This window comes from Pelophylax lessonae, assembly GCF_965119305.1.
Source record: "Pelophylax lessonae genome assembly, chromosome: 1".
NCBI lineage: Eukaryota > Metazoa > Chordata > Amphibia > Anura > Ranidae > Pelophylax > Pelophylax lessonae.
The window spans coordinates 849,265,748-849,337,836 of record NC_138768.1 but is presented as its reverse complement, the minus strand read 5'-3'; the positions used below and the strand labels follow the sequence as shown (position 1 = coordinate 849,337,836).

At 42.3% G+C, this 72,089-nt stretch overlaps 1 protein-coding gene across 1 annotated transcript; it reads right to left on the bottom strand.

The window, feature by feature from the left end:
- Positions 1–41,125: 41,125 nt before the first annotated feature.
- LOC309549811 (vomeronasal type-2 receptor 26-like) lies at positions 41,126–41,872 on the bottom strand (the record flags this gene model as incomplete). Its single annotated transcript, XM_082250314.1, has 1 exon — positions 41,126–41,872. The coding sequence occupies one exon, from the start codon at positions 41,870–41,872 to the stop codon at positions 41,126–41,128; it is 747 nt and encodes a 248-aa protein (XP_082106440.1).
- Positions 41,873–72,089: the final 30,217 nt, after the last annotated feature.

The following is a 72,089-nucleotide window of genomic DNA, read 5'->3' as shown; positions in this document are numbered from 1 at the left end:
TCTATGGCCTAAGATACCGGAAGCTACGAGCATTTCATGACTCCTGTTTCGCCAGAAATAAACAGGGCCATTGGGAAATTGGGAAAGTATTTTATCACACCAATTTTGGTATGGTCAGATGCGTTAAGGTCAGAGGAGAGATCTAGAGTCTAAAAGTCCCCAATTTTTTTAAAAAAGAGTACCTGTCACTACAGATTGCTATCATAGGGGATATTTAAATTCGCTGTGATAACAATAAAAATTATAAAAAAAAAAAAAAAAATGAAAGGAAAGGTGTCAAAATAACATAAAAAAGCAAAAAAAATAAAAAAATAAAAAAATCAAGCCCCCCCTGTCCCCCTGTGCTTGCACGCAATGGCGCACGCAAGCGTTGGTCTAGTGTCATATGTAAACCGCAATTGCAGCATGCATGTGAGGTATCGCCGCGAACGCCAGGTCGAGTGCAGTAATTCTTGCAGTAGACCTCCTTGTAAGTCTAAAGTGGTAACCTGTAAAGACTTTTAAAGGCTTTTAAAAATGTACATAGTTTGTTGCCGCTGCACAGGCGTGCGCAATTTTTAAAGCATGTTATGTTTGGTATCTATGTACTCGGCATAAGATCATCTTTTAAATTTTACCAAACGAATTGGAATTATATAGTGTATTTGTGCAATAAATTTAAAAATATATATTTTATTTTCGCAGAAATTGCGTTTGGAAAATCTGTGCGCAAATACCGTGTGACAAAAACATTTGAAACATCCACCATTTCATTCTATAGGGCCTCTGCTTTAAAGAAATATATAATCTTTGGGGGTTCAAAGTAATTTTCTAGTAAAAAAATATATTTTTTCATGTAAACAAAAAGAAAAGGCTTGGTTTTTCAAGTGGTTAGAAGAGTTGGTGATGTGTGGCTAAGATTGAGCATAAAATGCCGGGACAGTTCAAACACCCCCCTAATGACCCCTTTTTGAAAAGTAGACACCCAAAGCTATTTGCTGATAGGCATATTGAGTCCATGGAGTATTTTATATTTTGCCCTAAGTTTCGGGAAGATGACAATTTTTTTTTTTTTTTTTAAAGAAAGTTGTCACTAAATGATAAATTACTCACGCATGCCATGGGAATATGTAGAATGTATTTTGGGGTGTCATTCCACATATACCCATGGCATGTGTGAGCAATTTATCATTTAGTGACAACTTTGTGTAAAAAAAAAAATAAAATGTAATTTTCCCGAAACTTGTGGCAAAATATAAAATATTCCATGGACTCACCATGCCTCTCAGCAAATATCTTGGGGTATCCACTTTCCAAAATGGGGTCAATTGGGGGGGTTTTTGTGCTATCTTGAAATTTCAGGGCCTCCGAAACTGTGATGGGTAGTGAGGAGTAAAATCAAAAATTTACGCCATTAGAAAACCTGAAGATGGTGATTGATTTTCGGGGTCCCGTACACAGCTAGGCTCCCAAAAAGTCTCACACATGGGGTATCCCCATACTCAGGAGAAGTGGCAGAATGTATTTTGGGGTGTCATTCCACATATACCCATGTCATGTGTGAGAAATGTATCTTTTAGTGACAACGTTGTGTAAAAAATAAAAATAAAAAATAAAAAATTGTAATTTTCCCAAAACTTATGGCAAAATATAAAATATTCCATGGACTCACCATGCCTCTCAGCAAACAGCTTGGGGTGTCTACTTTCCAACATGGGGTCATTTGGGGGGGTTTTTGGTATCTTGACATTTCAGGGCCTCCTAAACCGTTATAGGTAGTGAGAAAATACAATTAAAAATGTACGCCCTTTGAAATTCTGATGGTGGTGATTTGTTTTCAGGCTCCCGTACACTGCTAGGCTCCCAAAAAGTCTCTCATATGTGGTATCCCTGTACTCAGGAAAAGCAGCAGAATATATTTTGGGGTGTAATTACACATATACCCATGGCATGTGTGAGCAATATATAATTTCAATGACAACTTTGTGTAAAAATAATTTTTTTTTTAGTCATTTTTTCAAACACCTGTGACAAAAAAATGAAATATTCAATGAGCTCAACATGCCTTTCCGAACATTCCTTAGGATGTCTACTTTCCAAAAAGTGGTAGTTTGGGGGGGTTTTGTACTGCCCTGCCATTTTAGCACTTCATGAAATGAGATAGGCAGTCAGAAATTAAAGCTGTTTAAAATTCAGTATTTACACCATAGTTTGTAGGCGCTATAACTTTTGCGCAAACCAATAAAAATACGCTCATTTAAATTTTTTTTGTCAAAGACATGTAGTTAAATACATTTTGGACAAAAAATATGACATAAATTGAGTATATTGGATATTTTTTAAAAGACAAAGTTGAAAATGTAATTTTTTTGCAAAATTTTTGCTCTTTTTTTATTAATAGCGCATAAAATAAAAAATGCAGAGGTGATCAAATACCACCAAAAGAAAGCTCTGTTTGTGGGAAAAAAAGGACGTAAATTTTGTTTGGGTACAGCATTGCATGACCGCGCAATTGTCAGTTAAATTCACGAAGTGCCAAGTTGAAAAAAAGGGTTTGGTCAGGAAGGGGGTAAAATCTTAAGGGGCTTAAGTGGTTAAATGACATGTAAGCACTTATTTGGAAGGTGGTTTAATCTCTTTAAGTAGCTAGGGCTGGGGGAAGTATTACATTTTTGCATATCTATAAATTGAGTCTCAGAAGGTTCCCCCTACAGGTTCTGAAGAAGCCCGCTAAAATTGACAGCAGGCGAAACATTTCAACCATGGGACACTCCTCACTGGACCCAATAGTCTCCTGGTATGCACAGTGAGGCTCGATGAGAGCCGGGAACTATCTCTGCTGAACTCAGAGTTGATTACTGACCATGCATGTGCAGAAATCTTAAGGGATCTGAGACAGAGGAGACTAGCGTCAAGCCTGTGAACCATTGGCTGCCGCCACTCGGGATGATGCTGTGACACTACAGCCACATAGAGGACTCCTGGAATGTCCTGCATCTGTAACCATGAGTGTCTGTGAGTCTCCTAACTGATCAGAATATAGCTACATGCAGTGACTTGCCGCACTCTGTGTTCATTCACATTGTGTTGGATACTTTGCAAGTTGGCTTAGCATCCATCCAGAATATGGACAAAGCTGCTAATATTTATAAATGATCACTGCCTTTGAAATTTCACACATTACTGGAATATCTCATGATAGCACTGAACTTTTGCTCTGTTGTGAACTTCACTTTGTGGTTACCCTAGGAATATCTGGGGGTTGATCAAATGCAAGATCATACACTGCCTATCCAATATCTCTGAATTTAAAAGGGAATACACTAGTGGTTCAAAGCGAGGAACATCTTGTCCATCCAAGGACACATTCAATGCAGAGATCTCCTGTTCACTGATTTACCACTGAAAGAGTTTATTCCACCCTTCAAATAAGTGCTCACATGTCATTTAATTATTAATTTTCAATTTTTGTTGCTCTAATACCTCTAATGCTATCTTGAACTTATGACATGAGTGATACTTAACTTTGAAAGGTGATTTGTAATTAATTTTGATGTAATGTGGTGTCTAACTTGAGACTGGGCCCTGTGTGGTTGTTGCAACTTTAAATAACAACAATGTTATTATGGTGTCAGGTGGAGGGTTTTTGATACATTACATGTGCTGATATCTTTTTTTTTTCCATAAAATGTGCTGATATTTTAATTTAGTCCAATAAAGATTACATTTTGACAAAGTAGCATACAGCCTGGGGAAATATTTTGTGTGGCCACCATTATTTTCCAGCACTGCCTTAACCCTGTTGGGCATGGAGTTCACCAGAGCTTCACAGGTCGCTACTGGAGTTCTCTTCCACTCCTCCATGACGACATCAGGAAACTGGTGGATGTTAGAGACCTTGCGCTCCTACACCTTCCATTTGAGGATGCCCCACAGATGCTCAATCGGGTTTAGGTCTGGAGACATGCTTGGTCAGTCCATCAACTTTACCCTCAGCCTCTTTAACAAAGCAGTGGTTGTCTTGGAGGTGTTTTTGGGGTCATTATCATGTTGGAATACTGCCCTGCGGCCCAGTTTGTGAAGGGAGGGGATCATGCTATGCTTCAGTATGTCAAAGTACATGTTGGCATTCATGGTTCCCTCAATGAACTGTAGTTCCCCAGTGCCAGCAGCACTCATGCAGCCCCAAACCATCAAACTCCCACCACCATGTTTGACTGTAGGCAGGACACACTTGTCTTTGCACTCCTCACCTGGTTGCCGTCACACATGCTTGACACATCTGAATCAAATACATTTATCTTGGTCTCATCAGACCACAGGGCATGGTTCCAGGATTCATGTCCTCAGTCTTCTTGTCTTCAGCAAACTGTTTGCAGGCTTTCTTGTGCATCATCTTTAGAAGAGGCTTCCTTCTGGGACGACAGCCATGCAGACAAATTTGATGCAGTGTGCGGCATATGGTCTGAGCACTGGCAGGCTGACCCCCCCCACCCCTTTGACCTCTTCAGCAATGATGTCAGCATTCATACCTCTGGACATGACGCTGAGCACGTGCACTCAACTTCTTTGATCGACCATGGAGAGGCCTGTTCTGAGTGAAACCTGTCCTGTTAAACTGCTGTATGGTCTTGGCCACCGTGCTGCAGCTCAGTTTCAGGTTCTTGGCAATCTTTTTATAGCCTAGGCCATCTTTATGTAGAGCAACAATTCTTTTTTCAGATCCTCAGAGTTTTTTGCCATGAGGTGCCATGTTGAACTTCCAGAGACCAGTATGAGAGAGTGAGAGTGATAATATCAAATTTAACACACCCACTCCCCATTCACACCTGAGACCTTGTAACACTAATGAGTCACATGACACTGGGGAGGGAAAATGGCTAATTGGGCCCAATTTAGACATTTTAACTTAGGGGTGTACTCACTTTTTTTTGCCAACGGTTTAGACATTAATAGCTGTGTATACATCATAGTGCAACGCAGTCATAAAAACCCTTTTAAGATACACAAAATACTCCAATTGACGTAGTCAGTGGCAAATTATAGCTGATTAATAATAATAAGGGAGGCAGTCCATAACTAGAAGAAATGTGAGAGAGAAAGACAAAGTCCACTTGTGGTCTGGTGAATATCAACAATCAGTGTGACTTCTGTGCTCACAGCTTCCCTCCACCAAGCATTATCTGCCTCTCAGCTTAATAGCTCGACCCTACAGGGTCAACTCACATAAATCTCTCAAATAGTCAGGGAACACAGCTCCAAGCACTCAGCCGTCAGATATTTCAAATCAATCCTTCACCTCAAAGTAAATGGCTATTGCAAACGACACTTCAGGATATATCCCCCGAGATATGAAATGAAAAAAGGGATCTAGTGCTCTCTGTATATGCAGTCACATTTATTAACCCAAACAGTAATTGCACTTACATGGTATCCGAAGTGCAAAAATCAAAAGGAATTGCAGAGCGTGCAGCGTGCTGTGCTTGTGATGTGTTGCTGGGGTTCCTAAGCCAAGCTATCTGCCATCCCAAGTTCCTAGGGATGTCATTCTTTGTGTACACTTCTATCAAGTTAAAGAACAGCTGGTAGCGGCCTTCTGCAAAGCAGGACATCTTCCCGATCAGTTCTCAAAACTTCAACTTCTACCTGACCCTCTCAAACATACTCTCCAGAAAAGCGAGCAAGAGATACCCTTTCAACTTAACTCCACCCTCAAATGTTCACACAAAGATTTTCCCCATATCTATTTATACCTTGAAAAAAAGGGGGTGCTTTTCTCCATTAAAAGCTCTGTCACTGTCAACCTATGGGACTCCATATCTGATCCTGAAGGTCGATTTCTAATCTTAGTGTATGTGATATTAATAATTGCCGTACACTCAGGTTGGAGTATACGCTCCAAACTCCCACCAACGACGCATAATGCGAAAACTGATGTCTAGAATTGAAAATGTGAAATAAGTGGGCCTCATGCTGTGTGGGGACTTTAACGCCAAGGTAGATCCTCATATTGACACTACCTCAGTTAGGCAGCCCTGTCTGCCCTCTCTTCAGACCTTGCTGCACCAGGAGGACTTATATAATGTCTGGCGCTGCCTGCATGACAGTGAAAGGGATTGCACTTACTTCTCGGCTAGACAATGCCCGTCTGTCACTTGGAATGGGAGCACTGTTATGCTCAGAACCCTGGAGGACGGCCTCTCTGCTTTGCACAGCTGGAACATTTCCCCCCTGATCTTCTGACTGTTCCCTCAGCTCCTGCTCCCCTGCACCGGAAAGATGAGTGGCAGCTAGTTTCCAGAAAGCGCTCTGCCAAGAAACACAATGGATCTGCGGGGACCTGAACTCCTCCGTGACGAATGTAACTGATGTCTCCGGCAATGGGGTTTATGTCAACCCCCAATGGCCCCTCTTGCTGAGTTAAACAGACTTTTCTGTTCACGGACTGCACTTTCCTGTTACGTCCATGACCATCAAATGCATTACTATCAATTCCAACGGGCTGAACCACCCAAATAAGAGATATTCTCTTTGGAGAGAAGCCTCCTCCAGCAAGGCGGACATCGTTGCGGTGCAAATGACCCACTTCGTGGACGGCAAGCACCCACCCTGCTGACAAAAAGGCTTTCCGCACTTGTTCTTCGCCAACAGCCCTCAGAAACGGAATGGTGTTATGCTCGCAATCCGGAGTTCCCTCTTCTTTCATCTCAAAGACTCTATCAAGGACCCTGATGGCAGGTATCTCATACTTACCTGTGACATCAATGGCCTCCAGCTCACTATCATTACCCTGTACGCTCCGAACTCCCCCCAGCTCCGGTTCCTACGAAGGTTGCTCAAGGAAATTCATCGAGTTAAGTATGGTAGTCTGTTATTATGTGGGACTTTAACATGGTGGCCGACCCCCGGGTGGACTCTTCGGGTACTCCCGTTTGCTGGACGATCTCTTTGGCAGGCTTATTGCACTCAGAACATTTATATGATGTATGGAGATGCTTGCATTTATATGAAAGGGACTATACGTATTTTTCACCTAGGCACAGATCCTACTCCCGTATAGATCTCTTTGTAGCAGATTTGTTCCTCCTGGGTAAGTCCACCTCCTTGGTGGTCAAGGACATCAAGTGGTCGGACCATGCGGTGGTTGAATTGACCATCGAGGAGGGGACCCCCTTCACTCCTGCTTATGTTTGGCGGTGTGACACTAAGACCCTGCAAGACCCTAAGATATTTTCCCGTATCCAGGAGAACCTCAGTGAATTTTTCCACCTTAATACTCTCTCTGTGACTGACCCTTGGGTGCTGTGGGGTGCGCACAAGGCCTTTATTAGGGGTGTGTGCATTCATCAGCGCTCTCGGGCCAGGAAGCTATGGAAATCCAGATTGTCCACCCTGCTCAACCAAATTCACACGCTAGACACTAGGAACAAGCAGCATCCCTCTGACTCCACATCCTCAGTAGGGATGATCAAACTGTTCGGGTCGACCATCGGTTCGGCCCGAACATTGGCTGTTCGAGGTACGGCCAAATTTAGAATTTTTTGCCCAAAAAGTTCGGAATTCGGCAACCAGAACCGACCAAAATGCAATGGTTCAGGAAATGGGCTTTAAAAGCCCGTGATTGGACCAGAACCATTAGTAAAAGCCAATTGAGGGGCAGGAGAATGCTAGGAATGTGATTGGAGTGACTAGGGGGTCCCTAGACCAATCATTAGTGAATACGCCCCCCAGTATATGAGATAGCCCCGGCAAATTCCTAGCATTGTAATACAGGGACATGGAAGAGAATGGAAGCAGTTCTGTTAAATTGGCTTCAAAAGTGTCATTTAGCATTTATTAGTGTGAGGAAAGGGATATCTAGTGTAGTTAGAGTGCTCCTTTACACTTTAGTTAGATGCAAAAAATTAGTTTCTGTAGGGAAAGTGTTAAGTGCCAGGGTGACCGTAATGTAGTGTAGGGTAAACTGACAGTGACTGCTATGGCAGGGTGACCAAACCCTTCCATGTCAGGGTGACCGCTATAGAGAAAAGATAGTTTCTCTGAAGTCACTTTCGCTTCAGGGATATGGCTTCTCACTGGTCAGCATTCTTTATGCTGCAGGCGTTGCTAGTGCTTTTTTGATGACATGTTTGGAGTCAGACATGACATCTGAACATGTTTATAGGGGTATACTGTATATACACACCCATGTCTGTATATATACTACACCTGCACATATATAGGTGTTAAAGGAGCAGAACACTATACTTTTGCTGGTTACGCTCCCAACACCTATATATGTGTAAGTGTAATATACATATCAGTGTGTGTGTATATATATACCCCTATACACAAGTTCAGATGTTTTGCTTGCCTCCAAAAACCCCAAAAAAATGCCTGCAACAACACACCTGGGCGTATTTTTTTTTGACGCTAGCATTTTTTTGGGCATTTTTTTGGGTTCTTTGGAGGCAGGCAAAACATCTGAACTTCTGTATAGGGGTATATATATACACACACACTGATATGTATTTTACATTTACACATATATAGGTGTTAGGAGCCTAGCCATATTAGTTCAAATAATTTAATTAGCGCAAGTATAGTGTTCTGCTCCTTTAACACCTATATATGTGTATGGGTATATATACATATAAGTGTGTGTTTTTATATACCCCTATACAGAAGTTCAGATGTTTTGCCTGCCTCCAAAGAACCCAAAAAAAAATGCCCAAAAAAATGCTAGCGTCAAAAAAAAAAACGCCCAGGTGTGTTGTTGCAGGCATTTTTTGGGGGTTTTTGGAGGCAGGCAAAACATCTGAACTTGTGTAGAGTGGTATATATACACACATACTTGCATGTATTTTTACACTTACACATATATAGGTGTTATAGGAGCAGAGCCATATTAATGTTAATTATTTAATTAGCGCAAGCATATATTTCTGCTACTATCACACCTATATATGTGCAAGTGTAAAAATACATGCAAGTATGTGTGTATATATACCACTCTACACAAGTTCAGATGTTTTGCCTGCCTCCAAAAACCCCCAAAAAATGCCTGCAACAACACACCTGAGCGTTTTTTTTTTGACGCCAGTGTTTTTTTGGGCATTTTTTTGGGTTCTTTGGAGGCAGGCAAAACATCTAAACTTCTGTATAGGGGTATATATATACACACACACTGATATGTATTTTATATTTACACATATATAGGTGTGTTAGGAGCCTAGCCATATTAGTTCAAATTATTTAATTAGCGCAAGTATAGTGTTCTGCTCCTTTAACACCTATATATGTGCAGGTGTATATATACAGACATGGGTGTATGTATATATATACCCCTATAGACATGTTCAGATGTCATGCCTGACTCCAAACATGTCCTCAAAAAAGCACTATTAACGCCTGCAGCAAAAAAAAAAAAATGCTGACGGCAGCGGAGCCATATTGGTGCTCTGAAAGTGACAAAATACAAACAATCTCTTTTTTTCTGGTTCTGGACATGCTACAGAGCTGAAACTTCACATGTACACTTGTTAGACCCCCCAGATACTAAATCCAAAATCAAAATAAAAAAAAATCTCTTTTTTTTTTTTTTTTAATTTTTTCAATAATTGGCTCTCTATCAAAAATGACAATTTTTAAAAACTTTTTTTGTGTGATTAATAGTCTCTGTGGCATGACCCAGAACCCTAGGCACTTTTTAGGGGCATTTATTGGGTTTTAGGGCTTCAAAATGGTGTTTTTTGATTACCGAAGTTCGGGTCCCATTGATTTCAATGGGGTTCTGAAATCCGGGCCGAACTTTCGGGTAGTTCAGATGTTCTGGCCGAACCAAACTTTTCAAAAGTTCGATCATCCCTAATCCTCAGAGCTTTTAAAACTCCGGCAGGAATTACGCCTACTGTTGTTAGAACAATCTGACAAACACTTACGTTACTTAAAACAAGCTCACTATTCCCAGACCAACAAGGCGGGTAAATATCTAGCTAAATATCTAGCTAGTTAAACATAGACAGAGAAAGTGGTTGTTGGGCGCTTCTGACCAGGCAAGAGGGAAGGAGTCCACCGCTGTAGAAGGGGCGCAGGGGATGCTCCAAATTCTTGTTGGGGACTGTCCTGAATGGCAAAGTACGAGGCAGCACTGACTAGGAAACTCCGAGGAATCCGCTGGCACAAGTAGAAGAAAGAAACAGGCGCCACTGTAGTTAGCCAGAAAGTTTATTGCACAAAATACATACTGACTTACATGAAAGTAAGCTCCAATCCGTATCGCAGCGTCTCCAGCGCACGATCCGGCCGTCCACCGGTCCGGAGGTGATGTCACAGGAAGCTGGTCGGAGACTGGGTAACCCGGAAGCCGCAAATGGAACGCAGACTCCCGGAAATGACGCAACGCGTTTCGGAGCATGCGCACTCGGCTCCTTCCTCAGGCGTAAGTGACTGCCACCTGGTGCCAGGTTTAAATACAGCAGTCCACGATCAATTAACATTACAATCAACACAAGGGGCGGCGCAATACTCTGCAGACCAGCTATAAAGCCAACACTTCTGGAGAATCCGTACAACACTTTTAAGTAATATAGTGGATTTCATACTGGGGCTTATCCATATACAAACAGCTTTAAACATACAATATACATTACAAGTATTATTACGTCCTCTACTATAGATGTACTGAAACATGACTTTCACACGATATGCTAAAAATTAAAAATTAAAAGTAAATTTTGTATACACATATGTCCCTCTGTATTGGGGTACACCAGAAAAAAAGGGGGGGGGGGGCTACCTTATAAATAAAAAGAAAACATAGGCTCCTGAATCCAGAAATCATGAACTCACCAAGGAATTCATTTTCCATGATCCGAAATGCATTATGGATACATATACATATATATATATACATATACATATATATATAAGAAAAAGAATTACACATACTAAATAAAAAATAATAAAAATATTTTAAAAAACAATAATAAGATATGTTAAAAAGCATACCTATATGTGTGCAGGTGTAGGACACGTGCAGACACATATGTACGCATACACCCTAGGATAGGGGGAGGGGAAGGAAAAGGGGAGGACGGGAGGGGGAAGGGGGGGGAAAATTAGAAAGAAGAGGGAAAGAAGAAGAAAAATAGAGTGGATAAAAATGCACTGACTCACAGAATAGTATTAATATCTAGCTCCTCGTTTAATCCCCCGGGAGCCAGAACATTCAGGGCGTATATCCAGTAGGTTTCCCTACTGCATAGACGCCTGAACCTCTCAGCCTCAGAAGTACCTTTTGGGATAGCCTCAATCACCCAGACATATAGTCCCTCAGTGGACTTGTCATGATGTTGAAGGAAATGTCTGGGGACACTGTGGTGGTCTTTGCCCTCCTGGATATAACGTCGGTGCTGACCAAATCGTGCTCTTAAAGTCCGTATGGTCCTGCCAACATAGTGCAGGCCACACGGACAAACCAGACAATACACCACAAATTCAGACGAACAGGTATGGAATTCATTAATTCCATACCTGTTGCCTCCAATCACAAAATCTTTCTGTCCATGCTTGACATATGAACATGTCAGGCATTGTATTTTACGACACTGGTACATGCCAGTGACGTTAAAAAAGGTCAGAGACGGGGAAGCATATTTTTTGGATTTGAATTTACTGGGTGCAATTTTAGTTTTTATATTGGGGGCCTTTCTGTATGAGAACCGAGGTTTGTCAGGAAGTACTGCCTTTAGATGAGGGTCTTGGAGTAGGAGTGGCCAATGTTTCTTTACCACACGCTCCATTTGTCGGTGGTGATTATGAAATTGAGTAGTAAATCTCATCTGTGTGGCATCAGATACAGTCTTATTACACTTAGCAGTCTGTGGTGCTATATATAAGGAGAACGCCTGCTCAACAATGGTATCCGGGTATCCTTTTTCTAGAAATTTTTGTTTAAGGGCCGTGCCTTGCTCTTTATAGTCCGAGATCTTAGTGCAATTATGTCTTAGTCTACAGAATTGGCTTTTAGGGATATTGTCTAACCAACGGGGATGGTGGCAGCTCTGATAGTGCAGCAGTGAATTGCCTGCAGTAGGTTTTATGTAATTCTTAGCCAGTATTCGCTGGTTATCATGGTGAAGATCCAGATCCAAAAATGCCAAATGGTCAGGATCAATCACAGAGGTGAACCTAAGTCCCATGTCATTGTTGTTACAATGGGAAACGAAGTTCAGAACCTCTGCAGCCTCTCCATCCCAAATGATGACGATATCGTCAATATATCGACCGAAAAATACTATATGTGGAACATAAGGATTATTATTCAACACATATCGAGTTTCCCAATGTCCCATGGTGAGATTGGCGTACGATGGGGCGAAATTCGCTCCCATCGCCGTACCCATAATCTGTAGATAATAGTTGTCGTTGAACAAAAAGTAGTTATGTGAAAGACAAAACAACGTGGCTTGCATAATGAAGTCAGCCTGTTTGGGGTGAATGGTGTCATCCTGACTGAGATAGAACTCTAGGGCCCTCATGCCGACTGTGTGTGGGATGGATGTATACAAAGATTGTACATCCAACGAAACCCACAAATATGTCGGTTCCCATGTATACGGTGTAAGGAGTTCTAATAGGTGTATACCATCCCTAATATAGGAGGGGAGCTCTTGGACTATAGGTTGTAAAAATATGTCAATATACTGCGAGAAGCCGCTAGTGATGCTTTCCATCGCAGCAACAATAGGCCTACCAGGAGGATTGGTGGTGCACTTATGCACCTTCGGTAGGTGATAAAAATATGGAGTGTGAAAAAAGTCCCTAAAAAGAAAAGACATCTCGGTTTTGGAGATGACACCATTCCTCAGGGCTGTGCTGGCTAAAGTCTTCGCCTCAACGGTATATTCGGGTAATGGATCTTTTGGGAGTTTCATATATGTATTACCATCGGATAACAACCGATTAGCTTCTTTCACATAATCATTCTTATTTTGGACAACGACACTCCCGCCTTTGTCCGCAGGCTTAATGACAATATTCGTGTTGGTCATAAGTGTTTTAAGGGCCATATTCTCCACCTTACTTAAATTACAACCATATTTACCGTTATTGCTTCTTTTGGCTTTTTGGCACATATCCAAGAGATCAGAATATACAATACGGTAAAAGGTTTCTATACAAGGGCCTTTGGAGTGTGTGGGGTAGAAATTGGACTGGGGTTTTAATTGCGTATGCCTCATGGGGGGAGAGCTGGGAAGATGCTGAGTAAGTAAAACCTCTTCAACATCAATCTCACTTTGTCCCTTCCAAGGTGCATTACCTTCCATATACAACTCCTCTAACATGGCCAAAGCTATTTCCGTGTCTACACTAGATGACTGGTCTGATAACTGGGTGTTCAAAGCGCACTCAGTGTCATTATGTGTGAGCGCTTTGGCTGATTTTAAAGAAAAATGTCTCTTTAGTGTAAGATTACGGACAAATTTGTTCAAGTCCTTAAATATTTGAAACGGATTGGGTTTCGTAGTGGGAGCAAAGGTAAGGCCACGGCTCAGTATGGCCCGATCATTGGCAGTAAGTTCATAGGTAGATAGATTAAAAATCCTCACTGTTGGCATCTCATTTTCCTGACTCGGGCATTTTGATCGATTTCCAGAGGACATAGGGGAAGAGGAAATCGATCAAAATGCCCGAGTCAGGAAAATGAGATGCCAACAGTGAGGATTTTTAATCTATCTACCTATGAACTTACTGCCAATGATCGGGCCATACTGAGCCGTGGCCTTACCTTTGCTCCCACTACGAAACCCAATCCGTTTCAAATATTTAAGGACTTGAACAAATTTGTCCGTAATCTTACACTAAAGAGACATTTTTCTTTAAAATCAGCCAAAGCGCTCACACATAATGACACTGAGTGCGCTTTGAACACCCAGTTATCAGACCAGTCATCTAGTGTAGACACGGAAATAGCTTTGGCCATGTTAGAGGAGTTGTATATGGAAGGTAATGCACCTTGGAAGGGACAAAGTGAGATTGATGTTGAAGAGGTTTTACTTACTCAGCATCTTCCCAGCTCTCCCCCCATGAGGCATACGCAATTAAAACCCCAGTCCAATTTCTACCCCACACACTCCAAAGGCCCTTGTATAGAAACCTTTTACCGTATTGTATATTCTGATCTCTTGGATATGTGCCAAAAAGCCAAAAGAAGCAATAACGGTAAATATGGTTGTAATTTAAGTAAGGTGGAGAATATGGCCCTTAAAACACTTATGACCAACACGAATATTGTCATTAAGCCTGCGGACAAAGGCGGGAGTGTCGTTGTCCAAAATAAGAATGATTATGTGAAAGAAGCTAATCGGTTGTTATCCGATGGTAATACATATATGAAACTCCCAAAAGATCCATTACCCGAATATACCGTTGAGGCGAAGACTTTAGCCAGCACAGCCCTGAGGAATGGTGTCATCTCCAAAACCGAGATGTCTTTTCTTTTTAGGGACTTTTTTCACACTCCATATTTTTATCACCTACCGAAGGTGCATAAGTGCACCACCAATCCTCCTGGTAGGCCTATTGTTGCTGCGATGGAAAGCATCACTAGCGGCTTCTCGCAGTATATTGACATATTTTTACAACCTATAGTCCAAGAGCTCCCCTCCTATATTAGGGATGGTATACACCTATTAGAACTCCTTACACCGTATACATGGGAACCGACATATTTGTGGGTTTCGTTGGATGTACAATCTTTGTATACATCCATCCCACACACAGTCGGCATGAGGGCCCTAGAGTTCTATCTCAGTCAGGATGACACCATTCACCCCAAACAGGCTGACTTCATTATGCAAGCCACGTTGTTTTGTCTTTCACATAACTACTTTTTGTTCAACGACAACTATTATCTACAGATTATGGGTACGGCGATGGGAGCGAATTTCGCCCCATCGTACGCCAATCTCACCATGGGACATTGGGAAACTCGATATGTGTTGAATAATAATCCTTATGTTCCACATATAGTATTTTTCGGTCGATATATTGACGATATCGTCATCATTTGGGATGGAGAGGCTGCAGAGGTTCTGAACTTCGTTTCCCATTGTAACAACAATGACATGGGACTTAGGTTCACCTCTGTGATTGATCCTGACCATTTGGCATTTTTGGATCTGGATCTTCACCATGATAACCAGCGAATACTGGCTAAGAATTACATAAAACCTACTGCAGGCAATTCACTGCTGCACTATCAGAGCTGCCACCATCCCCGTTGGTTAGACAATATCCCTAAAAGCCAATTCTGTAGACTAAGACATAATTGCACTAAGATCTCGGACTATAAAGAGCAAGGCACGGCCCTTAAACAAAAATTTCTAGAAAAAGGATACCCGGATACCATTGTTGAGCAGGCGTTCTCCTTATATATAGCACCACAGACTGCTAAGTGTAATAAGACTGTATCTGATGCCACACAGATGAGATTTACTACTCAATTTCATAATCACCACCGACAAATGGAGCGTGTGGTAAAGAAACATTGGCCACTCCTACTCCAAGACCCTCATCTAAAGGCAGTACTTCCTGACAAACCTCGGTTCTCATACAGAAAGGCCCCCAATATAAAAACCAAAATTGCACCCAGTAAATTCAAATCCAAAAAATATGCTTCCCCGTCTCTGACCTTTTTTAACGTCACTGGCATGTACCAGTGTCGTAAAATACAATGCCTGACATGTTCATATGTCAAGCATGGACAGAAAGATTTTGTGATTGGAGGCAACAGGTATGGAATTAATGAATTCCATACCTGTTCGTCTGAATTTGTGGTGTATTGTCTGGTTTGTCCGTGTGGCCTGCACTATGTTGGCAGGACCATACGGACTTTAAGAGCACGATTTGGTCAGCACCGACGTTATATCCAGGAGGGCAAAGACCACCACAGTGTCCCCAGACATTTCCTTCAACATCATGACAAGTCCACTGAGGGACTATATGTCTGGGTGATTGAGGCTATCCCAAAAGGTACTTCTGAGGCTGAGAGGTTCAGGCGTCTATGCAGTAGGGAAACCTACTGGATATACGCCCTGAATGTTCTGGCTCCCGGGGGATTAAACGAGGAGCTAGATATTAATACTATTCTGTGAGTCAGTGCATTTTTATCCACTCTATTTTTCTTCTTCTTTCCCTCTTCTTTCTAATTTTCCCCCCCCTTCCCCCTCCCGTCCTCCCCTTTTCCTTCCCCTCCCCCTATCCTAGGGTGTATGCGTACATATGTGTCTGCACGTGTCCTACACCTGCACACATATAGGTATGCTTTTTAACATATCTTATTATTGTTTTTTAAAATATTTTTATTATTTTTTATTTAGTATGTGTAATTCTTTTTCTTATATATATATGTATATGTATATATATATATGTATATGTATCCATAATGCATTTCGGATCATGGAAAATGAATTCCTTGGTGAGTTCATGATTTCTGGATTCAGGAGCCTATGTTTTCTTCTTATTTATAAGGTAGCCCCCCCCCCCTTTTTTTCTGGTGTACCCCAATACAGAGGGACATATGTGTATACAAAATTTACTTTTAATTTTTAATTTTTAGCATATCGTGTGAAAGTCATGTTTCAGTACATCTATAGTAGAGGACGTAATAATACTTGTAATGTATATTGTATGTTTAAAGCTGTTTGTATATGGATAAGCCCCAGTATGAAATCCACTATATTACTTAAAAGTGTTGTACGGATTCTCCAGAAGTGTTGGCTTTATAGCTGGTCTGCAGAGTATTGCGCCGCCCCTTGTGTTGATTGTAATGTTAATTGATCGTGGACTGCTGTATTTAAACCTGGCACCAGGTGGCAGTCACTTACGCCTGAGGAAGGAGCCGAGTGCGCATGCTCCGAAACGCGTTGCGTCATTTCCGGGAGTCTGCGTTCCATTTGCGGCTTCCGGGTTACCCAGTCTCCGACCAGCTTCCTGTGACATCACCTCCGGACCGGTGGACGGCCGGATCGTGCGCTGGAGACGCTGCGATACGGATTGGAGCTTACTTTCATGTAAGTCAGTATGTATTTTGTGCAATAAACTTTCTGGCTAACTACAGTGGCGCCTGTTTCTTTCTTCTAGTTAAACATAGACAGGCCAAGACTAGGATTCCTTTCCTGGTAGGCAGCTCCCCGAACCACAAAATCTCCCACCCTCGTGACATAGCTGACGCGTTCGCCGATTTCTACGACTCGCTTTACAATCTCAAAGACAATCCTACAGAGCACCAACCCACTGCCTCTGATATTAACTAATTTCTTGCTTCGGTCCAGCTACCCTCTCTGACAGTACAATAACTGTCATCCCTAAACGCCCCTTTCACTGCGGAAGAGATTGCTGCTTGTATCAAATCCCTTCCCAAAGGGAAATCTCCTGGGCTGGATGGCCTTCCTAACGAATACTTTCAGCTGTTTCTTCGGCTCCTCTCCCCTCACTTAATGGCCACTTTTGAAAAGGCAGTGCGGACAGCCTCCATTCCCCGTGATATGCTGACGGCTTATGTCACGCTTCCGAAACCAGGGAAAGACCCCACCACCCCCGCAAACTTCCTTCCCATCTCCCTTTTGAACTCGGACACCAAAATTTTCGCAAAACTTCTGGCAAAGCGCATCCAATTGGTATTGCCCTCTCTTATCCAGAGGGATCAGATAGAGTTTATGCCGGGCAGGCAAACAGCGGATGCCACCAGAAGGATCCTAAACGTAACCCATATAGCGTCCATGTCCAAAACGCCCTCGGTCCTTCTCACAATCGACGTGGAGAAGGCATTTGACAGGGTCCATTGGGGCTATCTCCAAGCTACCCTGTCCAAATTCGGCTTCTCTGGACCTATCCTGTCAGCCATATCGACCCTCTACTCCTGCCCCATGACCCATGTATATACCTCAGGAGCCCTCTCTAAACCCTTCCATATCTTGAATGGTACTAGGCAAGGGTGCCCACTATCCCTGTCGATTTTCAATTTGGTTATCGAACCGTTAGCAGAATCCATCAGAACCCATCCCAACATCTCAGGTTTTCCTATCTCATGCTCCCAACACAAAATACATTTGTTTGCGGATGATAGTATCCTCATAATGACAAATCCCCTCCAATCTCTCCCAGCGGCTTATCTCACCCTGCAAAATTTTAGTAAAATCTCCTATTACAAGCTAAATGCAACCAAATCCTCAGTCCTCTACCTCAGTGTGCCCCCTTCCGTCAAACGTAAACTACATTGCCTTTTCCCGATCCCCTGGACATCGGGGAGAATACATTACCTGGGTATAGATATTACTGCTAATCCGTCTGCCCTTCTTTCTACGAATCTACATAGACTATTGACCAAAATAACTCCAGAGCTCAAACGTTTGGGTACTTTTGAACTGGCATGGAGTGGCAGACTGGCAGCATATAAAACTTTCATCCTTCCCCAGGTACTGTATCTTTTCCGTAACCTTCCCATTCCTTTCCCAACCACCAGCATTTCACTCCTTACTAAATCCATGCATGGTTTTCTCTGGGAGGGTAAGAGGGCCAGGTGTGCAGCATCCGTTCTGATCAAACGTAGACAGCTCGGTGGCGCAGGTATGCCCGACCTGTCCACGTATTATTGGACGTCCATCCAAGCTCAGACGAGCGGATGGTTCCAACCCGCCTCTATGGGTTGAAATGGAAAGGGAGGTGGCACCCATAGGTTACCTGCGTCTACTGCTTCTCGCTGACAGGTGGCGACAGTGGGACCTGAAGCCTCTTATCCTACCAATGCAAGCCTCGCTCCGTGCTTGGCGTAGACCTGGTCCGCTACATAATCTTGTGGACCTTCTGCCTCATACTCCAATTCCAACTTCCCTCATCGCGAAAATTGTCCCGGATTTATCTGTCCAACCCCTAATTGACAAGGGGTTGACTGAGGTCTCCCAATTTTTCCGTAACGGCTCGTTGCTTCCAACCCGGACAGTGATTCAGGATTATACCCTCCCGGTATCTACACACTTCACTGTACACTGTGTAATGCACTTTCTGTCCTCTAACCCCCTCAGAGACATCACAGTAGACGGGACACTCTGGTCCCACTACACTAATTCCCCTCGGCCCTCGCCTAAAGGAATTTCCTTTTATTACGATACGATGCTCGACAACACTACTTTCCGTAAAACTTCTCCCATGTTTAGATGGGAATCAGAGCTAGGTTCCACTTACTCTATACAACAATTGCAGGTGGCACTACGTACTATCCACAAGTATTCCCACTGTGCTAACCATTGGGAGATGGCCATGAAGCTCACCAATAGATGGTACTACACCCCCTATCGGTTGGCCGGCTTCTGCCGGGCGTATTCTCCACTATGTTGGCGTGACTGCGGGCAGGTGGGGACTCTCCTACACCTTCTCTGGCATTGCCCGACTATAGTGAGTCTCTGGAGGCAGGTACATCAATACATTGCATCGCATACGGGTTGCCTCAACCCCCTCACCCCAGCCTTGGCCATCTTGAATGTTGGCATAGAGACCTGCCCACATCAATACCGTAAATGGATTACTCATGTTCTACTGGCTACCCATCTTACCCTGCTGCAAAGATGGAAGTCTACATCCCCCGACTTCTGTTGGATGTCCTCCTACTATTGAAAACAAATTACCAATATGAAAAGTCCCTTGCAGTAAACTCCCTCTCCCTGCAAAAATTCCTCTCCTACTGGAATTTTTGGGCTAAGGATTGACATGTACTGATGCACTATGACTACTTGCACTGCAGGAGGGGACTCCATCCTGGGGGCTGGAGACCCAAGGGGCAGCCCCTGGGTTATGGTCGCCCCCTCCGGCTTCTACTCCCTTTGCTTAATGTTATAGTTTCCTTGCTCTCCCCTGGCTTCTAGAGGCCCTCAACTCTACAGGATGATGGGGTTGTGTGCTCTTGCTTATGTACTCTGTTATGTTACACGTGTGGTTGTTTGTCCCACAGCAGACTTGTTTCATTTTATGCTTCCAATTGTATGATGCCTGTTAAATACGCTGGACCCCCCTTCTCTTTATCTCATGCACCTCCTTTCATGCAAGCAGTATGTCATTCATAACTTGGATGACTCCCCCCCCCCCTGACCCCCCCCCTTGTTTTCTTCGCTTCACTTTCCTGTTCTGACACTGTGGTTCAGTCAATGGTTTGTACTTCAACGTGTATTTATACTTATTGCTGTTGATTGTTTTGACTGTACCACCTACTGTGCCTTTTTTGACATTGTTCTGTTTTGCAAAAACCTAATAAAAATCATTAAAAAAAAAAAAAAAGATTTACACCTGGTAGGAAGTCTTTGGATGCCACCAGGCATATTATCAACATCCTCCATTTTGCAGAGCTTCACCGTACGCCTTCTCTGCTTCTATCTATAGACGCAGAGAAGGCATTCAACAGAGTACAATGGACCAACATGACCCAGGTGCTCCTTAAATTTGGATTTTGTGGAAATGTTCTCTCTGCTATTTTAGCATTGTACTCCCAGCCCTCTGCTCAGGTTTACAACCCTGGTATGTTGTCCAAACCCTTCAATAGAACAAAAGGAACATGTCAGGGATGCCCACTGTCATCTACCATTTTTAATCTTATGGTTGAACACCTTGGCTGAGAAAATACGAACCCACCCATCTATTTTAGGATCTCAGTTCTGCACCAACACAAGATCAACCGTTTAGTGAACAACACACTAACTATAAACCCCTCATCTGTAAATTGACTAAGGTTTTCCATCAGTTTTATTAAAGTTGGCCATTTAGCCTCCTACAAAATGATGGTGCTCCCACAAATACTCTATATTTTTTTTGGTCCCTCCCCATCCCACTCCCCTCAACATACTCAAAATCGCTAACCTCTATGCTCCATCAATATATTTGGCAAGGTAAACAGCTTAGATGTTCTCACACCTGGCTACTTAAACACAGGAATGCCAGAGGCATGGGATTAATAAATATCATGGATTACTATTGGGCCACACAGCTTGCGCAACTGAGACACTGGTTTATTCCCCTCCAGAAGTCCTTTTACTAGATATAGAACAAGCTCTAGCACCAGTTCCTGGCCTGCTTACTCTACTGCTAGCCGATAGGTGAAGGCCTCGTGCATTAACAGAATTGCCTATACCTACAAAATTATCTTTGCTAACCTGGAGGGCTCTATTAGATACCCCTATGAATTCTGCTCCAGTCCAGGAACTAATATTGCCTGTACATGTTCTAGAGTCATTAATCCCTGATGTTTCAGTATCTGGACTGATTACAAATAGTATCACAAAGGTGCACAATCTATTATGTAACTGCATTCCTAATCCAGCTGGGGTGCTGTTAGAGGATTTTTGGCTTCCGAGCTATCATTATTTCATGCTTCTACGTATTTCACAATTTTTGAGTCATTATTCCCCTCCTGAAATAATAATACATTTCAAAATTTGGAAAAACTTTATTGACCCAAACTCTCCACTCAGCTCCATGTAGGCTTCAACACAAAATGTTAAGCACTGAGAGTCAGCCGAAAAAAAAGCATACAGATGGTACTACACTCCAGTTTGTATATATCTAAACTTTCCTCTGGAGAATCCCCTATGTGCTGGCAGGAATGCGGACAGATAGGATCTCTGTATCACATACTTTGGGAATGCAAATGTCTAAACAGTTTCTGGCTCAAAATATCTAGAATTATTTCCCACATTACTGGAATCCTACTACCTCAAACCCCAGCCCTAGCACTACTTAATTTAGGAGTTGAACGATGGCCAAAATAATATTGCACCATTATTTTTCATGTACTATTGGCAGCAAAAAATACTACTGTAAGAAATTGGAAAACCCATCTTTCCCCTAACCCCTCAGAAGTACTTTCCTTGGTCAGAATCAGCTTCTCATTTGGAAAAAGCTCTTTCCATAAGTAAACATTCATACTCGTCCTTTTCAAGGGTTTGGAAACCTTGGGTAGAGTGGAGTTCTGGTCATATTAACTGAATTCAGGTCTCAATGTCTTTATATCATGATCCAAATGAGCTGTGTAGTATTATCCTATTCTATTTCTGTTTCTGTTATTATTGTGTTCTATTTGATGCCTTGGAATACCTGAGGAAGTCGACCTCTTGTACTACCTTCGTTTTTCTGTAATACCTAAGGTCATTGGCAGATACATATGTTCTATCTCCTGTATATGTTATCATCCCTAATAAAAATTATTAACATGAAACACCAACAGTGTAGCAATGACACATCCTTTACATCATTTACTTTATGAAATGATGCTTCAAAATCTCTGTGTAGATGCAAAATGATTTGAGACACTACAGCACTTTCCCAGCACCAAAAATGTGTCTAGTGAAATTGTATAATTGGAAATATAACACTATGGGTCAGCTTTGTAGCAGGCCTGGTCTTGGAGTGCACTGTAATATTTTATCAGGACCACAAAAGCCCGTACTTACCTCAGATCTTCAACCCTATTTTATTCTCTAAAACTCTCTAAAATTCTTTAAAACTGCAAGTTTTATTTGATATACGTTTTTTTTTTTCCTGTAGCAATTGGATAGCTGGTCCTGCACAAAATATATACGTAATGTCCCCAATTTTCCCATGTATCACTCTATCTATCTATCTATCTATCTATCTATCTATCTATCTATCTATCTATCTATCTATCTATCTATCTATCTATCTATCTATCTATCTATCTATCTATCTATCTATCTATCTATCTATCTATCTATCTATCTATCTATCTATCTATCTATCTATCTATCTATCTATCTATCTATCTATCTATCTATCTATCTGTCTGTCTATCTGTCTATCTGTCTATCTGTCTGTCTGTCTGTCTGTCTGTCTGTCTGTCTGTCTGTCTGTCTGTCTGTCTATCTATCTATCTATCTATCTATCTATCTATCTATCTATCTATCTATCTATCTATCTATCTATCTATCTATCTATCTATCTATCTAGCTATCTATCTAGCTATCTAGCTATCCATCTGTCAATCTATCTATCCATCCATCTGTCCATCTATTCAACCATTTAAAAGGATTAGGTAACATGATGAATTTAATTATATTGGCTTACAGAGGTATATGATGGATATTACCTGTGAGTATCCATAAATACTTAGTAGCTGGGCTATAGAAATGGATGTTCCAGAGACAAAATCTCCAATTCAATTTATTCTCTAAAACTGCAAATTTTATTTGATATACAGTTTTTTTTGTCTGTTGCAATTAGATTTAGCTGGTCCTGCAAAAAATATATACGTAATGTCCCCAATTTTCTGTCTGTCTGTCTGTCTATCCATCTATCTATCCATCTACCTGTCCATCTGTCTATCCATCTGCCTATCCATCCATCTGTCCATCTGTCGATCCATGCCCATCTATCTATCTATCTATCTATCTATCTATCTATCTATCTATCTATCTATCTATCTATCTATCTATCTATCTATCTATCTATCTATCTATCTATCTATCTATCTATCTATCTATCTATCTATCTATCTATCTATCTATCTATCTATCTATCTATCTATCTATCTATCTATCTATCTATCTATCTATCTATCTATCTATCTATCTATCTATCCACCTGACCATATATCTATCCATCCATCTGTCCATCTATCTATCCATCCATCTGTCCATCTATTCAACCATTTAAAAGGATTAGGTAACATGATTAATTTAATTATATTGGCTTACAGAGGTATATGATGGATATTACCTGTGAGTATCCATAAATACTTAGTAGCTGGGCTATAGAAATGGATGTTCCAGAGACAAAATCTCCAATCAATCCAGAAATTTTTCCTTGTCCCCAGCAAGAGTAGTTTGGAACTGTCCTTTCTGGGCCAGATAAAATTTCTATTGTGTTCTTTATAGCTTTATTTGTATCCCCACAAGAATCATACAAGTGATAGCCCAAGGTGATATTAGGAAGAATTTCTGGATTATTATTTATTTGTTCTAAAGCAAAAAGAAAATGAACAAGATCTTTGTAACCTCCTGGATAAGGTCTGTGAAGGCAATGACATACATTTCACTCGTAAAAGTGCACATGACATGTATTTCGGAATGCAATTATACACAGTTACAGAAATGCAATTTCATAATAATCATACACACACTGCAACTCAGCGATTATCTCATAAAGGAAAATAACTGAAAATAACAGGACTTGGTATGTAGCATGGCTAGACAAAGAGCTTAGGGCCTTAAAGTCCAAGTCTAGGGTTAAATTCAATTCCAGGATTAAGACTATGAGGTTCTATCTCTTCCTTGCTTTAGCTGGATTTGGGCTTGACATAACTTTTTTAGATTAATATTATAATGTATATGTTTTAAAGTTATATAATCAGCATAAGAGTACTAAGCTTTAACCAAAGAGACAAAACATTAGTGATTTCCTTTAGGGTGCATTGCACACTGCTCTGTTAAAAAAGAGAATGCAACCATATTTTTTATGTGCTTTCCATTCATTTTGATAGTGAGGTGTGTTCACTTTTGCACAGTGGTGTAATGGGTCCAACAAAAGATTTAAAGGGAAAATATTTTTTTGTACTTTTCTTGTGTTTTTGGCAAGGTAAAACCAGAGCAAAAATGCATCAGTATAAAAGGACCCTTAACCACTTAAGCCCCGGAAGATTTTACCCCCTTCCTGACCAGGGGGTATTTTGCGATTCGGCACTGTATGAATTTAACGGACAATTGCGTGGTCGTGCGACGCTGTACCTAAACGAATTTGACGTCTTTTTTTTCCCCACAAACAGAGCTTTGTTTTGGTGGTATTTGATCACCTGTGCGATTTTTTGATCATGCGCTATAAACAAAAAAAGAGCGTAAATTTTGCAAAAATAACAATATTTTTCACATTTTCTATATGAAATTCTCCCCAAAAAATGTAAAAATCAAAATTTTCGGCCAATTTGTTTTATGCTACATATGTTTGGCAAAAAAAATCACAAAAAGCGTATTTTGATTGGTTTGCGCAAAAGTTATCGCGTTTACTAACAAAGGGAAAGATTTTTGTCATTTTTGTTGTTTTTTTTAACGTGTAATGGCGGCGATCTGCAATTCTTTTTGTGGTACTGCGACATTGCGGCGGACAGATCGGACCCTTGACTGACATTTTTGACACTTTTGGGGTTACCAGTGACATTTCTACAGTAATCAGTGCTATACATATGCACTGTTACTGTAAAATGACACTGGCAGTGAAGGGGTTAACTTTATTTGAGAGGGAGGGGTGGTGTGTGTCCCTAGGGGCGTGATTCTAACTGTGATTGGCTGTGGCTTGAGCTGTAGGAACAATGATCAACGGTCCTACATAGTAGAACCGTATGATCATTGTTTCTACACAGGGGAGAATGACAGGCGGCTTGTTTACACTAGCCGCCTGCCTTTCTCCCTCTCCACCGACGATCGCCGAGTGACCGGCGGACGTCGGGTCCGCCGGTCACACGCGCGGGGGGGTCCGTGACCACGCGGGACCGGGAGCGCACCTCTGGTGGCGCGCGCTCGCTCCCCAGGGCCTCACAGGCTAGCGACGTAGACCTACGTCGCTCTGCCTGTGAGGGGCTGACTGCTGCAGTAAATATACTGTGCGCAGTCGGCAAGTGGTTAAAGCGGAAGTACAGACCAATACATTATTTCTCCCCTGCAATCATTAATGTGAGCGGAGTTCAGCCTTATCTGTCAAAATGAAAAAACCCCAGTTGCTTTCTAACTGTGGGGGGGGTTTGCTGAATGAACACAGAGATCTGTGTTCCAAATAGGAGGAACGCAGGATCCCTGTGTTCATTACTGACAATAATGACAGTACTGACAGTTCTATCTCCACGGGGAGCGATTTGGTAATGCCTGGCAGACATCGCAGCCACCGCTGATTGGCTCTCCCTGTGGTGAATCAGTGCATGTGCACGCCTCCAGAGGCACATGCGTGCCCCCACTAGAGGTCCTGCGAAGCAATGTACAGGTCTGTCGTTTCGCAGGACAGAGCCGACCTGCCGCCGTAAAACTATGGCGGCTGGTCGGCAAATGGTTAAAGGATAAGTTCACCTGTGTAAAATGAATAAATGAATAAATGCACATTTTTTTCGCTTGTAAAAAAAAATATGCATTTGTATTTTTTTTTTATAGGAGCCTGCAAAGCATTGCACCCATGATCCGCAGATCATGGGTGCAATTCAGGGTTCTTGCAGACTGTCAGTGTAAGCTCATGTATCCATATTTAATACATGCAGGAAGATACACAATGACAGGAAGCATCAATGAACTACCTAGAGCACTCAACATTGCCCTGGTGGTTCATTGAGAACTACAAGCTGACAGCCACAAAGGATGTCAGTACTTGTAGTTCTCACATTCACAGAACTCTGTGTGTGAATTAACTACATAGCCAGGTGAAGCGTGTTATTTTTTTAAATTGTGACAGGGAGTGCGGGGAGCAGATCATCTGCTCACTGTCACAAAAGAGGATTAGCAAAGGGGGTGCCGGGGCTACTGCAACAGTTACATGTTACACCCTAAATATGAGTGTAACATGTGGCATGTTACGGAAGGTTAACTTATCTTTTATGGAGGGCGTGGTCTGGCTGCGTGAGAAGATGGATGCCTGCTAGGTGAGCTCCCGCCGCCACGAGCCTTCTCCGCTGTCCTGCAGTGTCTGATAGCCACGCAAGCCCTCCGGTGAGGATGTCTTCTACGCCCCGATCCTCCTCCGCCACCCGCTCTCGGTCCCCGAGGGACCCCGGCGCCAAACTCAGTCCCAGCATACCGGAGCTGTTCCGCTCCCAGGCCGCCACCATGGCGCCTTCAGGCCGCGGTCCCCCTCCTGTCTCCACTCCTTCACAATCTGCACGCTCCTACGCGGCGGCTGCCTCAGGAGACCCCGAATCCAGTTCCCCCCCGCCAGCCTTGCCTAGACAACTCTGCATGGAAGACCTCCGCGCAGTGGCTGTGGACATTAAGGATACTCTGGGGGCAGCCATCTTGGACTTAAGGGCAGACATACAGTCCCTTACAGGCAGGGTGCAGGAGGTTGAAAGAGTGTATGCCCAACAAGAATCTGCCATCCAAGAGCTGCATTACAGATCTGATGCCCACACAGTCCAGATGAGAGATATGCAGCGCCACTTGGAGGACTTGGACAACCGGGGCAGGCGCCACAATTTGCGCATTAGAGGGGTGCCTGAATCAGTGGAAGGTGACCTACTGATCCCCACCATAGTGTCGTTGTTCAACTCACTTCTGGACAGACCCCCACAATCTCCAATTGAGATGGAACGAGCGCATCGAGCCCTGCGCCCTAAGGGTAGGGAGGGGGACCCACCGAGGGATGTTGTATGTTGCCTGGTGGACTACCGCCTCAAGGAGGACATCCTTCGTAAAGCCAGGAATAGGCCTCATATCGATCTGGACGGGGCCCCTATCCAAATTTATCAGGATCTTTCGGGTATCACACTCCAGCACCGCAGAGAACTGAGACCGCTACTTGATACGCTTAGGGCCAAAGGAATTACCTATATATGGAAGTTTCCATTCTGTCTTTCGGCCTCCACGCAAGGCCGTACAGCTCTTCTCAAAGTCCCCGAGGATTTACCCCACTTCTGCTCTACATTGGGTATTCCGTTCATGCCCTTGCCCAACTGGTATGCAGAGTTTCGCACGGGCCCCCTGGTGGCTGACGCCCCTGGATTTGAACCCATGGATGCTCAGGATGTCCGCTTCAGACGCCAACGATCCCCGTCTGGGGCCCGGCAGGCCCAATCCCCCTGCTGCCCCCCCTCACGCCAATAGCCCTACCAAACCGCCGCAGGTCCGCCGGGCTCGGCTTGATGCTTGATTGTTCCTAGCCCTCCCCCTGGAACTGAGACGTTTACATTCAGCCTGCTGCATTGACACTGTACCTTAACCTTCTGCCACCACCACCGTCCATACTGTTGCTTCTGTTAACCAGTTTTTTGTCTCCATTTCTCTACCATGCTCTCCTTGCTCAGCTTCTTCGATCCCTCAGCCTTGAAGACCCTGGATGCCTCGTCTGCGTGGACCCCCGGCCACCGTACGGACTCTCTACATCTCTGAACATTCTCTCCATACCGTACCACTGCCCAGCACTGCCCCTTTGGTTTGGTAATGTACTGTCTGCCCCTTTATTATTTTTATTTTTCTCCTTTTTATAGTTTTTTGCCTAGCACAGCTGGACCCCTTCTGCCTGGCCCACTCCCTCTTGTACTTTTGTCCGATGGCTTATGGATAATGCTGCTCCTCGGACCGGTCTCCACACAGGTCTCACACACTGTTGCCTCCGAACAATCTTGGAGCATACCATGTCTATACTTCCAGCCTCCACAGTACTCTCTGCTATATGTATCTGTTCCTCCATGCCAGTGGGGGAGGGGTGTCTACTTCCCCGTCTCTTTTTAGGGGTTGTACGCCGTTCCCTCTTGGCAATCTCATGTGGTTTACTGTTGATAGTATTTTACGTGCTATACATGCCCCTGGTGATTTGTTTCTGGGGTCCACTCACCCTGTGGGTAAGGCTCTCCTCTGTCTCCATTTTTATTTCATGGAGGCAGTGGTCTGTCCCCACTAGGGGGACCGTGACTCGGGCTACGGGATGGGACTCCAATAGCTCATCCCCCTACCGGTTGAACGATTTTCTATTTTCCTGAATGGGCTTGATTGTATGATTACACCCTGCTTATGTACATTGCTATGCCTCTCCGTTGCTTGTTCACACAGAGATGTACAGTCACATTGGATGTCCACCTCCTACTCAACACCGCAGGTTCTGTCCTTTCCTCGAGGTGACCTATAGGTGGGTAAACCCTGCCCTACCATGTCGGGCATGCTCCCGGGTTCACCCTTCTCCACTGTATTGCTGGCTCGCCCACACCCTGACCTGATCCCATTGGATCTGCTCCCTTACCCCTCTGTTACTGGGGGAGCTGCCCTCAGACTCCGCCTTCAATCACTGGGGTGGGGCGGCACCACCTGGCGCCTCGAGGGGGGAGGTCAGAATTACCTCAGCCTATATGGCTATACAAATGGCGGTTCATTGTTATAATGGTCCTGATGAGTATTAAGGTTTTTTACTTTTGTGTTTTGACGGTGTGGTGTAAAGTTTTATTGTTCACTCATGTCTCTCACTTACCTTGTTTATGCTGCACTTCCAGGTGCTCAGACCCTTCCCCTCCACTCTCCCAACCTTGCTCCCATGGTTGACGGAATTGATCTCTGCCCTGACGACCCTACCACCCTGGTCCCCACCCCTCTCCCTCTTCCGAATTGAAGTCAAGCTGCACTTGGCTACCCCCCCCTCCCACCCTGGGCATCGTGCACATTTTCCGCCCTTACATAAATGACCACCCTGGTATTTGTCTTGCTTATCTTCCTAGAGATACCTATGCTGAACGCTGGGTTCCTCTCTCGCGGTAGGTTAGCATTTACCTCGTGCTACACCCCCTTACCTTTAGACAATTCTCGTACCCTGTTACCAACCCCTGTCATATGCTGACCCTCGGCTCGTGGCTGGGCTCCTTACCTAGGTGACTACTCCGGTCCCTTCTCCTCGTTTGGTCTACTCCAACCCCCCATTTGGTGGCCCTCAGCCTTTCAATTACATCACCTTATTGTAGCACTCCTTTTTAGCCACTATATACGACCGTGCTCCCTGTACCACTCCGTTTTGTCCCGGCAGGCCGGACCAGGTTGTGGTATTTTCTCCTATTCCCCTCCCCCTCTCCCTCCCTCTTGCCCCTGCCTCACCTCCCCTGATTTTTCCCCTCCCCCCTCCTTTTCTTTGTCTCTATACTTCCCCCCTCCCCCTTGTGTTGTGTCTCCTTGACTCCCATATACTTGACTGAATCCATGCACCCCACGCTTACTTTATACTCTCTCAACGTGAGAGGCCTCAACATCCCCGAAAAGCGCTCTCAGCTGGCCCTCGCCTTGCGAAAATCTAAGGCCGACATTGTTTTTATCCAGGAGACCCACTACAGGTCCGACAGCATCCAGAAGATTCCATCCTCGCACTACCCTGAGGCATATCATGCCACTTCCGTGGATTCCAAATCCAGGGGAGTCACTATACTCCTATCCAAACACTGTCCGTTCAAGGTAGCGGAGTCTCTGGCTGACGACCAAGGCCGGTACATTTTCCTTAAGGGCACGCTGAACGGCCGCCCGTGTACACTTGCCAACATATACGCCCCCAACAAACACCTTGTTACTTTCTTTAGAACTACTCTCCAACGACTTTCAGACTTCTGCTCCGGACAGCTAATTGTAGGAGGGGACTTCAACGTCGCCCTGTCGCCTCTTGTAGATACCTCGGCGGGTTCCTCCTCTGTGTCTTATGCTGCACTACGCGCGATTAAATCCCTCTTGACAAACCTTCTCTTACATGATTCTTGGCGCACCTTACATCCAAGCGACAAAGACTATACCTTTTACTCGTCCCCCCATGATCGTTACTCCCGCATCGACTACCTCTTTGTTTCCCAGGATCTACTGCTGACCCTCCTCTCTGCCTCCATTGAACCTATGTTTCTTTTGGATCACAACCCCCTCAGTGTTACTTTTTCATTCCTCTTACGGTCGCATACCTCGCGAGCGTGGAGAATGGATGGCTCTCTCCTTTCCGATGCTACCTGCGTTTCGGCACTCACTGAACGTCTTCAGCACTACTTTGTGGAAAACCAATCTCAGCATACGGCTCCCATCACGCTCTGGGCAGTGCACAAATGTGTGATACGCGGGGAATTTATGGCACTCGCGTCGAAACGCAGAAAGGAAAACGCGGCTCATGTCGAGTCTTTACTACTTAAAATTGGTACTCTGGAACGCGCCCACAAACGCTCCCTGGCGTCTGTCACCCTCGCGGAACTCACCCTGACTCACCAAGATCTGTTGGAGACTCTCGGGAGGTCTGTTCGCCGCAAGTTCGCCCTCTCACGGGGCATGTTCTATGAACACGCCAACAAATCGGGCAGGCTCCTAGCGAGGGCTCTCCAGAAAAAAAGGGCTGCCAACACCATCCACTCCATTGTTGATCAAGATGGTAAACTGTTGGCCTCAACCCCAGACATAGCGGCCCAATTTGTCCGATATTACTCTCAACTCTACAACCTGCCGCGGACGACCTCCCCTGAGTCCCAATGCTCTAGACTCCAAGCAATCAGACAATTTCTGGAACAATACTCTCCCTCTCCCCTGTCGGAAGACGCTCTCTCTGACCTGGACGCCCCCATCACATCGACGGAAATCTTGACGGCTTTGAAGCACTCTAAACCTGGCAAGGCCCTGGGCCCCGATGGCCTTCCAGTGAGCTATTATAAAACCTTCTCAGACTTGCTGTTATCACACATGGTAGAAGCTTTTAACGCCTTCCCAGACACAGAGTCGCTCCACACAGATCTACTAGAGGCACATATCGCGGTCATCCCAAAACCAGGGAAAGATGCCTCTCTGGTATCTAACTACCGGCCCATATTGCTCCTTAATGTGGACCTCAAACTATACGCCAAAGTCTTAGCCAATCGCCTCCTCCCCTCTATCCCTGATATGATCTCCCTCAATCAAGTCGGTTTCGTCCCTGGCCGGGAAGCGAGGGATAATGCTACCAAAGCCCTTCACCTTCACCATTGGCTCTCTACATCCAATACCCCTGGCTTTTTCCTGTCTCTCGACGCGGAGAAGGCGTTCGACAGGGTTGCCTGGGATTACATGACCGAGACTCTCAAAGCCCTGGGCTTAACGGGCAGGTTCCTCCGGTTCATCTCGATTTTGTATTCCACCCCCACAGCGAGAGTCCGGGTCAATGGCACCCTCTCGGACGCCTTCTCCGTGTCGAATGGTACAAGACAGGGATGCCCTTTGTCCCCCCTAATCTTCATTCTCACCCTAGAACCCCTACTCCGCCGCCTCCACGATGACCCGAATATTAAGGGTATATCTATAAAAGACAAAACCTACAAGTTAGCGGCTTACGCGGATGACATCCTCCTCTTCCTTACGGACCCTCTGACTTCTGTCCCTAATCTTCTCTCGGCCCTTAAATCCTTTCAAGCCCTTTCTAACCTCAAAATCAATTACACCAAATCCCGTGCCCTTAACGTATCCCTGCCAACTTCGCTCTCGCGGCTCTGCCAAACCAACTTCCCCTTTCGTTGGGATCCCTATGCTATTACCTATCTAGGGGTCCAATTACCGCGCAGGCTTTCGGACTTATACACCAAGAACCACTTAGCAATCCTACAAACTGTCAAAATGGACCTACAATCTTGGTCCAAAGGACCTTTTTCTTGGTTTGGCAGGGTCGCGATTGTGAAGATGAACATTCTCCCCCGACTGCTATACATCCTACATGCCCTCCCTATTCATGTTCCCCCGGCCTTCTTTAAATCCTACCAACGTATCTGCTCAGATTTTATCTGGCGGTCACAGAAGTCAAGACTCCGATGGGACACACTTACCCGCCCCAAAGCGGAAGGAGGGGTTGGTATGCCACACCTACTTAAATACCATTGGGCCTGCCACCTCACCAGGGTAATTGACTGGCACGCTCATGCGGGTTCCAAGGACTGGGTGTCCTTGGAGTCTGCGGTTTCTGCCTTCCCTGCACACCACCTCCCTTGGGTGACGCCATCCAAGACGCCGCAATCAATTCTGACTCATCCCGTTACGGGAGCGACTCTACGCCTCTTCCATGCGATACGCAGAAAACTAGACCTTTCCCCAAAACTTAGTCCGCTAATGCCCCTTTGCTCCTCTCCAGACTTCCCTCCAGGTCTCCCGTTCGTTCCCTCCACGGGGCCCACTTTAGACATGCCCTTTCAAGCCCGTCATTTCTTTGCCGACGGTCATCCTCTTACATACCAAGCCCTCCAGCTCAAATACCCGTCTATTGACTGTCCTTTCTATAGCTTTCTGCAAATCAGACATTTCCTTCATGGCTCACAGCCGGCGGTAGATTGGACTCGATCCCTCACTTCCTTTGAGAGACTCTGTGAGCCGCCTGGGCCGCATCGCCATCTGATTTCAATCCTCTATACCATGCTTTTCCCGACCGCCTATGCACACACGGAGGCACTTAGGTCTCGTTGGGAGGGAGACCTGGGCAGGAAATTCTCTGATGACGACTGGACGAAAAGTTACTACCACATGCATAAGGGATCCCTGAACGTACTTGCTCAAGAAACTGGCTACAAACTATACACCAAATGGTACCGAACTCCTGAATTACTGCATAAGTTTTCAACAACCAACTCTCCTACTTGCTGGAGATGCGGCATACACCGGGGCTCCCTTTTGCATGTTTGGTGGGAATGCCCTATTGTCCAACCGTTTTGGAGGGAGGTGCACTCCCTGATTTCCCGTATTACCACCTACACTCCCGACTTCACTCCAGAGCAATACCTGCTTCATCACACCTCCTTGCCCTACTCTGGATACAAAAAGTCCCTTACCTTGCACCTTATTAATGCAGCAAGGATGTGCGTGCCTTGTCATTGGCGCTCTACCTCCCCCCCCACAGTAGCCGAATGGCTGAGTAGGGTACGGAGGGTGGCGGAAATGGAGTACACGATTGCACAGGCCAAGGATGCTCACCACAAGTACTACACGACATGGGCCCCCTGGGTACACTTTACAACACTTCCTGACTTTCTGACTCTGACCACTATATCTTAAATGCTGTATAAGACTGACCGGACTCTAAGTGTTTCTGATATCTTCCCCCTTACACCAGATATTGAGATTTCATCCGAGTACCTCCCACCAACACAGTGGACCTCAAACCCGCTTTTGGCGCTTCCCCACCCCCTTCCTTCTCCGCCTTTTTTCTTCTGTTTGTTTCTCATCCCTAGCATCCTCCCTCCTGTTCTTCCCCTCAACTCCCCCCCCTTCCCATCCCGACGTTCCTCCGATCATTCCCTGGATACGGACCCGACCCCCCCCCATGGGCTTACACGATTGCCTCCATTGCTTCCCTCCTGTGGGTTTCCTTGGAATTCCACACCCCGAGACGGACCACACACATTTGGTGGTGGCCCCCTGTGTCCGGATAAAGTGAGTTCCCCCTTGGGGGTGTCCGACCATGGGAGGCACCATCTATGCCCCTAATTGTGCCTTCTCCGTAACACATCCCGCACCTCTGGAGGTCCACACGGCCTCTGACTGTACGTTCTCCCTGTGGCCCCACACCAGACTATGGGAAGCAGGACTGTTCCAGCACTACTTAAGGTATATACTACATGCTCAGTTTCAGTCTTGTACACCCATGTGCTCCAATGTACGATTGTGTCGTGGTTTGCTCCTCCACCCTTATATTGTATTCTGGATGTTACTGTTGATATTTCTGTAACGCTTTGTACCATTCAAACTGCTGTTCAATTGTTATTTCATTCTACTGTATTTTATTTCAATAAAATGTTTTGGGGAAAAAAAAAAAAAAAAAAACTTATCTTTTATGGTTGGCTGTTTCTCACTGAAACTGATTTAGAGTAGTTTAGATGTAGGCTTCACTATAGCCAAACTTCCTTTTTTTTTCAGTAAAAATGCAGTATTTTTTGCAAATTGCATTGGAGACAATGGAAAAGATGAAATTAAGGCCATTAAAGTGTTTTTTTAACCAGTTGTCGTCCGCATTATAGCAGATTGACAGTGGCAAAGTGGTTTCTCTAGCCTGATTGGCCGTCATATGACAATCGGTGGTGCGGTGTGTTACTCTGACTCAAACTGGGCCCAATTTGGACAATTTCAATTAGGGGTGTACTCGCTTTTGTTGCCAGTGGTTTAGACATTAAAGCCTTAGGCTACGTTCACATCTTGGCATTGCTATTTACTGGCGTTTTTTCAGGCGTTTTTATGGGCGTTTTACAGGCGTGTTTTGTGCAGGCGTTTTTAGGTTGACTAGTGACCAATGGAAAAAAATAAAAATGCCTGTAATGCGCCCAAAAAGAAGCTCATGTACTTTTTTGAGCGTTGGGCAATTGGCTTAAAACGTCAAAACGCTCAGATGTGAACAGGGGCCATTGAAATGGATAGTATTTGTCTTGTTGGGCATTTTTTGAGCTGATCCTAGAGCAGAAAAACGCCCCAAAAACGCCCCAAAATGCCTACATCTGAAATTAGCCTAATGGCTGTGTGTTGAGTTATTTTGAGGGGACAGCAAATGTACACTGTTATACAAGCTGTACACTCACTACTTTACATTGTAGCAAATTGTCATTTCTTCAGTGTTGTCACATGAAAAGATAGAATAAAATATTTACAAAAATGTGAGAGGTGTACTCACTTTTCTGAGATACTGTATGTGTTTAAAGTGGGTAAAAAAATGCCTAAACATAACAAACTAAACATTTTAAAGAAACATTGCACATTTTCCTTTTCATTGTGCACATTGTTGTTAGTTGATGATTTTACATATGTAAAATTTTACAAAAATATTATTAAATATGTATAAATGCACAAAAAAAAAAAAAAAATTGCATATGATTTCCTTGTTCATTCCGAGGTGTTATTTTTACTTCTTTTTATTCTATTATTTAAAAAGAAATGAAACTCAAATAAAAAGTACACCAAACAAAATGATACTGATTTACCAAGATATGATAAAAAAAGTAAAAAAAAAATAAAAAAAAAAGGAACATGCTCTTAACCACTTTAGCTCCAGCCACTGTGCTGCTACTGCGGCACAGTGGCTCGTTATCGTCCAGCGACGTAGTTTTCATTCACAGCGGGAGTCGGGCCAGGGGAGGAGCGGCGGCGATCGCCGCCGCTCTTCCCCGATCGTCGGGGAATCTAGTTTGAAGATCCGCCCGCCTGTGTAAACAGAGCGGGCGGATCTCCTCAGTGACAGGGAGTGACAGATCGGAGTGTTCAGCATAGCTGAACATCCGATCTGTCCCTGGCTCACTCAGTCACCTCCCCCCCCACACGTTAGTAAGCACCAGGCATACATTAACCCCTTCCTCTCCAATAAAGTTAACCCCTTCCCTGCCAGTGTCATTTTTACAGTAACAGTGCATATATATAGCACTGATTACTGCAGTAATGTCACTGGTACCCCCAAAAGTGTCAAAAATGTCAGTCAAGGGTCCGATCTGTCCGCCGCAATGTCGCAGTCCCGCAAAAAAAATCGCAGATCGCCGCCATTACTCGTTAAAAAAAAAAACACCAAAAATGACAGAAATCTTTCCCTTAGTTAGTAAACGCAATAACTTTTGCGCAAACCAATCAAAATACGCTTATTGTGATTTTTTTTACCAAACATAGGTAGCAGAAAACAAATTGGCCAAAAATTTTAAAAAAAATTTGATTTTTACATATTTTTTGGGAGGAATTTCATATAAAAAAATGTTAAAAATATTGTTATTTTTTCAAAATAAACGCTCTTTTTTTGTTTATAGCGCAAAAAGTAAAAATCGCACAGGTGATCAAATACCACCAAAAGAAAGCTCTGTTTGTGGGAAAAAAAAGTAAGTAAACTTTTTTTGGGTACGGCGTCGCACGACCGTGCAATTGTCAGTTAAAGTCGCACAGCGCCAAATCGCAAAAAGTGGCCTGGACGTAAGACAGCAAAATCCTCCGGTGGTAAAGTGGTTAAGAAAAGGGGTATATTCTATTTGTGCTCATTTAACAGCATATGTTATATCCAGTGTTGGGGGTAACTAGTTACAAAGTAACTGATTACAGTAACTACATTACTTTTTTTGGTAACAAAGTAATGTAACTAGTTACAATACTAATATTGGTAACTACACTTCTTTACTAGACTATAGGAACGCGCTTTCCTGCGTTACCCAAGCCGTGCGATACAATCGTTATTTTGAAGAATAGAGAGGGATGAAGTTTATGATTTTTTGTTGCACTTTATGTTTTATTCTGTTTTTTCAGGTTTTGTTTTCATGTTTCCCAAAGCCTGTGTTTATACAATAAACTCTATGCAGAAAGAGTGTCATGTATCTTCTTCTACAAGGTCATTAAGAAAGAGGAAAGTAAAGTAATAAGTAGTGAAGTTACTTTTCAAATGCAGTAACTAGTAAAGTAATCTCATTACAATTTACAGAAGTAACTAGTAACTAATTTTTTGAGTAACTACCCCAACACTGGTTATATCTTAGACTTCTGTAAACCACAGCAGTCTGTAGGTATAGGTATAGGAAAAGAGAGTAATAGGTATAGGAAAAGTTAGGAACATTTGTAGGAACAGATAAGAATACAAAGTGGATATAACCAGCTTTTGGGTAATGAATTTGAATTTGCCCATCGGAAGGTTGTGTGCAGTGTTTAATGGAGGCAGTTGCAGGTCCCTGCTAGATCAAAAAAACAGTTGTTTCATCTAGTTATAGAGTGCATTAAAATTAAAAGAAGCCTTCAGCTATATTCTTATTTTATAAATTTTTTTGCAAAGTAATATTTGATTTACTCACTCATAACACAGTGTGATTGATTTGTAGCTTTGAAGAGACCGGTAATTTTCGAGCGGCAACTCCAGCACTTGGCAGTTCACCATGATTATTCCACCAATAACAATGTCACCATTTTTAAAATACTTATAATTTTCAAATGCAGTTTTCATTTTCAGCTTACAGGCAGATGATGAGTTGATGAAAGATCTGCAAGGTGTCACACACAGGATGATAACACAGAACAGGGTTTGAAAAGAACAGTGAGCATTTGTAGCTATAAGCATTGCCATTCAAAAAAACTGTGTATCCTAAGACAACTCCGAGCAGCACATAGTCTGCACTACATCAATTGGTTGTTAAGTTCAACAATCTTTGATTGCATTATGATTCTTTTATACAGTTCAGAGTGATACATTTCTTAGTTAATCTAGTATAGTCACACTATTTCTGCACTAACCAGCTGTGTCCAACCAAAAGTGTTCAGATTGTTTTCTTGTGTAATTCTTCAATTAAATCTGAAGATTACATTTGTGTGATTTTAGTAAATCCTTTTTAAATCATGCATTGACTTCGTGTGACAACTATTAGCAAATGTTTAAAGCTTGGGAAATCTTTTTGTATCCAAATCCGGCTTTAAACTTCTCCACAACACTATCTCGGACCTGCCTGGTGTGTTCATTGTTCTTCATGATGCTCTCTGCGCTTTAAACGGACCTCTGAGACTATCACAGTGCAGGTGCATTTAAACAGAGACTTGATTACACACAGGTGGATTCTATTTATCATCATTAGTCATTTAGGTCAACATTGGATCATTCAGAGATCCTCACTGAACTTCTGGAGAGAGTTTGCTGCACTGAAAGTAAAGGGGCTGAATAATTTTGCACACCCAATTTTTCAGTTTTTTATTTTGTTAAAAAAGTTTGAAATATCCAATAAATTTCTTTCCACTTCATGATTGTGTCCCACTTGTTGTTGATTCTTCACAAAAAAAATACAGTTTTATATCTTTATGTTTGAAGCCTGAAATGTGGCAAAAGGTCGCAAAGTTCAAGGGGGCCGAATACTTTCGCAAGGCACTGTAGGACAGACCGGGAATCTGAGTTGCCTGAATCCTCCCACTACTGCGAGCAGCAATGTAAGTAATCTCATAAAACATAAATACAAAGAGACATACAGTATATGGGACTGATGCTATTAGTAGACTACTAGGCTGATTTGTTACTAAATTAATTGCACATGCCTATTATCAACATTAAACCTCATTTGCCACATAGGTCCCCAAAAAAATAGTGCATTGAGGCCGACTTGTTGTAGACATCCTGCAAAGAATGTTATTCCACTGCATAGCTTGGAGTCATCTACAAATACTGAAATTGTACTTTTACTACCAAACCCTATACCATGTATAAATATATTAAAAAGTATGGGTTCCAACACTGAACCTTGGGATACACCACTGATAACCTTAGACCATTTAGGGTAAGAATCATTTATCACTACTCTCTGAATATGGTCCTTTACAAACTACATTTTCAAAGCCTGTAGACTTCAATTTATAGATTAGCCATGTGTGGGGAACTGTATCAACCGCTTTGGCAAAATCCAAGTATACTACGTTCACAGCCACTAAGTTTTGTCTAAGTTTTTGCTTATCTCCTCATAAAAAGGTTTGTTTGATAACTTCAGTCTTTTATAAATTCATGCTGAGTATTGCTTAAAATATTATTTTCTAGCAGAAAAAAAAAAAAACACAACACTTCTATACAGTCTTTTTTTTTTTTAACTCTCAGTGGTACTATGCCAGTCATTAACCTCCTAGGCAGTAATCCCGAGCGTGACTCGGGGTTGATTTTTCATTGCAGGATCGGTAACCCCGAGTCACACTCGGGGTGGATTGCAGAGAGCGCAGCGGTGTTCTCTTACCTTATCCTGGCGATCCAGCAATGATCTCTCATTGCTGAGATCGCCAGCCGAGAGTCCTGCCGCTCCTCCGTCCCTCCGTCGGTGTGATCACTTCCTAGTTCCGTTCCCTGCAGCAGCAATGCTGCATGGGAGCGGAACTAGGGAGGGAAATTCAAAAAAAAAAAAAAAAAACGTTGCACAAAACACAAAACACATTTTATATTATATATATATATATATATATATATATATGCATATATATATATATATATATATATATGCATATATATATACATATATATATATATATATATACATATATATATATATATGCATATATATATATATATATATATATATATATATATATATATATATATATATATATATATATATGCATATATATATATATATATGTATATATACATATATATATATATATATATGCACACACACATATATATATGTACAATTATATTATTGATTCAATTATAATTAATGCGTTATATATTATATATATATATATATATATATATATATATATATATATATATACACATATATCTATATATTTAATATATAATGCATGAATTATAATCTAATCAATAATATAATTTTATTATATATATTATATATTAAATAATAAAATAATATTATTGATTCGATTATAATTCATGCGTTTGTGTTTCAAATTTATCACATCTGGGATGTCTACTAGAGTCTTGTTTTGGTCAGGTTTAAGTCAGTAATTACTAAGAATTGTAGGCCTATAATACATAACGCCAAATTTCCATGAAAACAATTGTACCGCTTTTGGTATGTAATTCCTGACATAATCATACCGCCAGGGAGGTTAAAGAGTCTCTAAAAAGTAGAAACAATAGCTTACATATACCTGAGCTCCGCTCTTTAAGGACCCTTGGGTGTAAGCCATCTGGTTCCAGTGCTTTATTCACCAGATAGTACATTAGGATAATGTATGACCTACATCTGGGTTTGTAATGCTTATGAGACATAAGAGGGACTGGTAATTGTACTGAGAGTTTAAAGACATGTAAAGTATGCGTAAAGCCCACATCTTTTAAATAGTTTTTGACAAATTGGACAATGTTTAAAAACCATGAAAGGTTTTTTTCTTCTATGTACACTTATGGAGATATCCCTTCACTTTCTGTCCTAAGTATGCAACATACATTTGAAGGAAATCTTTAAAAAGTGGAATGGAATTCCCTTTTAGATAGTTATCACCAGAATAGGTGCCTCCATGAGAAGATGTATGTCTACCTTGTTCTACACCTACCTTGTATCTACTCCTACTCACTTTAAAATTAAGGATTTTTCCTCACTTTCTCTATCAGTAACAGCGATCAAAAGCTCAAGGAAAGGGGTGAGTTTTCCCAGCAGGTACAACAGACAGCAATAAAAACTCAACAAGAGGTCTGACACTTTCCCCATTAAATCCAAAACATGTGTGTGATAGTTTGCCAGCCACTAATAGGTAAAATAATTAAAAGAAAAATCAAACAGGCACAATTCTATTATATATAGTTATTTTTTATTCATGGGAATGTAATCATACGCATCTCTCCAAGCAATAGAGAATAGTGCAAATATCACAGTTCCTTGGATTACCAATTTGTGTTAATTCCCATAGATTAAACATTTTTGCATTAAAATAATAAGGAGAATAAAAAATAATTGAATTGTTTATACTTCTAATTGGAGTACAAGCTGCTATGTAAAACTAAAATGACAGTTTTAGGGAAGGGGGCCTACAATATATTTATATGTTTATTTTTTTCCGTGACTAAGAATGTAACCTTTTGTATTAACGGATGGGTTGAATAAAATAATGTAACATTTTGGTAAAAAAATACAGCCTAAAAGTCCAGCATTTGAAGACAACATGGCAAAAATTTCTACAGCCACCATATATTTCCCTTTGGTGCTCAGATAGGCTGGAATCATGGCAATCCAGACACTGCAGAACACCAGCATGCTGAAGGTGATGTATTTGGCTTCATTAAAACTATCTGGTAACATTTTGGACATATATGCTATAACAAAGCTGACAGATGCAAGAAATCCCATATACCCTAAAACAGAATAGAAGCCAAAAACTGAACCTTCATTACATTGAATAGTGATCTTTATATTGCTAGAGTGAATGTCCATTTCCTGGTAAGGAGGTTTAATGGACAGCCAAGCTATGCTGATTAAAATTTGTACACAAGAACAAAACAAAACTGTTAAAATTGTCACTTTGTTCCCAATTATTTTTCTCCATTGACTTCCTGGTTTGGAAGCTTTGAAAGCAACATAGACTGTAATAGTTTTGGCTAAAACAGAAGAAACAGCAGTTGAGAAGACAATTCCAAACAAAACTTGGCGATACATACAGGTTTTGTCATTAGGATGACCGATAAACAAGAACACACATAGGAATGACATTAGAATGGACACAAGAAGAATAAAACTTAGATTCCTGTTATTGGCTTTTACAATTGGTGTGCTATAGTTTGATATGAAAACTATCATTATGAGAACAGTGATAATCAAAAAGAGAATTGAGGCAGAAGAGAGAGCTATAGCAAGTCCATCGGTGTACGACAAATATTCTTCAGTTTTGGGAATGCACTCAGTCTTCTCATCATTTGGCCGCTCAGTATCCAAACATTTTATGCAATTTTCACTGTCTATGAAATCAATAAAAATCCATGTTTTATTATCATTATCCTTTCTTTTGGATAGTCTTATGTATTTTAATTAGCAGTGTTACTAATTTAAACATATCTGATATATTCATCAGAGAAGAACAGGTCTGAAGTACTTGGGTACCAAAATTGTTCCAAATCCTTCCACACTTTACAAGAACAATTTTATCTCACTATTATTGAAAATCCAAACAGACTTTCAAATTTTTCACGCGTTAACCCTTATGTGGTTTAGCAGGTGTAATGCTTTCAAAATTACAACATTGCTGCAGACTTAATGTTTAATTCAACACTACCTATCAAAATCTCGGAATCTTTTTTTACATCCCTGCACACTAATCTAACCAAGTTTATCTAGAGTGACAAGGTTGCTTGGACTTGCCAGGTCAGATGTCTACATTACATTATCCAGCATGGCTGGATGACAATGCAAGATATTTGCAGCATAGTACAGTCCCCATTAGACCAGTGGACAGCTTCCCCGCTGCTTCATTTCTTTTCAATCTTAGATCCAGACCTTTACATCAGATCACTGATTCCCTTTGAACGACTGTGTACTGACAGTGAGTACATAACCTATTTGATCTCCTCAATATTCAAACTGCTGAATGCATGGAGGACTTTGTGGCTCTATATGTTTGCAAATTGGAATCAGATCCACAAATGTCACTTACAAAGCCCAAATTGACAGACTCATTTAATTTGCCCATACATTTACTATTGGTGTCAAGCTATGAAAACATATCAAGGACTCTTAAAGACTTTTATATCACATATTCATATATCCATATCCAGTATATAGTCTCTAGAGTCCCCTTTTATTTTAGATATGTATTTTCAGTAATAATAGTTTTAGAATTGTCTGTTATTTGCTGTTATTGCGTAAATATGTCAGGAGTTGTTTTCCAGATGATGTAAAATGTTTCGCCAAGATATGACCAATTTCCCAGAAATTAAGATAGCAGGTCACTTTGGCTCAGATAACCACTTGCCTACAGTGCACTTTCACCCCCTTCCTGCCCAGACCGATTTTCAGCTTTCAGCGCTCTCACACTTTGAATGACAATTACTCAGTCATACAACACTGTACCCATAAAAAATTAGTGTCCTTTTTTTCACACAAATAGAGCTTTCTTTTGATGGTATTTAATCACTACTGGGTTTTTTATTTTTTGTGCTATAAATAAAAAAAGACTGAAAATATAGTGAAAAAATGCATTTTTCTTCGTTTCTGTCATACAATTCTGCAAATTAGTAATTTTTCTTCACAAATTATGGCTAAAATTTATACTTCTACTTATCTTTGGTAAAAATAACCCAAGTAAGTGTATATTATTCGGTCTTTGTGAAAGTTATAGAGTCCACAAGTTATGGTGCTAATCATTGAAAATTTATCACACTTGAACACACCTGATGTACTGAAGGCCTATCTCATTTCTTGAGACACTAAAAAGTCAGGAAAGTACAAATACCCCCCAAATGACCCCTTTTTGGAAAGTAGACATTCCAAGGTATTTAATAAGGGGCATGGTGAGTTTTTTTAAGTTGTAATTTTTTTCCCACAATTCTTTGCAAAATGAAGTTTTTTTTTTTTTTACAAATTGTCGTATTAACAGGTTATTTCTCTCACAAAGCATATGTATACTTGCAACTACACCCCAAAACACATTCTACTACTCCTCCTGAGTATGTCGATACCACATGTGTGAGACTTTTTCACAGCCTAGCCACATACAGAGGCCTAACATCCAAGTATCACCGTCCGGCTTTCTAGGAGCACAAATTACACATATAATTTCCTGACAACCTATCACACTTTTGAAGGCCCTGGAGCACCAGGACAATGGAAACCCCGATAAAATGACCCCATTTTAGAAAGCAAACAACCCAACGTATAATCTTTGAGGCATAATGAGTCTTTTGAACATGTCATTTTTTTCCACAAGTTTTTGGAAAATGTGGAATGAAAATGAAAATGCTTTTTTTTTTTACACAAAGTTGTCCATTTATGCAATATTTCTAACACATAGCATGTACATAGCAAAAATGACACCCCAAAATACATTCTGCTACTCCTCCCGAGTATGGCGATACCACATGTGTGAGACTTTTTCACAGCCTGACCACATACAGAGGCCCAACATCCAACCAGCACCGTCCAGCATTCTAGAAGCAGAAATTACACATATAATTTCCTGACAACCTATCGCACTTTTGAAGGCCCTGGAGCACCAGGACAAAGGAAACCCCCATAAAATGACCCCATTTTGGAAAGCAAACACCCCAACGTATAATCTTTGAGGCATAATGAGTCTTTTGAACGTGTCATTTTTTTCCACAAGCTTTTGGAAACTGTGGAAAGAAAATGAAAATGCTTTTTTTTTACACAAAGTTGTCCATTTATGCAATATTTCTTGGCGTTTACAAGCTAAAATCCTTTTTATGCTAGAAAACTACTTAGAACCCCCAAACATTATATATTTATTTTAGCAGAGACCCTAGAGAATAAAATGGAGATCGTTAAAATATTTTTTATCACACCATATTTGCGCAGCAGTCTTCCAAATGCAATTTTTTTTACAAAAATTCACTTTTTTAATAAAAAAATAAGAAAACAGTAAATTTAGCCCAATCTTTTTCCATAAAAAGATAATGTTACGCTGAGTAATTAGATACCCAACATGTCATGCTTCAAAATTGGGCACGTTCGCGGAATGGCGCCAAACATTGGTACTTAAAAATCCCTATAGGCAACAATTAAAACATTTCTACAGGTTACCAGCTTAGAGTTACAGAGGAGGTCTAGGGCTCAAATTATTGCTCTCGCTCTAACGATCACGGCGATACCTCACATGTGTGGTTTGAACACCGTTTACATATGTGGGCGGGACTTGGGTATGCGTTCGCTTCTGCGCGCGAGCTAACGGGGACAGGGCACTTTATTTTTTTTTTTTTTCCTATTTATTTTATTTAATAATTTTTTATTTTTACACAGTTTTTTTTTAAAAAATGTTTTGATAATTTTTATTCCTATTACAAGAAATGTAAACATCCCTTGTAATAGAAATAGGCATGACAGGTCCTCTTTATTGTGAGATCTGTGGTCAAAAAGACCTCACACCTCACAACTACACTAAAAAAAGAAAAAAAAAAATGTTGAAAAAAAAATAAAAACAAAAACGAAAAAAAAAATGGCCGTTTAAACCGGTTGCTAGGCAACGACTTTTGACGTAGCTCCGGTCCTCCAAGACCATAGAGTCGAGTGAGGGGCATCTTGCCCTCACTCGACTTCCTGTCTCTGAGGATCCGGGACCGGATAATTTTCCCCGCTGCCGGCGGGTCCGGTAAGCTGGGAAAACGTCTAGGACGCGGCGGGAGGGGGGGGGCACCCTGTTCCCCTGCACCGTTTCAGCAGATTTCGCGGTGAATCCGCCACTGAGACCACCCTTATCTGAAAGCCGACCGCCCGCCGTTTAAAAAAATACCAGGGTTATGGCAGCTATCTGCTGCCATAACCCCAGTATTTAGCTTTAATGGCCGATGTATAAATGACAACCTATCATTTTTGAAGGCCCCTCATATTTTTTACACATAGCATGTACGTACCAAGAATTACACTACAAAATACATTCTATAAAGGAAAGTGTAAAAAAAATTATTACCTGTGGTTTTAGTAGTGCAGTTGTTCACAGAGAAGAGCATTAGTCCAGGCAGCAGGCAGGGACATGCTTAGCGACTACAATAGCAATTTTCCAGGCAGCAGGCAGGAATATAGTCTATAGTCAATACTGGGGTAGTAAGTCAGCTGAGGGCCTCGGTTAGGTAATACCTGGGGACAGGGGTAGAGGCTTCTCCCATCCAAATCTCTTTGAAGCCTCCAGACTCCAGACCCTAATCCGGAATTTACGAAACCCAGAGAGAACCAAAAAATTGGTTTTCTCCATCCGGAAAAACAACTCTGGAGCCCCTCACATATGTGAGACCCCTGTGTACTACAGTAGCAGGGGGCGACAGATCAGTTCAAGCGATAGGCAGAATCATAGTCGGTAAAACAAGCCAGGGTCAGTTCACGTGCAAGCAATCCAAGCAGCAGGCAGAAGCATAGTTGAAAAACAGGCCAGGGTCAGTTCACAGGGAAGCAATCCAAACAGTAGGAAGTAGTGTAATCGGTAAAACAAGCCAGGGTCAGTTCACATGAAAGCAGTCCAAACAGTAGGCAGAGGCATAGTGGAAAAACAGGCCAGGGTCAGTTTATGTGGAAGGCAGTGGCATGGTTATATGAGGAAAATTGGTCAGCACAGATGAAAACGGGGAAATGGGCTAGTGATTTATGGTAACGTGTGAAGCATTCTCCAATGCACAGGCCAGGTTGGGAGGGACAGTACCGACAATAGAAGCTGGTATCTTTACGAAACCCCCTTTTGCTGCATACACAGCATCTTTTTTGGCGTCTTCAGCCTGATTCAGACGGTGGAACGTAGTCTGGAAAGTGGCGCTCACTAAGTCGGCTAACAGCCTCAGAGCGAAGGTTTTCTTGGGGGAGTCCTTGTGGGTAGATGAGGGTCGTGACAGTTTCTTCGATGAATTTTAGGAAGGAGGTGGGGCTTTCAGTGGATTTGGTGTAAATAACATGAGCGTTATAAAAGGCCAATTGAAATAAATAAATTGCAACTTTCTTATACCAGAATCTGGACTTCCTTGTGGCTAAGTAGGGCTGAATCATTTGGTCGTTAAAATCCATCCCCCCCCCCTTGTAAAGATTGTAATCCTGCACACATGTTGGTTTTTGAATGGGGGCCTCTTCTTCTTCGAACCTCAACTGTGGTGTCGTTATGAATGGTGGACATCATGTACACATTTCTGTTATCCTTCCATCTCAAGGCCAGCACTTCGTTGTTTCTCAAGGCTGCTATTTCCCCCTTTCTCATTCTTTTATTTACTAAGGATTGTGGGAAGCCCTTCCTGTTCTTCCTGGTGGTTCCGCAGGCCAGGGTTCCTTCAAGGTACAAATGTTTGAAGAGGGGCATTCTGGTATAAAAATTATCCAGGTATATGTGGTACCCTTTCCTCAGCAGTGGGTACGCCAAGTCCCATACAACCTTTCCGTTTGTGCCCATGTAGGCCGGGCAATCAGGGGGATCGAGCTGGGAATCTCTTCCTTCGTATATGCGGAACGCATACAGATATCCCGTAGCTCTGTCGCACGGTTTGTATAATTTGACCCCATATTTGGACCTTTTGCTCGGAATGTATTGCTTTATTCCTAGCCGGCCTGTGAAGTGTAGCAGGGACTCATCTACACATATATTTTGGGAAAGAAAATTTATGAGGGGGCGAATTTTATATAGCTTGTCAAAATTTGTATGATTTTGGGGGTGGGGGGGGGGCACTGGCTGTTGTCACTGAAATGAAGGAAGCGCATGATAATTTCATACCTGGACCTGGACATTAGGGCAGAATATATGGGCATACTGTGTATGGGTTGGGTGGACCAATAGGCATGTCCTTCATTTTTTTTTTGTAACCCCCATGTTTATGGTGAGGCCCAAAAACATTTTGAACTCCTCCAAGGTTAACTCTCTCCACTCAAACGGACGGGAATAGGAAGATTGGGAGTTGTTTACAATAAACTGCTGGGCATACAGATTAGTTTGGTCCACGATGTATTGCAGAAAATTGTTGGGCAAAAATAAATGGAGAAAATCAATTAACGTAAAATTCTCTGTATTGGCCTGCACACCTGGCTGTGCGGTAAAAGGGGGAATATTTGCTGATCCCGAGTTGGAGGGCAGCCATCTTGGGTTGGCAAGAGCATCTGGGAGGTGGGTAGTGGCCCTGGCTCTTGGGGGATGTGACACTCCAGTGCTGATAGAAGGGGGTTTTGAAGTTGGGAGTGATGCCGCAGCGCTGGTGCTGGGCCTGGGCATTCGCTCCTGGGGTGTATCGCTGGTGGCAGCGCTGGTACTGGGCCTGGGCATAGGATCCTGGGGTGTACTGCTGGTGGCAGTGCTGGTACTGGGCCTAGGATCCTGGGGTGTATCCCTTGTGGCTGCCTGGTTTCCAGAGCGTCGTGCCCTTTTGGGAGGGACCCATTCTTCCTCCGAGTCCATCTCTGATCCGCCACTATTAGTGACTTGAAGTTCTGAATCGGATTCAGAATTGGATTCGGATACTAATGAGAGCGCCCCGGTGCCCTCATTAGTCATAGAGAGGATCTCAAACACCTACTCGCTGCTGTACATCCTTTTTGACATTCTGGCTGTGCGACGGGTGACTGCGGATGATCACTGATGGGTGGCAGGTGACGGATAGGTGGCAGGTGACGGTCACTGATGGGGTGACAGATGATGATGATGACTGATGGGGTGACAGATGACGATGATTGATGGGGTGACAGATGACGATCACTGATGGGGTGACAGGTGACGCTGATTGATGGGGTGACAGATGACAATCACTGATGGGGTGACAGGTGACGATGACTGATGGGGTGACAGTGATTGATGGGGTGACAGGCGCCGGGGGATGGTCACCGATGGGTGACAGGTGCACCGCTGGCGGTACTGATGGCAGTCTCTGGTGACGGGTGCACTTTATTGGTGGTGATTTCTGATGAGGTGACTGTTGGGTGACAGGTGCAATTGGGGGGGGGGGCTGATGACCGTATGGGGACAGTTTTTTTTTCTGCTTTTTCACTGACAAGACACAGATCAGTAACTCACTGTTTCTGGCTCTGCTCTCCTCACACTGGAAACAGTGTGTGAGGGGAGAAGAGCTATTAACAGTGAGTTACTGCTCTGTGTTTACATTTGTGATGGGCTGTGAATGGATTCACAGCCCATCACGTGGTAATCAGCCACTGTCATTGGCTGTTTTACACTGTCAGTGACTAGCTGTATTCCTAGGGAACACATAGCCACCCACATCACCGCGTTGCGCGCTCCCAATCGCGCATGCACGGTCTTCTTCTGGTATTTACTACTGTGATCGGCTGTGTGATTAGAACACAGCCGATCACGTGGGAAACAGCCATGCCTATTGGCTGTTTCCCCCCTGCCGGTGACGGGCTGTGTCCTGGGGACACGCCGACACCGGCAGTGCAGGGCGGCGCGCACACGATCGCACGCCTGCCCTGCTGAATGGGCCGCCGTCATATATCGGCGGCCCAGAACAATGGTCGCACCGCTCCGCCGTAATATGATGGCGGGCGGGCGGCAAGTAGTTAATCATAATTCCAGTAACTGGTCATTAATTTCATATTATCCATCATTTTAATTGTCATATTGAACTATTGCTGCACATCCTGTCTAGGTTGTCTAGGTTGAGTGGACCAATATGGTCCCTAAGTAATCAACAAAGAATGTATTGTGCAATATTGTGTAATTTTGTGCAACCATTTTCTTGGGCTTGTGCCCGTCATTGACTTCCATGTATCAATTTGCTATAAAAGCTGTAACCAAAATGTAATCTGTGTCACATATCCATTGGAGGATAAGTGAACCCGCTATATGGCGTATATTCTGAGTAAACATATGGAGACGAATGCAAACCTGATTGGCGTAGATGTCCGTTATTTCAAGGCTCAAACTTAACATTTTGTGACCCCGGAATCGTGTCTTTCTGACTGCATTTCCACTGCTGGCGATCACCCCACCACAGGAGGGACAGCATAGAGGCCTCAGGTGAGAAAACATTTTTATTTTTCATGTTGAAACTGTCTTTATCTGATGTGTGGTGGTGTGCCGGTTGGGGAGGGCGGCTACAAAAGGTAACACGTTTCCTTTGAATTTAATTGCATTCTGTCTGAGTATGGTTACTGAGATTATTATATGGTACCAAGGGGAAACATTGTGCATGCAAATATTACTGTCTGAAATATTTTTCTTTTCTTCTTATTACCAGAAATGACAATATATATAGTTGTATAATAAGGGACGTATTTAAGCAGGTACCACTATTTTCTGAAGTGAGTGTGTGGTGTTGAAAGACAAATGTGGTGGTATTAGGGCAGGTATTTCCTTAAACCCCAGTGTCTGTATGACCTGCTGAGTGTTCTTTGAATTAGGGAGTCAGAGAGAGACTAGCCTATATTCACTCATTAAAGAGACGTCTTTTCTGAGCATAGAACAGTGAGATATCTCAGAGTATTGTACTGGGCTGCTGGTACACAGCCATTGTGATAAGAAACGGAGTTCTTGATCCCGGAAACTCCAAATATTGTCATTTCTGAAAGTGGTAACAAGAAGAATAATACAATGAGAAATTTGATTGGTAAGAATATTTTGCCCATTATGAATGACTTAGGGCTTACAAAAACTAGAGCAAAAAAGTTATTAAAAATAGCAAAGAAAACAGGCTTGAATGTTGCTAAATTGCATCCAGGTGCACCCATCGTTAAGATGATGGTGAGTGGTGATCCAGATGCCCTAAAACATCATGTAAAGTGGTGCAAAATTATTAAAAAAGTGTATAAAGAGGATCCTTCTAAATGGTGGCCACCAGAGGGCTCCCTGAGTACGGCCAAAGTTGATGCCTTGTTTAACTTGCTATTTAAAATGTCTGATTGTGGGGGAATTAAATGTCAGCACGAGAAGAGGAAAAAAATAGGTGAAGCCCCCCCCCCCCCCTATAAAATGTGTTCAGAAAAAGCTGCTTTAACAAATAGATGAGGAAGAGTAATAGAAACAGTTTTATCAGGGAAAACATAGTTCGCCGTAGTTGTCACTTTGAGGTTATTTTTTATATATAGAATTATAGATAATGAGAATTTACATTTTGCTCATGGGTCCCTGTATGAAAGGGAGCTCTGGTGTAAAATTTTGAAAATTGGCTACTTGCCAAGAGAGGGTTCAACAGTAAATATCTTCGTTCCTGTTATAGTTATGGATTTTATTTTTGGACAGAAAGGGTTACCGCAATTAGTGTGACCATTGGACCCTGTTGGCACCGAGCCAAAAGTTTCAAATCAGATTAACTTTTTATCTGATTATAGTTTTTGTGTGATATTTTCGGGGGTGTCCTCTATTGAAGGAGGGGAACCTCTGGTCAGGTTTTTGTAAACACACGAGCAAAAAAGTTTTTTTATAAGATTGGCACGGAGTCAAAAAAGGTTTTAGTTTTATCTGATTGTAGCATACAAGTGGTATCTGATGTGCCATCTCTACTGATGGCCATATCATCTGATGCTACCTACTTTTATAGTCCTAGTGGACGAAGGGACAAAGCATCTTTGTTTCTTGTTTTTCAGTCCGGGTAACTGACCTGGTGTAGAAATGCCCTTAAAAATAGGTGATGGAGGTTAGTATATAGCAAGGATAGGGAAAGTTTATGTCCCATAGAAACCCCAAGAAATTAGGGCAATTGTAGAAGATCTCCCAAACATTGCCATGTGTCTTTAAGAAACAGTACAAAAGGTTGATGTGAATGGAGAAAACTCAGCAAGCTACATATATAGATATGTGGATTTTGATTGATTGTGCAGTACCTGAAAAAATATGTGGATATATGGAACACATTTGCACAAAATAAATAAATAAATAAATAAGTGTGCATGAATCAGAGATATTGAAGATAGAGGCAGATGGCCAAAATACATATGAAACAAAAATTGGTAGGTTGAATGAATTTCTAAAGGAATGGGTAACAAGCATGTTTGATAAAGGGCAGGATATGTGAATGTTATTGGATGTTGTTCAGAAGGAAGGTGAGGATGTGTTGAACTATTGGAATAGATTCAAAGATGCTATATAGAAGCACACTAATTGGGCGACTGAAAGTGAAGATGACATGAAACGACCTAAAGGGATAAATATTTTTGTAAGTGGATTGTTGTCTGAGATTAGAAAAGAAATGGAGCTCCGCATAGCGGGCTGGAGAATTAAACCTGTCCCTGAGTTGGTTGACATAGCACAGATAGCTTGTGAAGTGTTATAAAAAATAGAAGGGAGAAGATAGAGAGGAAGGAAAAAACTAAAATAATGAATATGCAAGTCCCCGAGGTTGAGGAAAAGGTTCCTAAACCCAGGGGAGTGCCAGTTTCTACAGTACAGGTGACTCCACAAGGAGTTCCCATGGCGGAACCCCTTATCCCCTGTCAGGAGTAGTGTACATTTCCAAATATGGGGTCCCCCAGGCCAAAAGGGAGAAATGGAAATTGAAAGAGGGGCAGTGTAGGACCCCTACAGGAATTATTAAAGGGACAAACAAAAAGCAATTATAAATTCACTTTGGAAGAATTAACCCCTTCAGTTATGGAAGCATTTAAACAAATCAAGCAATCTTTGCTAACAGTGCCCAGTCTTGGTTTACCAGACTATAGCAAAGATTTCTATTTATTTTGCACAGAAATAAATGGACATGCGAATGGGGTCTTAACACAACACTTCTGTGCCAGACATCGCCCAGTGGGGTATTACAGTTACCCATTGGACAGCGTTGCCAGGGGGCTACCTGGATGTCTAGAATCAGTAACGGCGGCTGCCCTACTGGTTGAAAAAACTGTAGACATTGTATTGGGCAACACTTTGTATTTGATGTGTCCCCATGATTTGGAGGCTATGTTGAATAGTGCCTATACAATATACAGCAAAAGTTTGGATGCGATACCATCGCTTTTGATCAGAAAAAAGCATACAGATGGAACGCAGCCAAACCTCTAACTTACCCATTTACTCAGAGAGAGCAACGCCCACCCCTTCCCCAAATTCCTACAAAAGGTGCATCGAAAAATGCCCCCCTAAACATGAATAAGCAAAAAACAATAGAAAGAACAAAACGCACATACCAAGAAGACAATAGCTCGGGACAATTCACCAAAAAATCCAATATCCAATACGATTCAAGCACTAACTTATCCCTTTTTAAACCCACCTCACATAGACTGGAACAAAACACAAGTTCACTCTCCAACATCACGCACTCCAACACAAATACACTCTCTCCAAATCCGAACCCAGCACTATCCTCATTAGCCTCCACAATTAATTTACAGGACGCCACTTTTTTAGAATTGATCCACTCAAGAGCACCAAACTTCACCCCGACCACCCCCATTTAATTTCTACATTGGCATCATCACTGTTAGCCTCACCCACCATTGGCTCCTCTCACATTGACCTCTCTGTCATCAACCTTTCGGATTACAGTCTATCCTTGGACGAAATTGAGGTCCTATCCGAGGGCCTCAGTTTCTGTCCCAGCATGAAATTAGACAGATTCGATTTCATTAAAGATCTGCACTTATTTGCCCGGAAATTTAATTTCAAACTTTTATTTGATAAAGAAAATTCTACTAAGACCTTGCAATCCCAAAAAGATCCCATCCTCGATAAACTCACCTCACTCCTTGAGGAAAATGATGATCTTATCGATCAAGTAGATTTGCCTTCCCTATTGGTAGGCATAGATCCAAAAAAGTCAAACTTGTGACAAAAGAAGTGGAGAAACTCAATATTAAAAAACCTACAAAGTCAAACATTACATTAAATCAAAGGCAAGCCATTGAGAAACTCAAAGCAAACCAATCTATTACGATCAAGCAGGCCGACAAAGGCGGCAACATCGTGATCATGAATAACTCCCAATATATCACTATGTGCCTAAAAATCCTCAAAAACCAAAACTGTTACAGAAAAATTCCAGCAGACATTGTCATTAAATATCAACTAGAATTTTATAAAATAGTTGACACAGCGTATCTTAATGCAATTATTACTAAGCACACCTGGGACTATATCCGCACAGCCTTTCCAATTACCCCCACCTTTAATGCCCTCCCCAAAATACATAAGGACGCCACTAATCCACCAGGGCGACCAATTATTTCAGGTTGAGGGTCGGTGTCGGATAACGCCAGCAAATTGATCGACACGTTTTTGAAGCCATTTGTGACCCTGTTACCTTCTTATGTTAGGGATACCATACACTTCCTACAAAGGATACAGGACATATCTGTTCCTGAAGATTGCCTATTGGTGACAATAGATGTCGAGGCACTATATAGTTCCATCCCGCATGACCGTGGCCTTTCAGCGGTCAGACATGCATTAATGCAAGGCCAAAGTTTTGATGCTTATGGGGAGTTCATTCTGTCCATCCTCCAATTTATATTGTTACACAATGTTTTTACGTTTAATGGTTCCCACTACCTCCAGGTGCAGGGCGTAGCGATGGGCACATGTTGTGCCCCATCCTACGCCAATTTGTACCTGGGGGAGTGGGAACAAGCTCTTCTTGAAGACGATGCAATGTCGATGTACACGGACCACACTATTATGTGGGTCCGTTACATCGATGATGTGTTCATGCTCTGGCATGGATCAGTGGAACTTCTCAATAATTTTATGGACAGAATGAACAAAAATGAATTTAATTTAAATTTCACCATGAGCTGTGACATACGTCATGTCACTTTTTTGGATGTGGAGATTCATAGGGGTGAGGATGGTGTTCTCCACAGTGGGTTGTATCGCAAGCCCACTGCTGGAAACACCATCCTACACGCTTCGAGTTTCCACCCACAAACGTTGGTCCATTCTATTCCATTTGGCCAGTATCTTCGGGCCAGGCGGAACTGTACTGACCTAGCCAGCTTTCAAAAAGCTGCTGATGACTTGAGACTTAGACTCCTCTCCAGAGGATACACTACCACCACTCTCAAAAAGGCATACAAGAGAGCCTTGATGAGTGACAGGACAACGTTACTGGCCCAAAAAACCCCTAAACCTGTTGATCAAACTTTGAGGATTATCACGAAATATTCGGAACAGGACCCAGACATTAAAAGAATTGTGACCAGATGCTGGCACATGCTTTCCCTTGATCCCATTGTGGGAAAACATGTCCCTGAACATCCCCAATTCACTTATAAGAAAGTACCTGCTCTAAAAGATCAACTTGTACAAAGTGAATTTACAGCCCACAAGGGGAAAGATATATGCAAATTTAAAGGGACCTACATGTGTGGGGCCTGCAAATATTGTAGATTCATGCATACTTCCAGAAATCCCATTCTACCAAATGGACAAGTCTTTAAACCAAAGCATTTTGCCAACTGCCGCACTCACGGGGTGGTATATTTACTCCTCTGTGAGTGTGGCTGTTTTTATGTCGGCAAGACTAAATTGGACTTTACCAAACGAGCTTGTAGACATATAAAAAGTATGAGAACATGCGACCCGGATCTTCCTCTAGGACGTCATACCAGCTTGGTCCATGCTGGTAGATTTCCTAAAATCAAATTCTTAATTTTAGATAGAATCCATCCCAACCCCAGAGGAGGGAATTGGAATAAGACCCTCCTCCAAATGGAGTTGCGTTGGATTTATCGCTTAAAAGCGACAGAACCACCTGGACTGAATGACATGATATCGTTCAGACCATTTCTGGAGGGCTTTACGTCCGGGGGCATGGAAAAATAAACAACTTTGCAGGTTTCCAGTGACTATTTGTCATTGTCATATACACGCTTCATTAATGCTCAGCTGTGTCTGTGACCATATACAGTATTGGCAAAATTCATTTCCTCCTACACGGAGTATATGCTCTTTTTATACAACACTATCGCTCTCCAATAATTTGGCAATCTCTCATACAGCGTAATCCTTGATTTTTCTCGGTCCAGGCTTTAACCTATTAAACTACATGGGTTTTTATTTATATATTTATATTTTGATATTTTGATATTATGTCCAGTCTCTGTTTGCATAAATGGCACATATGGTGTTTTTCACCCTAATTGCTATAAGTTAAATTTGGCCCCATAGATCTATCAACTTGGGCACTCCTAGTGGCTGTATTTTTTAGACCCTATTGATATAACCCAACCGATTAATCACTTGGCTTTCTGTCCAGCAGGATTGCTGCCTTTGGGGTTTCAGCTGCTCCCACCCAGCCTCCCTTGAGACTGGGTAGCACGCAACTCCGACACCTTATATCCAAGAATTTATTCAACTTCTAAATATTGCCCAGGACAATCAACGGCATCCCTGATGGTTAACACTGGCATACTGATCTCTTGTTTTTAGCATCCAGGCAGGCAATTTATTTCAATCACTACAGTGAACTTTGTAAGTTCTTTTTCTATTTTTCCAATAGAATATGTTCTAGGCATATCTATGTCTAAAGGTTTATAATAATACTTTTCTGTATATTAATTACTTACAGACCACCCTCCAAGGGCACCCCTGAAGAAGGAGTTTACATTAATTACGCGTCGGGTTACTACCCGGTGGTTTTGTGGTCCATGTTCTACTGTTTCATGTGATGTATTATTCAGCTTGCCTATATTGTTTTTATCCATTTTGTATAGTTATTTTTTCATTAAACTTATAAATTTACCTTTTCTGTGTTATTGCTAAGCCAGTGCCTATAAAGTCCCACCCAAGGGGAACTTTCCTGTTTTGTACCTAATAGTGCCTATACTAAACACTTCTCAGTACAGAGGATAGCACATTATCATTTGATTTTTTTTATCAGCCTCTAACCTCAAAATCCAGCACTGCCAGACTCTGAATCCGGCTACTTTTCTACCGGAAGCTGACAGTGAGGAAGTTGATGATTTTGAATACCTGATACATGATTGTGCTGCCTCTATTGATGAAGCAACAAAACCCAGATCTGATCTTCAGGATGAATCCATTGCTGGTCTGCCTGTATGTGCAGACTTGTTTGTAGATGACTCATCCCTCAGGCAACCTGATGGGTTAACATTAGCTGCCTGTGCGGTAGTAAACGGTGAGAGCCGACTACTGCATACTGAAATTCTGCTAAATTCTAAGTCAGCGCTGGCTGCGGAACTTACGGCTCTCTGTGTTGCATTAGAGCTAGCAGAGATACGGTAAATATCTACAGTGATTCTGCTTATGCTGTAGGTATATTGCGCAGCTTTGCACAATTATGGCAGGAAAGGGGTTATCTGATAGCGACAGGAACACCCATTCAGCACAAAGAGTTAATTGTCAGATTGTTGTCTGCAGTTCAATTGCCCCTTAAAGTAGCAATAATCAAATGTAAAGCACATACCGGGTTTAATGACAGTGTATTGGTTGGAAATGTTTTGGCTGATAAATATGCCAAAGAAGTTGTTCATTCTTATCAGCCACATGTAGTCTCTACATTTTTTGTCACAAAGTTTCAGGTGGACCTTAGTGTTCTTTTGGCCCTACAGAAAAGTTCACCCCACCGATACACTTGGTCTACAAAAGAAACTGTTTGCGGACAGGATGGTCTGTGGTGGTTGAATGATAAGCTGGTTGCTCCACTGACTCTTTTTCTTTCATTGTTTGCCTTGAGCCATGGGCCTTGCCATGTCTCAACAGGAGGGATGTGTCGGGTTGTGAACAAACAGCGGAGGGCACCAGGTTTTTACACATATGCTGCTAAACAGGTTAATGAATGTGCTGTATGTCAAATGCATAACATGGGTAAACCAGTGCCTACCCCTATGAAACACATTCCGCATACTGAGGAGCCGTTTCAAATTGTGCAGATTGACTTCTCAGATATGCCCCCTTGTGGCCGATTCAAGTATCTTTTAGTTTGCGAAGAATGATGCCAGAACAGTAGTTAAGTGTCTTACTAGAGAATTTATTCCCAGGTTTGGTATGGGAGCTGTGATCTCTTCAGACAGAGGTACACACTTTGATAACAAACTAATAGCAGAGGTAGTAGATATCTTGGGACTGAAGCAACAGTTACACACACCTTATAGACCACAGGTTAGTGGGATGGTGAAACATACTAACCAAACCCTAAAGAGGTACCTGGCTAAGATAACGGCAAATAGAAAAGTACATGGGTAGAAACATTGCCCATAGCCCTAGCAACCATCAGGACTACCCCTAAGGGGAAGATATATTGTTTGGCGCCCTCCTAAAAGACTTCCTACAGCTTCTGTAACATCAGAAACAGTGACTTTAAGACTTTAACACAAACATGTTTTCTGATACTTTTTCTAAAGCAGGACAACCAAAGGACCCAAGTGAAAAGACTCATGGACTAAATTCTGGAGAGTGGGTGTACATCAAGAATCACACCCCCAGGACTACTCTGTCCCCTAAGTGGAAAGGACCATTTCAGATTATTCTTGTGTCTCCCACAGCTGTAAAACTAAAAGACTACAAGTATTGGGTGCATGGTTCCCATTGTAAGAAAGCAGTAACTTTGAACAAACATATAAGCCAGCGTACTGCTGGCAAGGACTTTTCTGTACCTTTACTTCCTAGGTCATCTCCACCATTGACTGGGGCTCGATCCAGAAGACTACGAATACGGAAGAATGTATCTTATAATGCCTAGAGCCGATTTGCATCTCTGAGGAATTATCCTGAGTGGAGGAGCCTTGGTGTGGATCACGGTCATGATGTATGAATGGACCCACATGATAAAAAAGGTGAGACGCATGATACCTTTTCTCTCAATGCTACTGTAATGACTAAAAAGTTACACATTACCACAGAGCCTGAATCTGATCAACGGCTGAGGAGAGACTTACATGCTAAACTGGGAGAACCCTTCTATAATTCCTTTGTGGCTATGCAGCTACAAGCTGCCAAGAAACTGGAAATCACTAAGTGTTGGATATGCACTCACTCACCTATGTCGCATAAGACTTTGCCCTTACTAGGTATACCCAGTACCTTAGCTGAGATAGAAGACGGTGCTCACTTTGGTGATATCAGTGCTAATATGGTTGACAAGGCCATCTCACTACTACTATTTACCAATGCCCCAATGAGAATACCAGCAGTATGTATTAACTTTACCCACATCTATCCACCAGAATTACTTGAAAAAGGTTACAAGAATACTGATCGAGTGATTGGAGACTCTCAGTGCATGGATAATGCGGATGTCAGGTATTGGTTTGATGGTAAAGATGATATGTGGAGCACAGATCGATATCAGGAATTGCATGATTTCACATATCGCCAACATTCACGCCAGAATAATTTGAAGTTATTAATGTGCCTGCTACATGGTGTATGAGTGACAATGAGTTTAAAGAGACATAATTGCAAAAAAAATCCCTGCCCATTTCTTCAAAAATAGGATATTCCAGTACAGGCTATTCCTGGACAAGTGGAAGATGATACTAACAAAAATGAGGAGACTAAAGATGACACTGAAGAAGAGACTAATCTTGAAATACCACCACCTATACCAACTCAAGATATAGGCCCAGAAAAAGATGATGATGATACTGATATTGAGTCCCATGCTAGAGAGATAAGACCAATATTTTCTATACCTTGGGTGAATAGATGTTGTATTAACCACATAACGTCTGCTAACGTTGCTGCTACTGCAGTAACATGGCTCGTTATCGTCTAGCGACGTAGTACTACGTCGCTAGACTCTTCCCCCTGTAGGCGGCGCTCCCGCTGTTTTCAGTCACAGCGGGAGTCGGGCCAGGGGAGGAGCGGCGGCGATCGCAGCTGCTCTTGCCCGATCGTCGGGGAATCTAGTTTGGAGATCCGCCCGCCTGTGTAAACAGAGCGGGCGGATCTCCTAAGTGACAGGGAGTGACAGATCACAGTGTTCAGCATAGCTGAACATCCGATCTGTCCCTGACTCACTCAGTCACCTCCCCCCACACACGTCAGTAAGCACCAGGCATACATTAACCCCTCCCTCTCCAATAATATTAACCCCTTCCCTGCCAGTGTCATTTTTACAGTAACAGTGCATATATATAGCACTGATTACTGCAGTAATGTCACTGGTACCCCCAGAAGTGTCAAAAATGTCAGTCAAGGGTCGGATCTGTCCGCCGCAATGTCGCAGTCCCGCAAAAAAAAATCGCAGATCGCCGCCATTACTCGTTAAAAAAAAAAAACACCAAAAATGACAGAAATCTTTCCCTTAGTTAGTAAACGCAATAACTTTTGCGCAAACCAATCAAAATATTTTTACTGTGATTTTTTTTACCAAACATAGGTAGCAGAAAACAAATTGGCCAAAAATTTTAAAAAAATTAGATTTTTACATTTTTTGGGGGGAAATTTCATATAAAAAATGTTAAAAATATTGTTATTTTTTCAAAATAAACGCTCTTTTTTTGTTTATAGCGCAAAAAGTAAAAATTGCACAGGTGATCAAATACCACCAAAAGAAAGCTCTGTTTGTGGGAAAAAAAGGACGTCAAATTCGTTTAGGTACAGTGTCGCACGACCGCGCAATTGTCCGTTAAAGTCGCACAGCGCCAAATCGCAAAAAGTGGCCCAGACGCAAGACAGCAAAATCCTCTAGTGGTAAAGTGGTTAAAAAAGCCTTCAGTTTTATCATAGATTTAGCTGATTTAATGGATAACATAACTGCTCTGTATGACAGGAATTTCATATTAATGGCCACTGAATTAAAAATGATTAAAAAGGAGGTTTTGCAACCCCGGTGTTGGATTACCTTACTGCTAGTCAAGGAGGAATGTGTACCGTAGTGGGAACCGCATGCTGCAATTGCATAGGAAATTATACAAAAGCTGAAGATGCAATCATTTCACATGTAGAAAGGGCGCAGCAATTAAAGCTTGATTTTTGTAAGGAACATACCGAAACCGCTTAGATTGAAGGTAGGTGGGAAAGCTGACTCTCTTGGCTAAATCCTGTCAACTGGTTTACTGGTATAGGGTGGTTCGCAGGTATATTGCATGGTATCCTGTATATTGTTGGAATTATAGTATTGATCATACTGATAGTTAAATGTGTACCAATGCTATGAAAATGTTGTATAAAAATGACTACAAATGCTCATACTAATACTGGATCTTTTGAGCTCTCGAGGTCTCGCATAAGGACTGCCCGTGAGATGGTTACCCGCATACCTGGAAACCAACTTAAAGACACAGAAGAAGTTTAAAAGTACAAAAGAGTGGACACAGAAGAATTCTAAACACAGGAGGGACTGTCAAGCTATGAAAACATATCAAGGACTCTTAAAGACTTTTATATCACATATTCATATATCCATATCCAGTATATAGTCTCTAGAGTCCCCTTTTTATTTTAGATATGTATTTTCAGTAATAATAGTTTTAGAATTCAGTCTGTTATTTGCTGTTATTGCGTAAATATGTCAGGAGTTGTTTTCCAGATGATGTGAAATGTTCCGCCAAGATCTGACCAATTTCCCAGAAATTAAGATAGCAGGTCACTTTGGCTCAGATAATCATAATTCCAGTAACCGGTCATTAATTTCATATTATCCATCATTTTAATTGTCATATTGAACTATTGCCGCACATCCTGTCTAGGTTGTCTAGGTTGAGCCGACCAATATGGTCCCTAAGTAATCAACAAAGAATGTATTGTGTAATATTGTGTAATCTTGTGCAACCATTTTCTTGGGCTTGTGCCCGTCATTGACTTCCATGTATCAATTTGCTATAAAAGCTGTAACCAAAATATAATCTGTGTCACATATCGGTTGGAGGATAAGTGAACCCGCTATATGGCATATATTCTGAGTAAACATATGGAGACGAATGCAAACCTGATTGGCATAGATGTCCGTTATTTCAAGGCTCAAACTTAACATTGGAAACTGCTTCCAAGAACAGGGATACAACTTATTGTCAAGGTGGTACAGTGTGCGCTACTCTGGCATTACTATCCCCAGGTTTCCAAGATATGCTGGAAATGACACAAAGAGGTTTTTACATATCTTTTAGCAATGTCCATGCTACAGTACATCAGTTCTGGATGAAAGTTAAGAATGTAGTTATACAACTGACATCAGTGGACCTCAGCTTAGACCCTCTGAGTTGCCAGTTATACCCTAACACAGTCTCTCTTCACCATTATAAGCATTCACTGATCGTACACATGTTGAATGCAATCCAAGCTTGTATCCCTAATCTATGGAAACAGACCTCCCTGCCAACATTAAGTTGGTTTGCTAGACTGAAAAGATCAGAAACCTTTAAAGCTTACCAGCTACATTGTATAACAGAGGGGATACATGGATGCTATAATTGGCCTATGCATGCTCTCCCTATTTTCTTGACTCCATCTTTGGAATGGGTACCCTAGTCCACTGAAAGATTGGGACACATTCCTTCTAGGTCTCCTGTGAGTGGGGGTGGGAGTGGGGGTGGGGGTGTAAGCTGACAGAGAGGAAGTCTTCTCAGCCTTTTTTATGTCAAAGCACCCTTTAAAATGATGGACAATATCGAGGCACCCTCCCAAATTATGGACAGTCTCGAGGCACCCTGTAAAATAATGGACAGTCTTGAGGCACCCCATCCAAAAATGTAAAAATGATTTTATTAGTTTTACATAATGCAGCAACATCCACACACATAGGACACCCGACGTTAGAGGTTAAAGTGGGCACTGACTAGCATTCCAGTTTTTATCTTCTTCCTTAGTTTTTCACCATCACTTAGTGTAGTATGGGTCTAGAATACTCATAATTGATTTACAAAGAACTTGGTATCAGCTGTTATTAACTATGATAGTTAATAAGGCCATCACTTCTGTATGTGTGTGTGCATATATATATATATATATATATATATATACATATGTATATATGTGTATGTGTGTGTGTGTGCGCACACACACACACAGACACATTTCTCTAAACTGAGTGGGTTTCTCATTCCTGCATACATTGACCTTTTCTGACCTCACAGATCGTCCATTGTCGCAGAATCGTTGGCTACTCTTTTGTTAGAACTGGATAAAACCAGCTTATTGGCGCCTTTTTCAATTATATATACTATACACACAAGAGATTTATCAGAACTTCTTCCAGGACATACCAGTGAATATGTGCCTGGACATAGCATAGACTGTCGTTTCCAGAACTTTTTGATTGATTTCAGAAGTTGTGGAGTTCCCTGGAATTGATTAAAAACTGAAATTATCTGTATTATCATCTGTATTCCATCTTTAATCGAAGCTAAGTAAATCTTTTTATTATTTTTATTACTTGTGTGTGTTCTTAATTATTGTACTTTATCCACATATCTGAAAGGGTAAATATATTGAATTTGCCAATAAATGAATATATGTAACATGAAAATGAACCCTTTGTTACATAAATGGCGCTGTGAGCAGGATATTTTAACCCTTTCAGTGCTGGTTTGAAGTGCAGTGATTAATCCTAGTAATACTGCTGTGAATTGTAATGCTTTATGAGAATTGGGAAACTGTATTATTAGTGTGTACTGTGATAGGAGGTTGCTAGCTTTGTTTTGGTGGTTTTACAATGTTTAAATGGATAAACAGAAAGGGGGGAGACAGTCGAAAGAGCCTCATCCCAGAGTGGGCAGATTCTAGACACTGGTCTACTCTAGCTAGTGAATTGATCAAGTATCAGGATGCAATTAAAGTGGAAGACCCCCGCCATTGTCTCCTGAATCTTGATTTGTCCCGATATTTGAAATCGGAACAGAAAGCTGCATCTATATTAGGATGGATATTTTTGCAGGCGCTCATCAATGAGACAAAAAAGAGGGAGACTGTTGAGATGGAACTGCAGGCAGTAACATATCAACTTCAAATCCTAAAAAAATGTTTTAGATCTTCCGAAAAATCCTGTAGAGGCTGAAGATTACACAAAAGTTATTTTAAGATCTTTTGCAGAGTGGTGTACCAATATCAGATATTGATGGCATCTAAACAAGTTCTCTATTAAAACGATGGAAAGATTTACAATCACAAGGGAAATTAAAATCTAGCCTGCCTAAGAGGGTAGCAACCAGTGATGTTGAGGATGTCCTTGTTTTTCCTTCTGCCCCTCCTGTGGCGAGAAAGCCAAACCCTTATGGGGCGGCACCAGAAGAGTTAATGAAACACAAAAAGAAATTTGGAAGCAGAGGATGGGAAGTGCCCACTCCTCTGGAATGACAGGAGGGAGGATCCTCTGTGTCACTGGTTCAAGTTAACATGCTGAAACCAGGGGATCGTCGACCCATATGTATCAGTGGCAATATATTGGCAAGGACAACACATACCACAAAGAGTTACTGCCCTGTTAGACACTGGAGCTGAAGTGACTTTGTTTCACAGCATCAAAAGTAAAAACCATACAGGGGTAATAGCAGTTGAAGGGCTGGGAGGACAACACAGCTCACAAGGTGTACTGCAGATTGATTGGAAAAGGCCCCATATTTAATGCACAAGTTCTAATATCTGAGTTACCTGATAACATACTGGGAATGGACATATCTTGAGGGGTCAGACAATGCAAACCGATGCAGGTGTGTTTTCATTTGGTAATTCAGTGCGTTCTTTCTTTGTGTCTGCAGTAAAACCTATCATCAGGGGACATGCCAAGTGGACACCAGTGTACATTCCTCCACCCAAACACCCTGTCAATCTTAAGCAGTACCGCATACCTGGAGGACACCAAGAAGTGACTGACACAATACAGGCCTTGCTGGATGTAGGAGTATTTAGGCCTGCAGTGAGCCCCTTTAACTCACCTATCTTTCCTGTAGGAAAAACGGATGGAACTTATAGGATAACCATAGACTATCGAGGGTTAAACAAAGTGACTCCACCTCTTGCAGCTGCTGTCCCAGATATGGTGTCACTTGTAGAGACTATTTCTCAAACCGCTGGAGAATGGCATGCAGTGTTGGATTTAGAGAATGCATTTTTCTCCATAGCTATTGATGAGAAATCACAAGATCAATTTGCTGTTACCTGGGAGGGAAAACCATATACAGCCACTGTTGTCCCTCTGGGCTATTTACATAGTCCAACAATTTGCCATGGATTGGTAGCCAGGGATCTGGCTATGTTACCAAAACTGGACTGTAAATTATATCATTATATTGATATCATGCTCTCTGGTAATACAGAAGGACAGGTAAGACAAGATTGTTGTCGTTGCCATGAGGACATTACTATGGCTTCAGATGATGACCAGCCTTGTTTTCAGTGGAACAGCACAGAAGAACTTTTCCATGAGACTCTGAAAGCAACAGCTTATGTTTTTAATGTTACAAACTTTTGGGTGTGAGGACAAACACCCTATGCCGCACCTGAGGGCATACCATTATATGGACTACCAGTTAATATTAGCTGGTTGCCTTTGGACGATCCTTGGAGAATATCAATAGTGAATGTGCTTAATTGGAGATGAGTGTTGCTCCTATATTTCAGATAGTAGTAAAAACATTGAATCAGAATTAACAGAGGCTCGAAAAGCTGTTAGTAAACATCATTCTATCTCTAATGATGGGATATTTGCTTGGCTTGGTCAATTGGGGCAACAAGTGGTTATGTATATTGCATGGTTTATTTTGTTAGCATTAAGAATTTTTATTATAGTCAAGATTATTTTTGTCTGTATTAGTAAATGTACAACATCTACTATTGAGGCTTTACCTATACGTAAGTCTGAAGATTACGTTTATGACCTAAGTTCCTTGTGAATCAAGGGGTGGAATGTAGTATGGGTTTAGAATATTCAGAATTGATTTACAAAGAACTTGGTATCAGCTGTTAATAACTATGATAGTTAATAAGGTCATCACTTCTGTAAGTGTATACTGTATATTAGGGTTGAGCGAACCCGGACTGTATTGTTCGGGTTCGTACCAGACTTTTAGGTATTCGGTACCCGGACCTGAACCCGAACATTTCACTGTATGTTCGGGTATTGTCCATTGTTCGGTAATGTTATTTGATGTTTTGGTGCGGTTTTAATGGTGCGCTTTCAACAGGTGCAAGGCAGCCAATCAGCAAGCGTTTAACTAGTGTGCCCTAGAAGCCATCACAGCCATGCCTACTAATGGCATGGCTGTGATTGGTCAGTGCAGCATGTGACCCAGAGTCGATATAAGCTGGAGTCACATAGCGCTGCGCGTCGCTCTGCTATAACTATACTAGGGAGAGGTTCCTGATACTGCTGAGGGAGAGATAGGAGATTATTGTAGGGTCAGGCTGGAGATTGCTTTGAAGGAAAGCATAGGAAGAATCTTTTTTAATCAGACAGCGATCTACATTGATTTGATTGTGTGGGGGTGCAGTGCACAATCTCTTTGCCCGGAGGGAGAGATAGGAGATTATTGTAGGGCCAGGCTGGAGATTGCTTTGAGGGAAAGCATAGGAAGAATCTTCTTTAATCAGACAGAGATCTACATTGATTGTATTGTGTGGGGGTGCAGTGCACAATCTTTATGCCCTGACCTGAGCCCAGCGAGGAGGAGAAAGGAGAAAAAAAAACATTTATCAGTCTGTTAGGTGGGCGGCGTGTGGTGCTGCACATTTAATGCAAGCTCAGTGCATATGTGTCTGCTTAATCTGCATTTAAAAAAGAAAAAAAATGTTTTCCTTCATATTTAACTTTGACATACAGCGTTTAGACAGACACTGCTTTTCTAACCTGCTCTTCAAAAAGCACCAATGTAAGGGGAAAATAATTATTTTTCAGTATTTAGGGAAAAAAAATATTTTTTAGTTTTTCATTCAAATGGATTTTTTTTTATTCAATAGCAGAATAGAACAACCACAGTATCCAACCTGTTAGGCATGCATTTAAAAAAAAAAAAAAAAACGTTTTTCCTTCATATTTTACTTTGATTTACAGTGTTTAGACAGACACTGCTTTTCTAACCTGCTCTTCAAAAAGCACCAATGTAAGAGGAAAATAATTATTTTTCAGTATTTAGGGAAAAAAATATATATTTTTCAGTTTTTCGTTCAAATGGGTTTTTTTTTTATTCAATAGCGGAACAGAACAACATCTGTATCCAACCTGTTAGGCGTGCGGTGTCCAGCGGCCATTTCATGCAAGCTGAGTGCATATGTGTCTGCTTAATCTACATTTAATAAAGAAAAACACTTTTTTCCTTCATATTTTACTGTGACTTACAGCGTTTAGACACTGCATTTCAAATTTGCTATTCAACAAGCACCAATTAACAATTTTTCAGATTTTCATTCATATGTTACAGTGAGATACACCCATTGCATACTGTTGTATTCCGCTTTGCAATACAAACCCATTTAGGGGATAAAAAGTAAATTGCGGCCCTGTCTGTATATGGTGCAGTGAGATACCCCCATTGCATACTGTTGTGTTGCGCATTGCAATAAAAACCCATTTAGGGGAAAAAAAGTTAATTGCGGCCTAGGCTGTGTATGTTACAGTGAGATACACCCATTGCATACTGTTGTGTTGCGCATGGCAATAAAAACCCATTTAGGGGATAAAAAGTTAATTGCGGCTTAGTCTGCATATGTTACAGTGAGATACACCCATTGCATACTGTTGTGTTGCGCATTGCAATAAAAACCCATTTAGGGGATAAAAAGTTAATTGCGGCCCTGTCTACATATGTTACAGTGAGATACACCCATTGCATACTGTTGTATTCCGCTTTGCAATAAAAACCCATTTAGGGGATAAAAAGTAAATTGCGGCCCTGTCTGCATATGGTACAGTGAGATACACCCATTGCATACTGTTGTATTCCGCTTTGCAAAACAAACCCATTTAGGGGAAAAAAATAAATTGTGGCCTAGTCTGCATACTTTACTGTGAGATACACCCTTTCTATACTGTTGTTCTATTCCGCTATTCAGTAAACACCCATTTAGGGAAAAAATATTAAATTGCGGCCTAGTCTGCATACTTTACTGTGAGATACACCCGTTGTATACTGTTGTTCTATTCCGCTATTCAATAAACACCCATTTAGGGAAAAAATATTACAGTGTGGCCTAGTCTGCATATGTTACAGCGCAACGAGGCACAAAGGTCTCGCATGGAGGCCCAGTTACTGGTGGTGAAGTGGTGCTGTTCCGCAGAGCGACTCATGCGTGCGTGCTGCAGCTGAACGTAGTATTTGGTGGCTGGAGATACATTAGGCATTCACAGGATACAGAAATAAGTGTCGTCCTGTATAGGCCCCAGAAATTAGCCCACATGGGTTTACCTGACAGCTAAGAACGTAGTATTTGGTGGCTGAAGGTTAATTAGGCATTCACAGGATACAGAAGTAAGTGTCGGCCTGTATAGGCCACAAAATGAGCCCACATGGGTTTACCTGACAGCTAAGAATGTTTTATTTGGTGGATGAAGGTTCATTACGCATTCACAGGATAAAAAAGTAAGTGTCGGCCAGTATTTGCCCCAAAAATTAGACCACATGGGTTGAACTGACATCTAAGAGAGTAGTATTTGGTGGCTGGAGGTACATTAGGCATTAACAGGATAAAGAAGTAAGTGTCGGCCAGTATTGGCCCCAAAAATTAGCCCACATGGGTTTACCTGACAGCTAAAAACGTAGTATTCTGTGGCTGAAGGTTCATTAGGCATTCAGGATACAGAAGTAAGTGTCGGCCTGTATAGGCCCCAAAAATTAGACCACATGGGTTTAACTGAAAGCTAAGAACGTACTATTTGGTGGCTGGAGGTACACTAGGCATTCACAGGATACAGAAGTAAGTGTCGACCTGTATAGGCCCCAAAAATTAGCCCACATGGGTTTACCTGACAGCTAAGAAGGTAGTATTTGGTGGCTGAAGGTTCATTAGGCATTCACAGGATACAGAAGTAAGTGTCGGCCTGTATAGGACCCAAAAATTAGCCCACATGGGTTTACCTGACAGCTAAGAACGTAGTATTTGGTGGCTGAAGGTTCATTAGGCATTCACAGGATACAGAAGTAAGTGTCGGCCTGTATTGGCCCCAAAAATTAGCCCACATGGGTTTACCTGACAGCTAAGAACGTAGTATTTGGTGGCTGGAGGTACATTAGGCATTCACAGGATAAAGAAGTAAGTGTCGGCCAGTATTGGCCCCAAAAATTAGCCCACATGGGTTTACCTGACAGCTAAGAACGTAGTATTCTGTGGCTGAAGGTTCATTAGGCATTCAGGATACAGAAGTAAGTGTGGGCCTGTATAGGCCCCAAAAAATAGCCCACATGGGTTTACCTGACAGCTAAGAACGTAGTATTTTGTGGCTGGAGGTACATTAGGCATTCACAGGATAAAGAAGTAAGTGTCAGCCAGTATAGGCCCCAAAAATTAGCCCACATGGGTTTACCTGACAGCTAAGAACGTAGTATTCTGTGGCTGAAGGTTCATTAGGCATTCAGGATACAGAAGTAAGTGTCGGCCTGTATAGGCCCCAGAAATTAGCCCACATGGGTTTACCTGACAGCTAAGAACGTAGTATTTGGTGGCTGAAGGTTAATTAGGCATTCACAGGATACAGAAGTAAGTGTCGGCCTGTATAGGCCACAAAAATGAGCCCACATGGGTTTACCTGACAGCTAAGAATGTTTTATTTGGTGGCTGAAGGTTCATTAGGCATTCACAGGATAAAAAAGTAAGTGTCGGCCAGTATTTGCCCCAAAAATTAGACCACATGGGTTTTCCTGACAGCTAAGAACTTAGTATTTGGTGGCTGGAGGTACATTAGGCATTCACAGGATAAAGAAGTAAGTGTCGGCCAGTATTGGCCCCAAAAATTAGCCCACATGGGTTTACCTGACAGCTAAGAACGTAGAATTCTGTGGCTGAAGGTTCATTAGGCATTCAGGATACAGAAGTAAATGTTGGCCTGTATAGGCCCCAAAAATTAGCCCACATGGGTTTAACTGACATCTAAGAATGTAGCATTCTGTGGCTGAAGGTTCATTAGACATTCATAGGATACAGAAGTAAGTGTCGGCCTGTATAGGCCCCAAAAAGTAGTCCACATGGGTTTACCTGCCAACAAAGAAAGTTGTATTCTGTGGCTAGAGGTACATTAGGCATTCACAGAAAAAATAATTGTCGGCCCTTAAAGGCCCCAAAAATTTGCCATTCAATGGACATTAAATGCCTTTTATGCCGCTGTATGTAGTGAAGCCAAGGACCAGGAATTGCTGTGGGTGGATGGCGGTCTGGCGGAAATTTGTGGCCTGGCATGAGGAATTTCAATAAAACATGGTCTACTGGTCACATGTGTTGAATTCCTCAGAGATCCATGCCTCATTCATTTTTAAAAATTTGAGGTAGTCTACACTGTCATGAGCTAGACGAGTGCGCTTATCGGTCACGATCCCCCCTGCTGCACAGACCGTCCTTCCGGACAGGACACTGGACGGGGAGAAAGCCAACATTTCCATTGCAAATTGTGCAAGCTCTGGCCAGAGGTCAAGCCTGCCCACCCAGTAGTCCAGGGGTTCATCACTCCTCAGAGCGTCCACATCGTGCGTTAACCCGATGTAGTCGGACACCTGTCGGTCTAGGCGTTCCCTGATGCTGGATCCGGAGTACAGCTGTCGGTGGTTCGGCTGAAAGAATGATCTCTTATCTGAAGTGACCAACACATCTACAAAATGCCCTCTTCTTGCAGGCGCTGTTGGATTGCTACCCGCAACTGTCTCTCTGTGACTGTAAATTCCTATGCCAGCGCACGCCAAAGCAGAATGCAGCATTTCCCGCAGCAAGGCCTGGAAGCGCTGCATTCTGACCGCCCTCTTTGATTGTGGTAACATTTCCACCATTTTTTGTTTGTACCGGGGGTCTAAGTACATTGCCACCCAGTACTGGTCATTGCCCTTTAAGCTTTTTATACGGGGGTCCCCCTTAAAGCACTGGAGCAGGAAGGCCCCCATTCACACTAAACTGGAAGCGGTGTAGTGGCCTGCTTCCAACTCATCATCCAGGATAATGTTGTCCTCGTTCTCCTCCCCCCATCCACGGATAACACCAAGGATCCCAGAAAGGTTTAAAGCATGCTCTTCTTGCTCCTCCTCATCCCCTCCAGCACCATCCTCCTCTGACTCCTCTTCAGACTCCTGCTGTTGATTTGTCTCAGATGGAGTAGCACCCACTGGGAATTCATCCAACATTGTGACTTCCTCATCTTCCTGCTTCTGCTGTTCGACAGCTTGATCAATGACACGATGCAATGCACGCTCCAGAAAGAAGGCGTAAGGTATGATGTCACTTATGGCGCCCTGGCCGTGACTGACCAGTTTGGTGATCTCATTGAATGGCCGCAGAAGTCTGCATGCATCCCGCATGAGCAGCCACTGGCGAGTTAAAAAAAAACCAAGCTCCCTAGAACCTGTCCTGCCGCAGAGTTCGTACAGGTAGTCATTAACAGCACGTTTCTGCTGGAGCAGCCTATCAAGCATATGCAACGTTGAGTTTCATCGTGTCGGGCAGTCACAAATAAGACTGACAAGACAAACACAGGAAGAGTTGCAAAAAGTTGGCTCAATCACAGGTATAGAAAATTGAAAAATGTACTTTATTGAGTGGAGAACCATAAAAATGAGCATATGAATACAATGAAAATTAAAATTCAAAAAATAGAAAAGGTGTTCATGGACCCATGATGTGCAGACAAATATAAGTTGTGTCCCGGCTCATAGAACACGCACTGGATGTGCCTCAATGGCTCCACTCCCCCTCTCCGGCCCAAACCCACCGACAATCACACACCAATGTACTGCTTAGAGAACCCAAATAACCTCTCATTAGATAAGTCAGTAGGAGAAGAAGGAGGGCAAAGGCTGGGTTGGGATCTTGTATCGTCGCAGTGGCGGCAGCGGTGAAGTGTAGGTCTGGGCGGGAGACGGAGCCGGAGGCAGAGCCCTGTGTGACATCAACGCGTTTCACATATTTGTCTGCACATCATGGGTCCATGAACACCTTTTCTATTTTTTGAATTTTAATTTTCATTGCATTCATATACAAATTTTTATGGTTCTCCACTCAATAAAGTACATTTTTCAATTTTCTATACCTGTGTTTGAGCCACCTTTTTGCAACTCTTTCTGTGTTTTGTTTTGTCAGTATCTTGCTCCAGTTGCCTGGCTCACTGGTAATATTACTCTAAGGTATTTTCAAAAGTGGTGTCTTTTTCTCGCCCGTTCAATTATACAGGGCGGTGAAATATAATCCCAGGGATTCTTCCCACTCCCCCCTCCCCTTCTTTTGAGGTCACAAATAAGATGCCTGACGGGCAGGTTGTGTCACCGCTGAATGTCAGCAAGGCGAGCCATGGCTGTGTAAGATCTTCTGAAATGGCCCGAGATTTTCCTGGCCTGCCGCAAGACGTTCTGGACCCCAGGGTGT